Source organism: Bacillus rossius, chromosome 14 (genome assembly GCF_032445375.1).
Source record: "Bacillus rossius redtenbacheri isolate Brsri chromosome 14, Brsri_v3, whole genome shotgun sequence".
Classification (NCBI taxonomy): Eukaryota; Metazoa; Arthropoda; class Insecta; order Phasmatodea; family Bacillidae; genus Bacillus; species Bacillus rossius.
In genome coordinates this window covers 34,257,304-34,329,392 of record NC_086341.1, presented here as the reverse complement: position 1 = coordinate 34,329,392, position 72,089 = coordinate 34,257,304, and positions in this window count along the sequence as shown.

Here is a 72,089-nt window from a genome sequence, read left to right as displayed (position 1 = left end):
TGCCTGAAATATTCAACACTATGGCGGCACGTATGTACATTGCAGTTGACTACGAATATGCGTGTCCAGTTGCAGAATCATCCATCAGCTGAGGTATTCTCACGACAGTTACTGGAAATTGGAAACGGACAGCTGCCAGTCGATGAAACGTCTAGACGAATATCATTTCCCGATAATTTTTTTAATTAAGTAACATTGAAAGAAGAACTGATCGAAAAAGTATTTCCTGACATTAAAAAAATTCATAGAAATCACGATTCGCTCAGTGAAAGAGCTATCCTTGTCGCAAAGAATAAAGATGTCTATCAACTTAATAATATTATTCAATCCAGTATTCAAAGTGATCAAATTACATATAAGTCGATAGACACCGTTGTGGAAGCAGATGAAGTAGTTAATTATCCAACGGAATTTTTAAACTCACTTGATCTGCCAGGGATACCACCATACATACTTAAATTGAAAATATGTGTGCCAATTATCCTCTTATGGAATATTAATCAGCCAAAACTCTGCAACGGCACGCGACTTTCAGTTAAGAAATTAATGAATAACGTAGTGGAAGCAACGATTTTAACGGGGCCTTTCAAAGGTCAAGATGTCCTCATTCCTCGAATACCCATTGTAGCCTCGTGGCTACGGACTGTGATCAGGACGAGTAGGATCGCATTTCAATGAAACACAGTATAGTTGGAGGCGTCCTTTATTGGCGGCAGCGAGAACTCGTACAAAATGCTATGACCAACCCTGTGCGCGTGGCTGTGTTCCGAGCCGGACTGGCCCGCCTCTCGGGTCTTCCTCGCTGCGTGCCAGACCCCCCAGGGCGGGGGTGGCCTGCCGGCCTAACGGTACTCCTGGGGGGGGAGGCGCATCCTGCCAGCTGTCCGCTTGCCCGCAGGGAACCCGTGAAGCCGGAGGGCTCCGGTCATCGCTGCAGGCAGCAGCGACCACGGCCGCTACAGCACCCCCGTGCCAGTGATGTGCCACATCACGAAAAACCGCCCTGCAGGCGGTCGGGGAAGCGTACACGACGCCCGGCCCGCGTCACGGGAGGCGCAGGGGCAGTTGTGGTGGGCCCCTGATGTTGCTGGGGAGGTGTTTCCCCCAAAGAGGGTAAATTATTATTTTTAAACAGCGAAAGTTACCCGTACGTGGACATGAACATTGATTTCGAAAATGGTGGTATTTCCTTGCCGTATCACATGTACACACAGTTACAATCTTCGTACCACGGACGGGAATCGCACCCAATCCTGAGTCCAGACACATACAAATCATTGGCTACGCTAATCGTATTTGATGTGAGCAAACAAGACGAATCGATTCGTAGTTCAATGATTGATTGTCGATTGGAAATTTCCACGAAAAATGACGTACCGCCACTCACAACGGCGTTCTGTCTGATCCTACACGACAGAGTAATTACTTACGATGCGTTTTCAAGTCTCGTGAAAATATTGAGCTACATATAAATACGACTGCATGTATCATTTAATCATCAGTTGGCGGCAAGATGTACTGCAACCTGCAAAGTTTCCAGAGCCAAAACGGCTTTGTTCTCAAGGAAATTAGCGTCACCTCCGGAGACAAGACTCGAACCCGCAGCTTCCGACCCCCGTATCCGTGGAAACTACTAGACGTAAAGAGTAAACGCTCGAATGAATGGCTATGTAAATATTATCACGGACTAGAGTGGGACGAAGGAAAAATCCCATACCACCAAGTGAAAAACACACTTCAAGATTTACTAGTCCAAAATGAAATAATATACGTTGCCGGACCTAAACAGAAGAAATGGCTACGAGATCTATGTGACGACGGAACAGTTGAAATTTTAGATATAGAGACCGACTATGGCTGTCCTTCCCTACGCAAACTCTGTTCAATGTACGAAGCTAAGCATCCAAACGACAAGTTCGAACATGTCTGTGCCAGTTCAAACTCACAGCTAATGCAGAAATGGCACTCGCAACAGTGCGAATAATTTTTTTTATTGTTAATATTGGCAAACCCGTTTTTTTTTAATAGTAGCACATCTGATTATTATTTTTTTGCTATAAATAGCTCTAAAATCGAGCTCTATCAATCAGTTTACGTTCGGACACGATGATGACGCCATTCCAGCCGGAAACCGAGTACCTGAGCGTTAAACCTGACTACAACTGTGTCGAATATAGTTTCCTGGATGAAGAAGAAAATTTACGTACTTATACGAAAATCTGTTACGGTGGAGTATTGCATTTCCTAATGGCTCATTCGCCACGCAGTTACGAACCATCGTAACCACAAATAAACTGTGCCGGTCCGGATACGTGCGTCGTGTTTAACCTCAGACCGACAACCGTACTTCCGTGCAGCACAGAAGAAATTCTCCACAAGACTCTACACGCATCCGACTGCACGCCAGAAGACTGTAGCGGTATCGTTCCCGGCACCCTGGACTGCAGTGAACAGTCCAAACCCATGTCTACGAGACGCAGCGACCTGTCCAAACTCGCGGCTTCGAAGCACAGCGACCTGTCCAGACCTGAACTCAAGGCTTCCAAACCCAAGACTAGGACACGTCGTCGCAGCATCAAGAAACGAGGATTGAGCTTCGATACGCCGCAGATCTACAGTGATAATGCTACGGACTTTTACGAATTTGATTCTGTAAAAACCATTCGTAGTGCCCTGTGTTCTGTACTCTCCGCCTTGTTAGATGTTTTGAAATAAATAAAAAAAAAATAGAGTACATAATTTTAATATCGTGTTTTTATTTACTTTGTCCTTTCATTTAAATCTATATGTAGCACGAATTTCTCATTAAAATACCTACAAAATAGTAAAATTTGGTTAAAAATAATAATAAGTGTTGAAGAATTTAAAAAAAAATGTATTTATTATTTTTCAGTAAATTATTTAAATATGACAGTGATGAAAATAACCTAATCTATAAAGTGTCATAATATATAATTTTTCAATAAGTTGGTAATTATTTCTTCTGGAGCATGGCGATTCACATGGCGACTCTTCCAGCTGCCAGGAGCTGAATGATTCTGATTGGCTAGTGAGTATCCCCCCACCAAACAGGCAACATTTCCTGTCCCCCTCCTGATTTCCGCCACATTCGCTCCTCCCACTTTTCCCTCATCCCTCCCAATAATTCAAAAATAGTGCTGACCATGCTGCAGTTTTCGCGGAACCTGATTGGCTGGAGCCTGTGATCTAGGGGGGAATTTACGAATAAATTAACGGTCACGAGCACGGGAGAGTCACTTCTGCTTCTGCGTCCGGATGCGTTTGGCTGAGTTTGTGTGCGAATATCCTGCCTTCCCACTCTTTGACTCCAGCAACTTGGTAAGTACAACTTCTCCCTAAATTGTAACTTTAAAAATTTTTCCGCAGATGTTCAACTTTGAAATTTTTTTCCGTACATTTTCAACTTTGTAAATTTTTTTCCGTAAATTTTCAACTTTGTAAATTTTTTTCCGTAAATTTTTAACTTTGTAAATTTTTTTTCAGTAAATTTTTTCAACTTTGAGAAATTTTTTCCGTAGATTTTAAACTTTGAAATTTCTCCAGTCTCTCTTGCCTGTGTCCTCGCTGCGTCCTTCACCCAGTGAGTGTAACAGCTGTAGTGAAGGCTGCTGAGCCAGCTAGTACATGACACCGCACCTCCCGCGCAGCTGGGTTAGAGGGGCAAGGACGCGGGAGAAAAAAAAATGTCTTACGTGCGCGTTCCTTTCTCGGCTCACTAGTTTCGATGCGCAAACAAGAATAACACGTAGTAGTCATCTTGGAATTATATCTGACCAGAATATTATTTTATTGTAAATTTAATCATTGCAGCAAGATTAGGTTCAATGTACGAAATGTATTCGTGTTATTAGTTTAACAGTTGTCATCTTTGAAATGACATGTACATCAGGTGAATTTGTAACGTGTAATTAGGTTCACGACTATGAATGATTAAAATAAACTACTTGTCACGTTAGTTCCGAAGCGTTCACGTTTGTGTTTGTATGAAAAAGTGTCAGCAACCTTAATTACTTTTTTCCGTGTCGAAATTATTAGTGCCTTCAGTTGCAGTATTTTTTTATTTTGAAATAACATTTTTTCCTGGCATACATGTTTGTTATTATGCATGCACGTACGACTTAGCTTGAAACAAGATGGATGACGTACGAGAGAGATAGAGGACTGGCAGGAGCTCCGTGCAGCTTGAGTTGTCGTGATGAAATGGCGGCTTGCGCGGGTGGGGGAATCGCGCGCTCTCCCTCCCTCCCTCCCTCCCTCCGGCCACTCTCCTAGCACACGGAGCGCTCGCGTCCTTACGCTGCATCTGTGGCCACCAGCTGACGTAATTCCTACGCGTGTCGCATGGCGCGCCTGAATCCCCTGACGTGCTAAATGATTACACTAGTAGTTTATATTATTATTCACAGTGGAAAAAAAATAATAAAGGTATTTCGATAAATAGAGTCTTGGTAATGTTACATTTAAAGTTTACGATTTTTTTTACAAAAGAGTTTATTTACCAATATTAATAACAGTAACTTATAATTTTTTACTGCTAAATGAAAAAAAGTATAGAAATTAGCACACGCTACCTATCCGTAGACGCATAACACGACCATTTTCATTACTTATACAATTACTTATCATAGTATGTATGTGTTGCAGGTATTCAGTGCTTCTCCTTGCGTAGAGCTACTTTCGAGTGTGATCCGCTTGGAGAACGCCTATCTGCCCTCTGGAGTTCCGTGTAGTTCTGTCGCGTTTCCGGTCAGTACATAAAACAAAAATATTTGTACATCAGTGTCTTTGTGCTGTCTTGAAAAATCATCGAGTGCTAAACCAGGCGGTTCCTTTCTGCGTTACAGGTTCCTGCGACCAGCGTGTGCTGCACGACGTTCCAGCCCTCCTCGTTGTACGTGCGTGCAGTGCACCCAGAGCCGTTCCTGTTTTTGTCTGGTGAGTTGAATTTTTTTAATTTTAAATTTCAACTTTTGCTTGTATACATGTACATGTATGTGTGTTAGAGTCTGTGCGCGCGAATGTCTTTATGCTTGAAATTTTATTTTTTAATTATACTTGACAAATAAAAAATTAAATTAACATGAAAATCACAAATATACAAACCTTAATCATTCATTACTTCAGTTTCAAAATTTAATGGCGAAAAAAATTAAATAAAGTATATTACTATAATTTATCTGCTCGTGTTACAGACTCCATCAACATGAAGAGGACTTCGTCTGCGGTTCCCGCGGCAGCCGGCCAGCCCTCGACCTCGGGAGCCGTCCAGCCCTCGACCTCGGGGACCAGCCAGCTTGCTTCATCTCAGGTATGTGCACCGTCACCAGGGAATGGGTGTGCATACTGTGGCAACTTATTTACTGTTAGCCATAGTGCCAGACGGCATGAGCGTGCGTGCCAGGCAAATCCCAGCTGTACTACCACCAGCCAATGCCATATCTGCGGCAAGACAATAAGCCGCAAAGACAGCTTGACCCGCCACATTCGAACATGTGAGGGCACCGTCGAGCAAAGCTCAGGCTCGAGGTGCATTCACTGCGGGCAGCATTTCAAACATAGCTATGATGCCAGACGCCACGAAAAGAGCCAGTGCCAGTTCAATCCTGGCCGTATGAGCTATACATGCGTACAGTGCCACGGCGAATTCACACGTTAAGATAATTTACTGACACACATCAAGACGTGCAATGGCCTGGCTCCACAGGCCGCTAAGAGACGGCGCACGGGCAAGCCCTCTGGCCGTCAACATCCCGGCTTCAGCACTCGCCCGCAATACGTGGTGAGTGTGCCCGACCAGGCACAGCGAGACTTGGAGGCGCAAGCGCCTGACCAGGCTCAGGTTGACTTGGAGGCAGGCGGTTCCGGGTTTGTTGAGGCGGAGAGTGCGTTCCGCAGAAATTTGAAAACGTTAGTGGCAGTCAACATTGGTGCGACCAAAGATATTTGTACCTACCTGGGCGAAATGAAAAATAACTTGATCAATCGCATTTCCCAGGAAATACGTGAGAATGGCCCAGTGAAGTTAAATGTATGGCTTGAATGTGATTATGCCAAGCCTGCTCCCTTCGATGAAGGTGTCGACAAGAGGGCATTCAGGACAAAGAATATACCCATCTATGAAGAGACGACATTGAAGAGTCAGTAACGGAATGCATTGAGAAAATATGTAGGGAGGAAGACGAATATGTCAGCAAAGGCTCGGAGTGGACTCTGTCTTCAGTAAAGAAAATTCAGCTACGTTTCAACAAGTTAGTAGCACTGCGAGTCTCCTCCTACATTGATCTACCATCCACAATCAAGAACAGGAAAGCATGCATAAATCCCATGAACCTGGAAGATAACGAGTGCTTCAAGTGGGCCATACTGGCGCGGTACGTGGAGGGGGAGAATCCACGCCGAGTCGACCATCGCTACCGCGACCTGCAAGGTAAATTTGATTTTTCAGGACTGGAGTTCCCCACCCCCCTCCACCAAATCAAAGTGTTTGAGAGGAACAACGAAGATGTGTCTGTCAACATCTACAGCATTGATGAGAACGACAAGATCGCGCCAGTGCGTGTGGGGAAGGAGGAAAAGCATAACCATTAGGACCTCCTGTTGCTAACGTCCGAAGATAAGAACTCTCATTTCTGCTATATAAAAAATTTCTCAAGACTCGTCAGGCCCCAGATCACTGCCCACAAAGAAAAAATACATGTGTGTAAGAGATGTTTCACCTATTACGATGAGAGGTCACATGTTTCAGGACTGACAGGGCAGCAGTGTCTCGACGCGCACAAGAAATTCTGCAGCACCCATGCTCCTGTGCGCGTCAAGATGCCTAAAGCTGACAAGAACGGCAAGCCACCTGTCCTGGAATTTAAAAACTTCCACTACATGTCAAAGATGCCCATCGTCGTTTACGCAGACTTTGAGGCCATTCTCGTGCCCATCTCATCATGTCAGCCGGACCCCCAGCAATCGAGCACACATGCCTACCAGAAGCACGAAGCCTATAGTTATTGTATATATGTCAAGGTTGATAACGATGTGATCCCAGCCACACTCACCACCTCGCTGCCGCAAGAGCCGATTCTGTACAAGGGTCCCGATGCTAAGGCTAAATTCGTGGAGGACATAGTTAATATTGGAAATCAGGTGAAGGACATATATGAGATGAGCCTATCCATGACGTCGCTGACGACTCAAGAATATGTCAGCTTCGTCGCAGCCCATCAGTGCTGCTACTGTAAAAAGTCATTCACGACCTACAACATCAAAGTAAAGGACCACGACCATTTTAGTGGTAAATACCTTGGTGCCGCCTGCAACAGCTGCAATCTCCTGCGCAGGCGGCCCAAAAAGCTTGTTGTGTACTTCCACAACCTAGGTTATGATGAAAAGTTTATCATCAAGAAACTGGGCTACGACAACAAAGAAATATTTATTAATCCCCACATGCAAGAGAAAATGATTACATTCTCTAAGAATCTGGGCAACAAATTCTCCGTACAGTTTATCGATACATTCAGGTTCATGGCACGAAGTTTGGCGTCCCTTGCGTCGTACCTGCCCGGCGACAAATTCGTAGAAACATCAAAATTCTTCACTCAAAATGAATTGAATCTTGTAACAAGAAAAGGTGTGTTCCCCTACGACTACGTGACCTGCTGGGAAAAACTTGACGAGCCACAACTGCCTGCGAAAGAGGAGTTTTACAATATATTAAATGACAGCCATATCAGTGATGCAGAATACAATCATGCGCAGGCAGTGTGGAGCGAGTTCGGCTGCGTGACCCTGGGCGACTACAGCGACGTCTACCTCAAGACGGACGTGCTGCTGCTGACGGATGTGTTCGAAAACTTTCGACAGCTCTGCCTCAAGACCTACGGCATCGACTGCAGCCACTACGTCAGCGCGCCAGGGTTCACGTTCGACGCAATGCTGAAGCATACAAAGGTACAGCTGGAGTTGATGACCGACTACGACATGCACATGTTTGTCGAAGCTGGGGTTAGGGGCGGGGTTGCTCAAGTGGTCAAGCGCCACTGTAAGGCCAACAACGTCTGACTTCCCCGCACCTACGATCCCAGCCAGTCATCAACCCACGTCATGTACCTGGACGCCAACAACATCTATGGATGGGCCATGTCCCTGCCTCTTCCCGCCAGCGGCTTCAGGTGGGCGGGCACGGACATTGACTTCATGACCATACCGGACGAGGGGCGGATGGGGTACATCCTACAAGTGGATGTTGACTACCCATCCGCCCTGCATGACAAGCACAAGGACCTGCCGTTCCTACCCGTCAACAAGTGCCCGCCCGGCTCGCGTCAGCCTAAATTAATGACGACGCTCGAGAAAAAGAGTAATTACATAGTGCATTATAGAAACCTGAAGCAGGCTCTCCAGCACGGACTGCGAATCACAAAAGTACACCGAGTTCTGGAATTTGAGCAGCGTGCGTGGATGAAGCCCTTCATTATGAAAAATACGATTATGAGACAGAATGCTTTAAATGATTTCGAAAAAAGAATTTTTCAAGCTGGCAAACAATGCCTGTTTTGGTAAACTATTAGAACAAAAAAGGAAGAGGCAGCGGATGGAACTCGTATGCAGCGAGAAGAGGCTGCGGAAAGTTGTGGCAAAGCCAGCATTCCAGGACAGGACAGTTCTCGATGAAAACTTGGCTCTGATCAAACTCCAGCACGAAAGTATCCTCTTTGACCGCCCTGTATATGCTGGTTTAGCCGTCCTGGAGTTGTCCAAAACGCTAATGTACAACTTCCATTACGACATCATGAAGGTAAAATATAAGGACAACATCACGCTGGCGTACATTGACACGGACAGTTTCATCTATGAAATTAAGACGCACGACTTTTACCAGGACCTGGCCGACGACTCTGCGCTCATGAGCGTGTTTGACACGAGCGCGTATCACATTGACCACCCCTGCTACTCACCCACCAATAAAAAGGTGGTGGGCAAATTCAAAGATAAGTGCAATGGGGTGGCGATGGAGGAGTTTGTCAGCCTCAGAGCAAAATTATATACATATAAATATAACGATAATATATCCAAGAGAGTTAAAGGAATTCAGAAATGTGTGGTGAAGAACAAAATTACGTTTGAAGATTTTCTTGAAGTCGTGGAACACCACACAACAAAGCGTGCGCAAGTCCGGTCCATAAGGTCGCACCAAATGGTATTGTACACAGAAACTATGAATAAATTGGCACTTAGTTGGCACCACGATAAACGCATAATATGCGATGATGGAATACATACGTTACCATATAGGTACCATGGATAATGCTATTGTACCTCAATAGTTATACATAATAAATATGACTGAAAAAAAAGTGAACTTATAACATGAAATGTTGAAACTGGTGACTGTGCTCGTACGTTTCGTGTAGGATTCACTGGTGGGGTGAAGCATATTGTGGACTTTGAGGACCCCTGGACTGCTACAGTAGCCGACAAGGTCCGTCAGGAATACCTACTGATATGTTACGAGTATGGCGCTAGTGATGCCACAAGGTAGCCATCCATGTCTCTGTTGATTTGGTGTACATAGCCTTCGTCGGTGGATTATGCATCGATGGATTGTTCGTTGTTTGATGTTTGCATCGTTGTTTGTGGTGCAATGCTTTTCTTCGATGTGGTTATGCACCTACGTTGATTTGTGGTGCTGAAATTTCTTGGTTCGGTGGTGGTTGGTTGGTTGGTTTTCTGCACCTACGTTATGTTTTGTAATGCTGCATTTTCTTGATTGGATGGTTGGTGGTTGGTTGGTTGGTTTTATGCATCCTCGTTGTTTGCGATGCTGTGCTTTCGGTTGGTTGGTTGGTTGGGATGGAAGTGGCGGTTTTGTGCACCTACGTTAATTTGTGGTGCTACGTTTTTTTGTATGGTTGGATGGTTGGGATGAAAGTGGTGGTTTTATGCACCTACGTAGTTTTTGGTGCTACTTTTTTGGTTGGATGGTTGGGTTGGAAGTGGTGGTTTTATGCATCCTCGTTGTTTGCGATTCTGCGCTCTCTTGGTTGGTTGGTTGGGATGGAAGTAGTGGATTTATGCATCCTCCTTGTTTGTGATGCTACTTTTTTGGTTGGTTGGTTGAGATGGAAGTGGTGGTGTTTTGCACCTATGTAGTTTTTGGTGCTGTGCTCTCTTGGTTGGATGGCTGGTGGTTGGTAGGTTGGGTGGGATGGAAGTGGTGCTGTTTTTCACCTACGTAGTTTTTGGTGCTGTGCTCTCTTGGTTGGATGGCTGGTGGTTGTTTGGTTGGGTGGGATGGAAGTGGTGGTTTTATGCATCCTCGTTGTTTGTGATGATACTTTTTTGGTTGGTTGGGATGGAAGTGGTGGTGTTTTGCAGCTACGTTAATTTGTGGTTCTACGTTTTTTGGTTGGTTGGATGGATGGAAGTGGTGGTGTTTTGCACCTACGATAAATTGTGGTGCTGCGCTTTTGGTTGGTTGGTTGGGATGGAAGTGGTGGTGTCTTGCATCCTCGTTGTTTGCGATGCTACGATTTTTTGTTGGTTGTTTGGGATGGAAGTGGTGGTTTTATGCACCTACGTATACTTGTGGTGCTACGTTTTTTGGTTGGTTGGTTGGATGGAAGTGGTGGTGTTTTGCATCCTCGTTGTTTGTGATGCTACTTTATTGGTTGGTTGGTTGGGATGGAATGGTGGTTTTATGCACCTACGTTAATTTGTGGTGCACCGTTTATTCTTGGTTGGTTGGTTGGGATGGAAGTGGTGGTGTTTTGCACCTACGTTAATTTGTGGTGCTACTTTTTTTGGTTGGTTGGTTGGGATGAAAGTGGCGGTGTTTTGCATCCTCGTTGTTTGTGATGCTCCTTATTGGTTGGTTGGTTGGGATGGAAGTGGTGGTTTTCTGCACCTACGTTGTTTTGTGATGCTCCTTATTGGTTGGTTGGGATGGAAGTGGTGGTTTTATGCATCCTCGTTGTTTGCGATGCTACGTTTTTTGGTTGGTTGGTTGGGATGAAAGTGGCGGTTTTGTGCACCTACGTTAATTTTTGGTGCTACGTTTTTTTGGTTGGATGGTTGGGATGGAAGTGGTGGTGTTTTGCATCCTCGTTGTTTGTGATGCTACTTTATTGGTTGGTTGGTTGGGATGGAAGTGGTGGTTTTATGCACCTACGTTAATTTGTGGTGCAATACATATATATTTTACACTTATGTGTTTTTACACCGATGCGTTTTATGAGTTTATATGCGATTTTATGCATACGATGGACTGTTACGCAGCTGGGTTCCTCGGTCGATGTTGTACAAGATTTCGGCGTTGATACAACGTTGTTGTTACTGGGCAATTTAAGCATTGGTATGTGACATTGTTAAATTGAAGCACGTGCTTTGTGTCAATGTATCGAATGGTAGATCATTCTGGTAGGCTTGCATCGTTGTAATGGGCCACTGATAAATATAGACGTTGTTCATAAGTACTTGACTACATATGTGGAGTATATTGCATATGGAGGCAAGGGGCTTGTGCGTGACTAGACTGTTTAGGGGTGTCGGTCTCCAGCCCGTTCCAAACACAGAGAGCTGCGATGCAAGCTTTTTGTTTGAGTGACTAATATTCTATTTAAGTATTTAGCAGGTGAGCAGTTGCTATGATGTAGATGGAGAGGGAGTCGGTGAGATGGAGATGGAGAGGCGGCGGGACGGCGTGTCCTGCTGACAGAAAGACCTGCGAATCTACACTCTCACACATGAAATAAAAAAAAATGTATATATATTAAAGACAATATATATAACTGTAAAATTTTTCAACTTTGTGTTTTATTTCTATAGTACTAATAGCTTGTTTTTTTTTCTTGATGAGAATTTTTTTTATAATGTATGATTGAAAACATACATTGCTGCAAAAAAGTAAAACGATTATTATTTTTTTTTCTGCATACTTAAGTTTTTGTTGAAAATTGGAATTAAGAGTCTTTACTTCACAAAAAAACCACATTAAAGGTGAAAAAAGGATAAAACAAATACAATGGTATTCATTTTTCATTTACAAATAAAATTCGCCAATTCTACACACACAACATACATATACATAGGAAAAATCTTTAAATATCAGAAATATATATATTTAACCTTTACTGTAGTAATAAGGATGTTCATAGAGCCAAAGCTTCAGTAACTGGCTATTACAATGTGCACAGTGGTAACCATTATAAAATTTATCGCACTTTTCAATTTGGTTTCCGTACGTCTTTAACAGTGTTTTGAAGCCAGGACAGTTGCCTTGTTTACGAAGATCAATTACTTTGGCACTGCACAAATCACTCACAATACGTTTCTGTTCATTACCACGGACGTAAACAACGTCGTCTTCCGGCTCGACGAGGTTCGACAGCACAGATACAAGTTGGTCATAGTCCACATCACCTTCATTCCACGAGAGTCCGTTCACTTCATAGGTTAGTTGACGGTTCTCGCGTTGAGAAAATCTGTCCAATTCCGACCAGTCGCAAGGAGGTTTAAAGATGTATTCGTAAGTCCTGGTTTCTTCACCTCCAATGATAGACATCACTGACAGTTGCTTCACTACGGGTGCCTTTTGGGACGTAAGACACTGGACGTTGACAAGAAAGAGTGTCATATTGTCATTACTCACAGTTACGCATACTACGAGGCTGGAGTGACGTGGCTAAGATGCTGGCTCTGCAGAAATGCTGGAGTGGTACCTAGATGTCGACTGTGGCACGGCGCTCAGGATCTAGGCTGCTGCTGCCGCTGCCTGGACGCATCTCGTCGCTTCTTGCACCATGACTTCATGTGCGGTGTGTCGGGGACGCTGGAGCTTCCTCTGTCGCACTCGGTGCATGGTAGACAGTCTTGGATGTCTGGGTCTAGCTGCAGGTACACCGGCAGGAACTCGTAGACGTATCTTATCTCGTACGGAGCGTATACCAGGAGAAACTCTTTAGGTAGATAAGGTAACTCCGTCTCTTTATCCAGTGCCGCAAGCGTGCGCACTTTACCATATGCTAAGATGGCCGACAAAATGTTGGCTCCGCTCGCGCAACAAACAAACATTACCCCTTCAGTGGATGACTGGTGCGCGCGCGAGGAACTGCAGGTAACTGAAGTCTTCCCGGGTCCGACAATGGCTGTATTTATACTATAAAAAATTAGGGGAGGAGGATGGTAGGGGTGGCAATGACGGTAAAAGAGCGATGGAGGGAGGGGTGTTCATTTTTTTTTATTGGAGTGGTGGGAGAACAGCAGCATTAGTGTTGGTGGGTGGTTTTTTATACGATAAAAAAAAATAAAAAATTGGGTTGATGAGGGGGGGGGGGTAGAAGATATATGTGCTATGAAAAAAAGTGGTGGGGGGAAGTCAGTCTGCCTGCAGCCACCACGAGGGAAGGAGCCTGTCGCCATTTTTAATTTTTTTGACCTCGTCGGGTTCGAACCGAGGACTCTGAGCTCCGTGTAGTAAATGTATGTTTAAAAAAAAATATTAAAATTTTATTAATTTAATTTTTTTATAAATTTTTAAATTTTTTTCATTAAAATCGGATAATAAATAAAAAAGTTAAAGATGGTGGGCGTAACGGAAATTGTAACGGTGATGTCATAATTCAAAATGGCGGAAAACTAAATAGCGGAAAGTTCGAGAAAACAAAATGACGTCATCCAAGATGGCGGATCCAAGATGGCGGATCCAAAATGGCCGCCGGGGTCAAGGTCAAGGTAAAAGGTCAAGGTCATCCAAGATGGCCGCCGTGACGTCACAATCCAAGATGGCGGACACCGACACCACAACCACCGCCTGACGCCTGTTTCAGGAGTCCCAAAAACATACTACTGATGTTTGTACAAATAAATATATTTTTGGGCAGTCATTGGTTTTTCATTTACAAGATTCTGTTGCGAAATTTGCCTGCAACTATAATTTTGTATACATTCAATTTAACCGTTTTATAGTAAAAGTGAAACACAAAATGTTGTAGACAGCAGTTAGCTGGCTAAGCAACATCACAATCGAAAGCCACAAGGATGCTAGTGACATATTCATTTCATGAAATGCTTCATCGAAGATTCTGTAAGGATTCTTTAAACTGTAGAGAATATAAATAAAAATGTTTACATCATTTCAGCTGTAGTTTTCTAGGGTTCGTAAGTGTCCTTGAAGTAGGTAGTACCTAATTGGAAACAACAGTATACCATGTTCGATACAAGTGTACAATTTTTTTTACACATATTCTCTTTCTTAACTGTCAGTTCTAAATAAAACCCCTTTTTTACTTTACTGAAGACAAATAATTATCCACGGAAACGTTTGAGTTCAAAAATTAATAATAATTTACAGCTGTACTTTTTATGACCCTCTCGTGCATACGTATAGCTAAAAGTCAACTTAAACTTACTTTATCTTTACTTTCATACCTACCTTAAGCTTTCTGGTCGAGAGGTAAAACGTATATTAATCACTCTAGCATATCACAACCAACTTTCACGCTAAACGTGTCCAACATTACTTCGAACTTAATAATATTCTCACTCACATCACTCGCCATTTTATTTTTTTTCTTCCTGTCCTATCGCCCAAAAAATGACTATAAGTATGCTCTTTGCCACGTGAGCTTACAGAAACCCGGATCAATTTAACGCAGATACCCAGTTGATTGGCAGTTTAACTTTTCTCACAGTATTTAACATCCAGTACTGCCTGCTTCAATTAGGGATACATGTTAACGTCCATAATTCTATGTCCAAACACATCATAATTTATTATAGTTTGTGAGGTACATGGTCCAAAACGTTCAGATACACTGTAGTTAATTAATTTTCAAATGACCACGACTGGTGGTGTTAATAAGACTGTACAATCACTAATCATTCTTTCATCATATGATTCAATCTTGTAATTTCAAAATCTCCCATGCTAATTGTTTTGGTTTGAAATGGCATATAACTTATATTTGGCTGCTTTTTGAAGTTAACATTCGTAAACTGTTGTGACTATCGTGATAGTTGTAGTTTCCTGCATGCAATAAGATTTTTCTCGCGGCGGTTACATGCTAGAGACTATTAGTAAGTATGTTGTTGCAACAAAGTATAGAAGGTATGGGATATATTATTTATGCCTTGACAAACAAAACATTGGGATAAGTAGTCAAAATTACAATTATAGCATAAATATGAAAAAAATCCAAGATGGCAGGGCCTCACACCCCTTAGAATAAATGTTTTGAATAATCAGTTACTATATACACATCATAGAGACAGCCTACTTAAAACGAATTATAAAAAAATAAATCTTGTACTCTTAATAACGCTACACTAGTTCTTAGGTATCTCAGCCAAAATTTAGTCCCTTAAATTATATATATTAAATACTAGCTGCCCGACCCGGCTTCGCACGGCTATACTAATGGAAAAAAATTAAGCCACATCTCCCATTTACAGTCATGATAAATAAAATAAATTCAGTAAAAATTTATTACAATGCTGTATAATGTACAGGAGAGAAAATGAATAGCACCGATGGTTTCCCGACTCGTGCACGCAACGTACAACTGATGTACCCGTACTTCGCGACGGCAGTCTACAGGCAGATGACTCTTGCGCCGCTCATTATACATGCCCCTCCTTGTGGGTACGCCACTGCCACGCGATGCCCGTTGCCATGGAGACGCAGAAGGCATGAACAATGCAAAATCCTGTTCTCATGCAGACAAAGTACCCACTGTTGCCTGGTTTTAACCACCCATGGGAGCTAATTTTCGAAAATGTCATCCTGCGTAACATAAGGAACATTACTGTTAAGTTTCAAGTCTGTAAAATATTTGTAATTACTTGAAAAAAGGGCAATTTTCTATATTTATAGTACCCGCAAAATTTCAACGGTGATGAGGACTGCACTAACAATGAAATAGTCGTTGCCATAGAGACGAATGAAGCATCAACAAAGAAACAGCCGTTGCCATGGTGATTTCCTACCAAAAATTGGAAATTTTGATATATTACTCCCCGGAAACTCCCCTAGGGATCGTATTTCCGCAGAATTCGTTCTTAGTGAGCGTCCACATCACAAAATGAGTAACTCTGCTTAATTTAAAGTCAATCGGGTGTATAGTTTTAGAGATCTCGTGATATATATAGATACAAGTCCTTGTCAGAATTGCAACGGGAGAAGAAAATTATTGATGGCCCGAGAAATGAAAATTAATTAAAAATAATAAAAATAATTCTAGTAAAAGAAAAAAAAACATATTAAACACAGAGAGAGGAAAAAACAATAGTTTAGGTTTGCGATTTAAAGTGATAAAAAGTATTTAAATACTAATTAAACTCTTATGAGGGTACTGATTGCTTCGTTGTTAATATCACACGGGTGTTTTTTACTTGTATGGGAAAATTAAGAATGATAAGTCATCTAGTGCGTGGCAACAATGTTAATAGGCAATAGGAAATAAACTTCTAGTGCCTGCGGCATTGTCACCACACACTTCGTACGTGTACTGCATGTTGTATGTAACCCCCTCCAACGCAATTGATTCTAAATTGGACTTTAAGTAAGGATCCCTTATGTTATTGATATTATAATAGAGCCTATATACTTCTTCGATAAATGTACTATCCAACACTGAAAGAATTTTCCAAATCGGATCAGTGGTTCCTGAGATTAGCGCGTTCAAACAAACAAAAAATAAACTTTTAACCTTTATAATATTAGTATAGATATTAATATTTTTATATCTTTTTATGGGGTAGATTGTCTAATTAATAATGGTATACTAGACTTTACTATTTTTTCATGAATGTAAGTTGAAGTAAAAATATAATTAACTATGTTTTGAACTGACTAAAGATTTAACGTTTTGGCTGAAATATTTAACACTGGCAATATAAGTATCTACTGAGTTTTCACACAGGATTAAGACAGAAAATCGGTAATAATAAAAATAGGTATTGATGCAGCACATAGCTTGATATGATTTGTTTTCGTCATTTAGATACATCATAAAAGCCTGTACTCATAAAAAAAAACAGAAATTTACCTATATTTGAATCAACATGAGGTTTTGGATACAAATATTTTAAGCCATACATAATTTAATTATTTCCTTACCAATGGGCGGATTGAGAAATACAGTAAGATTTAGTTAAAACATATAGTGAATAAATTGGGATAACAGTGATAAAAAATAACTGTGGCAAAACACGGAAAATTTTAAAATCTTGTTGCTTAATTTATTTTTTTGTGAAACGTTAAGTAAAACGTTTTACGATTTCATACATAATCCCGTGTTGAGTAAAGATTTATCATAAGCATGCAGATTTTAGGTTATATAATTTTCAAATAAAGCTTTGGTGTTAAGATTTATCCAGCAATATTTGTAAAATTTACAATAATTTACATTACAAAATAAAACAATTTTAACAATTGGTTTGAAAATATATCTATAGGTTTGGAAATTTTTCTTTGTTTTCCATGCACGAGTGTAAATACCTGTGTCCTTGTGTTTAATGAAGGAAACAAACACCCCACGCACACACGAATGATCTAGTTGTTTGTCGTCCCAACCCCTGTTCGCCACACCCGCCTGCCCCCAACATACGGAGACGGTTTCGGAGGGAATAGACATCTGTGAGATGTCTGTTTGCTGCGCGTCCTCAAAGGAGATTTGTTTGCGCGGGAGTAAAATTAGAACCGGCCGTGCACGCTGCCTAGAACATAACTCTGAACTTCCGTGGATGACGAAGGCTTTCGCTTCGGATCAAACCAACATGTATTCTATATTTAGGTACATTTCGAATAAATGCCACCTATTGTAGCCGATACCATGGCGCGACATCCGGGAAACATCAACACACTTTTACGTTTTCTGGTCCATTGAACCACAAAAAACAATTTACCTTCAAACGTTTGGAAAAATTTAAATACATACCACACTTTTATAAACACAATAACTGCTGAAATTGTGCATACGAACCATACATAAAAAATGGAAACATAAAATTTCAGTCAAATAGGTTGAAGGTCAAAAGGGGTTGAAGTTTTAAAGTTAAAAAAAAAAACTGAAAAATTGCTATAAACCCCGTTTTATTGTTAGTACCGAATTCGTAAGAAGTTATGTTACTTTTTATGTAAAACTCTTATCAAAAATAATTTTTGATACAACAAACCGTAACTGCAAGCGATAGAAAAATATGCGGTGGGAGAGGAAAATAAAAGTTAATAACTTCTTCAGTAAACATAGCATAAATAGCTAGAAATTATTTTTTTGTTATTAAATGCTGGATTCATTGAATTGAAAGCATTCGAAACATTCTAAAAAATTTAATTGATAATTTTGGAATATTGGAGAAAATATTAAATGTAATATATACTCTGTTCTCACAATGTTCCAGAAGTTTGTGTAAGATTCCAGAAAGTTCCAAAAAAAATTGTTATTCAATATCTACCTACACATGTAGGCTGCACTCAAGTGAATTTTTAAAAATTAAAACTTCGTGTTAACCAGTAGAGCAAGTCTGTGTGATATATTCACCAGAGCGCACCTGAAGTGTAGCGCTCGGAGGCCAACGAAATTAGTAACGGTCATGAGTGGAGCACTTGATTGTGAAGAAAGAGGGCAGGGCATTGATGAGTGGGGAGATCGATGACCTGTTTGCATCATAGCACACTGGTTCAATCACGTACATGCATACTGGCGCACTCATGTACATGAATTCGCATACTTCCTCACTCAATATTTTGAGCACTAATATACTTGCTCACTCACATCTTATTTTACGAATTTATACTTTTTATGTGAAGTTCAACTGCAAAAGTTCGTGGCGGCCATGCATCAATGTATATTTTTTATTTTCAAAAAAATGTTTGCTATACAATTTTTTTAATCTGTTCTTGGGACTGGTTTTTCTTTGTCACCCCCACCTTCTTCTACGAAAGTTTCTTAGGCTTCGACTCTCTTTTCCACAGAGACGGACAGTTGGCACTCTCCCTGAATGCACTGCTATATTCGTTGTTGAATATTTCACCCCCGTGGGAAATGCCAAGGTGGCAACTTTGTGACTTCTTCAGCCGACATGGCTCTCGGAAAATTCTAAGACGTTCGCCGCTGCCATCTCTCACGTTTTCTCCACCTTTTTTTTCTACAAAAAGTATCTTCTCTAGAAGAACATCATATTTTAATCTGAAGATTTTATCACAACGTGCTGTATCAGAAAATTGAATGGTTTTATTTTTAAAAGCATGTTCTGTTATTCGCAAAAATATCTATATGGATAAACTTTAATTTACACACTAATAATTTACACAAAACTATATTACACTAAGACGTTAGCTGGAAATAACCTACCGTTAGTTAAAAAAAAACTTTATAAGCTAAAATTATTTGTTAATTTTGCAGAATTTTTACTAGAAAAAATTCTAAATTTATTGAAAGCTTTACATTTAAAACAGTTTGTGAACAACAAATTTTATGAAATTTTATAAACATTTATTAATTGATAAATATTTCTGTATAAAGAATAGTTTCATTAGAATTCTTGTATACGTGTGCCTTGAAAAAATCTCATTACAAAAAAAAACGTACATTATTAGATAATTTTTCAATAAAGTAATGATATGTTATGAAAGGTCTCAACTTATGCCAGATGGTTTAGTGAAGTACGTCTTAAAACCAAGAAAAAATAACTTGTGACTAATGTGAGGCTCTAACCAGGACTAAAGTTTATTGAGCCAAGTACTTAAAATTCTTGACTACTGAGAGTTGGTTGAGAAGTAGTTAAGAACTTATCATATATTTAAAAAATATTGTTTTGCGTCATAGATTCTACGAATACCCTCATTAACGCATAAAAGTGGTTAAGGGTCAGTAAACACCGTTAATTTTCGAAGGAGACATATTTTAAATTAATCTGAATTAAAATATTTTTTAACAAATTTAATGACCACAAAGACATTAACATATTTAGACTAAGATATTTTTTTTTATTTTTTTTTTTTAGTTTTTTGACTTGCGAACTCGGACCTTTTAGTTAAACATAGTTACTCCAGAAATCAATGAGTGACAGTGATGTTTTGAGCATGAGTTTTCATTGCAAATTTGCACAAAAATATGTTGCGTTTTTGAAAATGTCGTTGTGAATTATATAATTTTTTCCGTGCCAAATATTTTGTAAACGGTAGGAATAATCATTTATGACTAAGTTAGCTAATAATTTAAACATACAGGTATTTAAATATTTTCCCACATTTTAAGTGATTAGAGCAATCATGTTCGTTTAACAAATTGTATGAGTTGAGTTTACATCATATATTTTGTATATAGGATTGGTTATAATATATTTTAGACCTTTAATAATAATCTGGCCCAGGAAAATTAAAAATTATTTGCTTTCCGCCTCATATTTTAAATGTATAAGAACACGTAGGAGATAAACTTCATGAACGTTTAAATTAAAATATAATTATAAATACTCTTTTGCGAAAAAAAGCAAATTAAAAGTTAGAAATTTTCAAAGTTCAGAATATAATATTTGAACTTTTTCAAGAATGTAAATGGGATTTCAGATTTTAAATTTAGCATTTTGAATAGTTATTTTAATTTTTAAAAAGAATAATATTTGAAAAGTTTGTGCATGATCATAAACCTTTATTGTTCGACAGGTTTTATTTATTGATTTTGATATTTTCTGTCACACTTTCATCGATAAGGAATTTTAAAAGCCAGACTTCGTCAAGCATTTTCCCTTAAATTATAAATGTGGTCTAAAATTTCTCATTTGGGCACAGCCTTGAACAACGGTACAGACATTGATATGAAAAAACTTCATAAAACTGTGTGAGACTGAAATCTGTACGGTTGAGACTGGATTCAATCACGAATCTGCACGAATGTGAAGCCATTATTAACAAAGGGTATCAAAAAAAAAATTTTTTTCATTTAAAATTTCTTGTATCTTTTGTAGCTTGCTGTATGTATGGTGTCATTTTTCAGACATTACGATACAAAATTTACACCAGTGCCTTCGACCAAGACTCGAATCAGAACGCCTAGCGCTAAAAACCCAAGTTAGTGTAACCATGCCATAGAGTTCGCGTTTACAACTTACTCGGTGATTCAGGAGAAAAGAAATATGTATACGACCCTAGCGGAATTATTTTCTACTCCGTTCCCGAAACGAACGGTTACGGGATTGTCACACATTTCTGTTGTTTCGGTTTTCGGACATTTGAAAAGGCTGCGGCAAGCGAATTCCGTGGACTGGAAACGAACTGTTGTGTCGCCAAGGCGAGGCGAACTTCTGCTTCGCCCGGAGTTTAATCAGCTAATGAAACAGTCGGGCCATAGCTGTTGGACGGGTTGGCAGGACTGGGAGGGTAGGGTTTTCGACGCGTGTGTACTGTCGTTTATCGCCTGGTGCAATGAACGTGGAGGGGGGGGGGGAAGCGAAAGACACTCGTCAGTGGTGAGAGTGATGAATGTTGGCCAAGCCACCGTTCACACCGCTAGAGTTGAACAGCAAATCTACCAACTTCCGAACAAAAAAAATGACTCTTCGTAGTTACAGATGAATGAAAATTCGTAGGAACGTCACCGGACTGCAACGTAAGTCTTTGTTTCACCTGTCCAGTTGATTTTTTTAATGTATATTTATAAAAGTTTTATCTCTTTACACCTATCGCATTTGTTAATGTGCCACTAATTTTTTACAGACATTTACGCAATATGATACTATTGTTGTAAATAGTTGCGCAAGTGAATATAGTTAAGAAGAATTGCGCTCATTTTGCAGCCATTTATATTATACTTTGTGAATATCTGCTGGAAAAAATTGTGGCAGAACAATATATAATATATATATATAAAATATCATGTTAGAGATTTAGAAAGATCTTTTAAATATTTTAATGACGAAAAAGTAAACGTGAGACGGTGTTTTGGCGAGCCTGGTTTGGTTGTAAATAGAGAAAAGAGGGATTTGGAAGAAAGAAGAGAGTTTTCCATGGCTTGAAAAATATAACAAAGCTTCTGTTTACAAAGCGAGAATAATCTTGTAAGTTCATGTGACGAGCAAGTAAACCTAGGCCCTGTGAATTTACGGTTATCTCTAGATAATTTGCAACATTTTATTTTATTTTAAAAGCCTATTACAATTTTTAAAACTGTACTTTATACTAATTTTCCAGCTTCGAGAAACCATCACGAAAGTAGGCGTGAACGTAATAGCAACGATGTTTAACACATATTGGCTCCTTACGTTTATATGACTACCTAAACAAATTGTGAAATAGAAACAGAAAGACAGAATCTTTTATTTCAAAAGTTTTATTTAATTAAAATCTATATAGTTGCTTTATTAATATTCTTACATTATTAAATTAGCACAACAAGTTTATTTCCTGTGACTGTTAACGCAAGAATCTTTATTATTTCATTACAGTTATAATATTTCTCAAAAATTAATTCAGTAAAAAATTTCACAGATATAACAAGGACAGTATCTGTAAAAAATATAAAAATTTCAGTCTCTCTATGTATAATGCGCAATTGTTAAAATAAGAAAATGTTTTATACACAAATAAATTATTATTATGACCTAAAAAAGTTAACTCTAAGATGATGTCTTAAGGTTGGTACATTTTCCTTTGAACTTCATCTTTTTTGATAGTTGACAAATTCAGAATTCCGTGTTGCAGCACACGCACAGTGAATAATTTTTTTATTAATCATTATAAGAAACTTTCCATTGCTAATTATCACTTATGAAATTATAAACACAATTTTAATGACAATTGTTACGACCAAACTTCTTATTCTTTGTTCATTATACTACAATTATAATAAAGAAGAAATATTTTTAATGAAAAATAGTCTGCACACAAAAACTTCAGAACTATCACGGAAATAAAAACAACTGAGCTACTGTTTGCCACCTTAATCTGTCTTTATAGATATAAATAGGACTTGAAAGTCGGTTCCTAATCACTTGGGAATAGAAAAAAAATATTTTTTTTCATACAGTACATTCTTCTAAGTATATTATAAATCACTTATCATTCCTTAATAAAGCATTTTAATGTTTATAAGATTTATATAATATTCAGATATATCAACGAATTGTTCTTAACAACATCAAAGATTTATAAGAAATATCCCACGATTTAATCAACTAAATTAAAAAGTATGTAAAAAAAACTTTTAATATTTAATTTTTAAGAAAATGATCTGCTAACAATTGCATAAAGCCATTTACATTGAGTATATTTAATGCACATTTACAGATATTTTATTTCCCACAAGAGGTTCAGAAACAAAATATTAAACACAAAATTAAATTAAATATCCTAGGATACATTCCATAAAACAACTGAGTACACAACATGTGAGTGTAAATCATAGTTTTTTAAGGGTACGATGATAAAACAAAACACGTTTGTAACGTTATGCCTCCATTGTTTGATACCGCCTCTATTTGTTTCCTACCGGCGAAATCCAGCGCGAATCCCCTGCAGTAATTGTTCTTTGCTGTCGCAACGGCCGAGCTTGCGATCGCGAGCTCCTCTGCCCAGCCGGACGTCGCTTTGCAAAAGCTTTTGAAATTCGCAATCCTCCGTTGGATCCCAGGGGAACGACGCAGTTTATTTGAAAGCTCGCGCGGACTGTATCCATAGTTTCCCTGCTGTTTGCCCCCTTGCTGTGCGGGCGTGGATTCTTATTTGCCCTCTTCTCCGCTCCGCAACACGATTCGCTGGTGTAATCCATAGTCCTCTTTGAGCCTTGGCGCACGGAGGCCTCTCGCGTTTAATTATGGAAGTCGGCAACCCGCAGAGACGGGCGGGCGAGCGGGTTGCGTCGGCGTGGTCCGCAGGGGCTCACAATAACCAGGTGAGCAGTCAGACACGTGGCATGGGCCTTGCAAAGGGGTTGCTTTGGAGGAGGGGAGGAGGCCGTGAGCGAGCAAGGGGCGGACAATAGCCGCAGGGGAACTGCCCACGGTCGATAAGCCTCCCACCCCTTATCGTCCCTTTTCCAAAAACTTATCTCACACTCTCGTGACCCCGCTCCGGTGAAAATAGCTTTATTTGACCTCTCCTCCCCCTTTTTCACTCTGACTTGGCCCCGTGACCGGATGAAACAAAACCGAACGCGTAATATCATTCCGTTTATTTTTCGTCAATTTTTGCACACATGTGTGCCGATAAAAAGTTACTTCTACGTAGTATTCAAATGTATCCGACGGGTTCGCTGTTTACAGAGTGACCACGCAAATATCGTAGTACCAAAAAATTTTTTACTTACCCGATTAAACTGAATCCATTTCAGTTGTAACTGAAAAATTAAATTTATATCTTTAACCTTTCTTCTGGTAAAATTACTATGAACAATTGTATTAACTTTTCACTATATGTTGCCAGAATCAATACACATCAAAATGTAGGCTCGGATTTTAAGTAAATTTACATTTTTGAAATTCAAAGAGAACTTTAATTATTTTAAGAAGAGCCTACATCATAATAACTTAGTTTTCAATACACAAAATTTGACGAGTAGTTGTATACAATATGTGATAAAACGGTTTAAGAGACGCCCTACAACGTTTTGTGAATAATGTTTTTAATTGAGGTGAATTTTTTTTTACGAACCGGGACCCTTTTGTACTCTTGACTCATACCAAGTACGATTTCACGACGACGAATAAACATCTTGTTGGTTAAGAGTACAATTTTATTACGAAATTACACAGTAATATTTCTTCATATACTTAGCCTGAACAGGTATGTTTTACGGTAGTAATTTTAGTATAGATCTTTTTATTCAATTACCAACTAAATCATCATTATTACAATAAAAACAGTTTTGAATATTTAAAAATAAAATATTTATATTTCTCACTAATGATTCCACAGGCATTCACTGAAAAAAGTAGTAATATTTACACTGTGTAACTAAACTTAAATTTCGTTAGTTCATAGGGGAACTTTATCAAGCATTATGATAATATAAACAATGTTTAACAAAATCTTAAGTGTTTAATTAATAATGGCGTGACGTAAATAAAAAAGGGAAATAAAAAGGTTTTAAAATCTTACTATAAATTATATTAAAAAAATGAAGAGCCGTACTTTTATAACATATTCTGTGTTAGTTTATTAAGCATCATCCAAAAACTCTATTGAATATTTATCATGTAGGTTGTAAAGTGCAACTTAAATAGTTTTAAATATTATCTTCAAAAACTTTTTAAGCTTTTAAATATCACATTAAAAAAAGATTGGTTATATTTGTTGCAATTAATAAATAACCAAAGTCACTTTAAGGAGTTCATAAAAGAGATATATATTTTCAAAGACGCATTGCATTATATTTAAGAAGTAAAACTATTCCAATAAAACTTATTTATACAAAAATCTTTAATGTTATCAAATATAAGTACAAAATATTGCTGAGTAATGGAAGTAAGGAGACTGTTTTTACTAACGCTAATGCTGTTATTTTTTAAAGCCAATACAAACCTTACTTACAGTATCATGTTAAACCGATAATGAAATCATTTTCACACTGATGTAAAATAAAATACGTGCAACCAGTGAACATAGAGTGAAAGCTAATTCACCAGTGCTTAAAATGGAATGTTGGTAAGGGGTAATCCATGGTAATATTGGTTTCGTGATACGCTCAGATACAAAAAAAGTTTAACATCACTTCACTACAGTCCTTTATTCCTCTGCATTCATTAAACTAAAAAAATAATATCAGATTTGCTATTTTATGTATGGCAGAGCTAAAACGTTGCGTCTTATCTGCTCTTTCTTCTGTACACGGTGACGCTTTATGTTCAGTACATTATTTGTCATTTACGTTTTTAGAGCAAAATAACACTTTAAATACTTTAATCTGTAAAGAAAATACAGAAGTAGGGTCCTGAATATGTTAAACAGTTGCGATAATACGTGACAAACGTGAAAAGTGACAACAAAAATTTAACGGTTTTGCTTGACCAATAATCATCCAGTATATATACATATAAGCCGAATTTATTTTCATATTGACATGAGCCTTACGACTCACTGCGTTGGAACTCAGCCATCCATGTTAAAGAAAACGTATATGATTAAATTGGTAAATATTTGTCCTATGTTATAAAATTTTACTTTAAATTTAATGTTTGTTGTGCACAATCAGCAGCTCTACATTACGTTATCGTGCTGTTTATTAAAATGACCTCACTTTTAAAAGCAATCCTTACTAAAAAAAACTGCTTTATAATACTTTATTTTAACGTGTACTAACATTTTACCATCTAAATCAGAAATCAAGTAGCACGAATGTTAAAAAAAATATCTTAATTTTCTCACTTGTTTAGAATATTTCCACTGCAATCAGGTATTAAAATTTATCATATGCTAAATGTAGCTATGTTTTCATCATAAATGTTGTCTACAATATTTCAACTTCATGACATTGGCAATGAGTAGTTTTACTGAGTGGCTTTCATGAGCAGAGGCAACTCTCCGGTCGTGACAACCGTAATGCCTCTATGCTGGCTTAAGGCAGGATGGATCTGCCGTAGTTTAACATTGCCTTCCGCGGTAGAAGGTGAAAGGGACATCACAAACAGCCAGTCCTAAGCACCCAATCAGGAATCGAACCTGGGCCCCTTAGTCCACCAGCCAAACGCGCTAGCTACTATACCAAGTGTGTGGACACACGACATTACAATAAAGATTTATCTGATACTTATATCATTCTATACAATTTATTCTATTAAAATATAATTGGTAATAATATTGTAATACTTTTCAATGCCTATTTATCAAAAATAAATAATATTTTGTAACCTATTGAGGAATCATGATTTCTCAGAATAGAAAGCGATAATATTTACAGCATGAACAAACGTATATCAATAATAAGTGCAAGAACAATGCATATGTATCAATCATGACTCTCCTATTGAATAATATAATCTATGAAATACATTATATCCCACAATTATACGTTTTATCATTGATGACTTACTTAAAAATGAAGAAATAAATACTCAACGTAAGATGGATTAAACATTCATAAATTATTTACATGACAGAAGACATTTATTTAAAGACAAGCTTAACTCTATATAATGTTAATGTGTCATTTGTCATTAGGTTCTATAAAAAAAAATTTCATATTAAATGGTCGCTATTCGCATTTCCTACACAATTCATGTACGTAAACCATTTAGCTTAAAAAAACACTTTAAGTACATGAAGAAGCATGAATATGGCCTACAACAACAATATAATTAACTAAAATTTGAGCGTATCAAAACCCCAATTGTGGGCAATCAAAGTTTAATACAAATACTTGTAGATTTTGAATTAATTTTGAAAGAGTAACGCATAAATTTACCAAGCATAAACTAATATGAATGCTTCAGTTCTCAGGTACACAAATGGTAGAACTGAACGTCATATCATAAAATTAACAAAGAAATGAACAGTCAAAGGGAATCATCAATATATATTTTTTAAGAATTTTTTTATATAACAACGGAACTCTGCAAATAATAGCTACCGTGATGTTACACAAAGCACAATTATGTTTTTTTTTCTTTCCAAAAAATTACACGATACGCTATGCTCGTTATGTCAAGTGATTCTGAAAATCGAAGAATTATAACAATACAGAGTAATAGGCCCCAAGAGCTAGTATGTCATAAACCTTAAGCCAAGTGCGCATGCGCGCTAACAAGAAGTGTGGGTCAACAAGGCAAAAGGAAAAGGGAGGTGGCAAGCTAAGGGAAATACAAAGGTGGATGTGATGTAGAGTGGGAAGGTGGGTTGGGAGAAATTCGACACCCACGCCACGCAAAGTTTCGTCTCGTAGATGTAATTGTATTAAAACTCCCCCTCATTTTTCTTTCCTTGCCTCTGCTACCAGAAAGTATATAAAAACAGTTCCAGACACTATACTAAAGAGCATAGTCACAGTTTCTATGAAGCCTGTCACAATTCATTACCCGCAATGAAAATAGTTCACGAAACACAATATTACGAGTAATTTTTTCCCGAAAGTTTTTCAAAACTCTTCCAGCGCTAGAAGAAAATATAATTGTTAAAAATTAAAAAAAAAATATTGATATAACTTAAGACATAAACAACAATCTTCTCATGGCGTGAACAAAGCTTTAGTAAACACGTCGAAATTAAGTAATGAATCTTGCCAAAGAATACTAAGTATTTCTTAGTTTGTTATTCCGGAACGCAGACATGAGCTTGAACTGGCGACTATTGCAATAGAGCATCTGTTCAGCACCGGTGAATGTGGCATCGATCAGGAACAGTAGATCCGCGCATCGACCCCTGAGCCAACAGCAACCAGCATCACACTCGTCCATGACGAGCAAGAAGGCGAGAACGCACCGACGCTCGGCTCCAGTGGGAAGACGATCCTACGTCTGGCCAGAAAGAAATGACATGCAGTATCACAACGGGCCACGTCCGGACCCCAAAGACTGCTCCTTCAGCCGAGTGACAGGCGGAAGACAGGCCAGAAAGACCCTGCCCAGCGTGACAGGTGCTGAGCCAAGAATGGAGCTGAAGACGACAATGGCTAGCCGCAGATGACAGAGTGCTGACGTCCGGAGGGCGTGGGCGGAGTGACCGAATGGGCGAAGGGCCGACTAGATGACGAACAGTATGTCTGAAATGGCTGAAGACTGCAAGCGGACGATAAAGTTTGAAGACGACTGGTGACTGTTGAGCTGGCAGCATAGCAGATCGTAGAGGTATGATTAGACGATTGGGCAGGGCGATGTAGCAGGCTGGCAGGGCGACGTAGCAGGCTGGCAGGGTGACGCAGCAGGCTGGTAGGGCTATGTAGCAGGCTGGTAGGGCGATGAAGCAGACTGCCAGGGTGACACAGCAAGCTGGCAGAACGATGTATCAGGCTGGTAGGGCGATGAAGCAGGCTGGCAGGGTGACACAGCAGGCTGGCAGGGCGATGCAGCAGGCTGGTAGGGCTATGCAGCAGGCTGGTAGGGCGATGAAGCAGGCTGCCAGGGTGACACAGCAGGCTGGCAGGGTGATCAAGAAGGCTGGTAGGGCTATGCAGCAGGCTGGTAGGGCTATGCAGCAGGCCGGCAGGGTGATGCAGCAGGCTGGTAGGGCGATGCAGCAGGCTGGTAGTGCTATGCAGTGTGACCTCTGGTTGTTTATTATTATTAGTTGATTTGATTTGACTGTTACTGCTAACTAATTATAATGAAATACATATTGACATTATACAATTATTTGCTTATGTAAGTAAAATGCTTAACTGGAAACGTGTCAGGATAAACAAGCATCACAACAGAATACACATCATCAATTATAATAACTTAAGTCCAGAGGAACTAAGCTTAATAAATGATAACAACATATGTATCTTCATCTCTTAGTGGTGATATATTTAAAAAATACATTTAAAGCTAAACAAAAAAAACAATAATAACTCATCTGAAGAGGTAAACAAAAGTCATAAAATTCTCATTAAAATTTAATGTTTGTTATCAATAGTAAACCTAGGGTGCACCCAAATTAGAGGCTAATAATGTTAAAAATTACTTTATATTAGTTATTTAGTTTTTATAACAGATTTAAAAATAAAGGTATATTCATAATTTATATTTTACTTATTGAGTCTATAACTTTAAAATTTAATGTAGATTAAAAACATCTTCAGGAACAAAACAAAACATTATACAAAAATACTTAATTTAAGTAATTAAAGTATTTTGGAAACATTATGTAATTAAAATCTTTTGCCGAACATTAGGCGACGAAAGTCTTTTTCATTTGTAAGCGTTAGGTGACGAAACGTTTGGACGACAAGCAATAATAAAACTTCATTAAAAAGAGGAATGGACTTAGCTGAAGATGAGAAATATCCGTGACATGTTGAAGACGAAAACTCGTACAGCAGCCGGCGCAGAACCATGCTGCCCGGGCCGACAAGGACGTAGATTCAATTCAATATATTTTAGAAGACAGGTTAAAGAATAACCCAAAACGTGAAGAACGTCAAGAACTTGAAGAGGATCGAAAACGGTAACCTCCTGCAACATAAGGTTGCAGAAAAACAAATATTAAATCTAAAAAGGCAACAGCAAAAAAAAATCTCACTTTCTCTCATGCTTTCTCGTGACTTACCGAAATCGGAGGCTGAAGAAATTTACACTGAACTTCACGTCATCTTGTAAAACCAAATAAAAACACCACTTCTACGTGAGATGTCTACAAAAAAAAACTATGGTGCGAAAAAGTACATTAATCAACCACCATCACTGACTGGAGCCATCTTAGCGAATGCCGAGAACAACGGACGAAGCGGGTAAGTAATTATAAAACAATGGAGCATCGGAAACTTACCGAACTGCCACCAGGTTGCGTGGACGGTACCAAAAAAAAGGTCCAGAAAAAAAATGGTCCAGAGTACAGATTTTTTATATGACATCACGTGAAGAAGCGAGGAGAAACTGCAAGCAACTGCTGACAATCACGTGGGCAGCACGCCGAGACACGGCGGACAGGCGGGCGTTACTCAGGCTAGCGCAGGACATCCGGCGAATAAATGGAAGGCTTTGACTGAAGCCAAACGAAAAATAGAATTGTGTCCTTAATGGAATATAATACAAAATTTAAAATAAATATCATTAATAAAATTAAATAAAAAAACTAAATTAAGTTTAAAATTTAATTAAACACAAGCAAACATTTTAAGGCTTAATATAAAATAATTATTAAGTACAGAAAACAAAAATATTTTTACTATTTTACGAGTGCCCAAAACATGAAATGGCACAGCAGCAGGCCGGCAGGGCGATGTAGCAGGCTGGCAGGGTGACGCCGCAGGCTGATAGGGTGATGCAGCAGGCTGGTAGGGCGATGAAGCAGGCTGGCAGGGCGATGCATCATGCTGGCAGGATGACGCAGCAGGCTGTTAGGGCGATGCAGCATGCTGGCAGGGCGTTCTCACATGATTTTTATTGTGTAATGCTCGTCCCTCAAAGCGAAGGCGGACCTATAACGTTGTATTTAAGGAAAATGAGACTTCACATACATTAAATTTATTGAAACCCAAGTAAAACAACTAACAATAAGGTTCGCGCTCCTCAGTGGAGCCCTCGCCATGCTGCTCACTTCATGGTAGCGTGCCACTGCTTGCTTGAGTAGGTACACAGGCCTGCACAAACTAAACATTGGATTATCCTCTATGATAGCGATGATGATATTTCGTACAATGAGTGAGTTTTCCTGCACAAATTATTATTTTTAAATGGAACGTGAAATAATTATAAAATGAAATGAAAAAGTTTTGCATACGATTTATTTTCTAACGGTACACATCCGAGGGAGAAAAAAATCTTCTACACATATATATATAATTTCAGAGGTTCTTCAAACATTATTCTAGTAATGTACGCACTGTGGTACGAATAACAGTTTCTGAATCTGTTGCTTTATCACTGTAGAACAGGAGTTGATAACTACTGCGATGTCTCGGGAGTCGGCACTGAGTTGCTGGCTTGCGACAAAGGCAACTACAAGGGCAGGTGGTTCGAGGCTTTACCTGGTCCAACAATGTCCCAGGTTCAGACTAGCCCAGTGCATTGTGTCCAGAGTGTTCTTCGGTCTGCGTCGTAAATACTTTCAGGGCTGTAAACTGCGCTTTGCATACTTGTAGATTTGTGTTGAGAATTTTTTTATTTGCTACACTGCAGTACAGTCTGTGGTTTAAAGGTTAAATATGACGCACGAATCCAGGCCAGTTAATTTTGTTTGTAGTTGTGATGGCTCATAAATACGTGGCAAATGAGTAATTAGGAAATGAAGGTCTCCTCCATAACATATTTCTTTGTATGTTCGCAAATTATATTCTTCATACAGGAAACTTCCTTCTACACATATGTAGTCGGGTTTAGCACTCAGCTACTCGGTTTCCGAGTTAAACGGCGTCATCGTAACTGCGTGTGGACGTCAAATGATTTCTCTAGCAATTTGAGTCACTATTTACACAAAAATTAATATTCAGGTATGCCAAAATTTAAATAATTGTTGGGTAGAGCAATATTAAAAAAAATACATATAATTCTTGCTGCAGGTGCCATTTCTGCATTAACTGCGAGTTTGTACAGGCACATACTCACTAAAATTTGTCGTGTGGCTGCTCACCACACATTGCACTATGTTTGCGCAGGGAAGGACAGCCGTAGTCGGTCTGTAGATCAACAATTAAAACTGGTTCTTCTCACAAATAGCACAGCCATTGGTTCTGCTCAGGCCCGGCCATGTAAATTATTTCGTTTTGAAATAATGAATCTTCAATAGCGTTTTTCCCTTGGTGGTTTATAATTTAACCCTCGTCCCACTCCAGACCATGGTAATATTTGCATAGACATTCATTTAATTGTTTACTGTTTTCATTCAATAATTTCCAGGGATATGGATGTCAGAAGGGACTGGTTCGAGTTTTGTCTCGGGACGTGACGGCAATTTCCTTGAGCACAGATCTGTGTTGTCTCTTAAAACCTTGTAGCTAGAAATGGCCGGTCATAACCAATTTTATTTCACAAACGAAACCTTATTTAGTACAGTATTTTCACGAGAACTTCAAACGAGTCGTAACTTTTGACTCGATCGTGCAGTATCATGCAGTACGCTGTCGTGTTTGGCGGCACATTAACATTTGTGGAAATTTCCAGCCTACATTCGATCATTTAATTGCGTAGAGATTCGTCCTGTTTGCTAAAGTCAAACACAAACAACGGAGCTTTTAATTTACACATTTCTGCACTCAAGAACGGGTAAGGCTTGCGACCATAGTAAAAGAACTTAAACTGCAAGTACATGTGAAAAGGTAGGGAAATCCTGCCATTTTCAAAATCCATGTTAATTTCGACGTATGGAAAACTTTCGCTTTTAATGAAATCTTTTTATGTTTTCCAGGAAACAGTGGTCGAAAACCAATCTGTCAGCACTGGGATTCATTCACAGGTCTGCTTATAATGTCAAAATGATAAATCTAGATTCTTCTATACATGAGGACGTTTTTACAACCCAAATATTCTGAAAATTTTGGCCTAATACAGGGCACGTCATGAGATTTCAAGTGTTTAACGAGATTAATACTGTTTTTTCCTTATTAACACAATTCAACTGTCGTACTCTTTCCTTCGTACTGATGCTTATTTGTAGTATAAAACATTCTATGCCTATAACAGAGGCTCCACGGGCTCCTGGTGCTCATATAATATCATTATGAGTGAAGTCACGAGAATCAACACGAGTTCTTGGTATGCTTGAATTAATAATTTTTTTATAATATTAGATGAATCCGGGAAGCATGAAAAGTAGTATGGCAACTTCGAATTTTCCATCTTCGTAAGTAGGGACCTTGAAATCATTTTCCATGCCAAAGACCACGATTGTTGCTGCATTCAGGTTATTTGGTGTTAGGGAAACGTAATTATTTATTGTTGCTGTAACACCAGGGTTTCTCATTTCATCAATACAAATGCCGAAAGCTCAAACGTGACTCATTCGAATAAATGCAATATTTAATTTTGATCAGAATAAGCCGTGGCCTAATGTTTGTCGTCTGGCTTTGTCAACGTGGCTCTAATACTTAGAGACTACTGCAAAGGTAGTGTGTAGATATTTTATCGCATTAGATAAATTATTATTTATCTTCCGAACGAATATGGTCCTTGAAGTTACGGTGCGTATCAATGGTACTCGACCTTACTGATCGAATAGCTAAACCCGGCCTTTTCACCTATGCTGAGAATTTTCACCATACTGGTGTACTATGTGGCCTGAACTGCGGAGATATTTCACGCTACGAGGTGTTAACGTATCGTGCCCATGCAACTAAGTGTTCCTGGGTTCGTATTGTTTCTTTGCTTTATTAGTCTCGAAAATCAGTCCCATCGCTTCAAGTGTAGGCATAATGCTATTAGTTTTGTAATGCCTACAGGCATAAGGACGGGGTGGAACGCCATAGCATGGCAAGGATTGAGAACGGGTATTTGTAACACTACAACAATATTAAAAAGTAATAAAGTTTTAATTCAAACAAAAATAAATAACCAGGTGATTATTTACGTAACAAAAAAAACCATATGGTTTTTTTAAGTGCTTAACACACACAGCAAAAGTGAACGAGCAATTATCAAGGCCACAAAATAGGTGAGAATTTACGCCGGCGCAACATGGTACAAAACATGCGCGGTCCCATTAAGGACCATAAAAAGGGGCTTCACAAGGTAGACGCATTGAAACTGCCCAATTACAAGATTGTCACAATACAGGGAAAACCCACTGCCTTATGCGCATTACGTGCGTTCCAAAAACAAGTTACATTTTCTTAAAATGAAATTAATGTTACGTTTTACGTGCGTCGAAGACTCAGGGGAGAACAGTTACAAACAAAGTGAAGTGAAGTTAAGTCAAGTTAATGAAATCAAAAGTAATTTTTAGGTGGCGATCGAAAGGGAATTTAGACTGAACACACAGAATTCAACAAACGTTTACATTATGGCAAGGGCCACCGCCTTACTCCAACTTACATTTTCTTTCCCCCGAGGTCGCGCACGTCGTACAAAGTTAAAGTCTAACTGACTGACTACATGCTGGCTAACAACTACTCGAGCTCTCAAAAGAGACTTAACGAGATCAGACGAGCTAGTAGATACAAGAAGAACAAGACCGATTAATTCGAAAACTCCTGTTTTTATAACATATGTGCCGCGCAGCGCGCATGCGCCGAACGGAGGAGGAGAGGGGAGAAGCAAGCAGGCATACACTAGGAGGGGGAAGGAAGGAGGGGACGACGAGCCGCCGCCCGCGCAGACGCGTGGTGTTTGAACGAAGCTGCGATCCTAACGCTTCAGTTTATCGCAAAAATGTACAAGTTGAATATTCTATCGACTATAGAGACGACTACTTCGTGGTTTGTCTTGGTGATAACTGGGCAGTAAATGATGCTTTGTGGCATATCGATGAGCTTATATCCCAGCGGTTAAGTGGTTGAAAACTCATAAATTCCACTATATTTTTGTGAACACCATGTGCCAAATTAAAGTTTATTCTTATGACATTTTTCTACATAACATTTACAGGTTTTGTGGAGACGTGCAAATTGTTGGCAGCATATATTTTCGGTTCGAATCCGAGCGTCAAACCTATGGTCCCGGGTTTCGTAAAGTCAAATTGTTCGCTACAGAAAATTTCTCACTGTAATATATTAATTATCTCATAATTCAAACATGATGTTTGGAGACAAGGCTTGCTTGATGTAATTTGAAATATCACTCAACTCGTACGCTCCAACAGGTACCTGTATTTCATGAGCGCTCCTATCACAGTTTAGGAAGCAGATCTAGCAGTTTTCTTTGTAGATATTCGGTATGGCATTATTTGTTTTAAAATCTGCGAGTCCAATACACCGTTCTCCTTACAATTCCTGGTGCGGGAAATGGACCACCCGCAGTTCCGAAGTATGACCCAACAAGTTAAGTGGTATCGACATGACTGATTTGTTTCCATATCTATGTTAAATATGTTTTGGACAAAAAGCGAAGGCACAAGTGTCCGCAGTTTCTTGGTTGGGCATCTTTTTGGTTTCGTAATTGTAGAACAATGCAGTGGTCTGGCCCATGTACCGTCTAAGTTCTGGCATAGGTCGTAAATTTCCAAAACTCTCGTAGTACTCGGTCATTTTTTCCAGACTTAATATATGCTACCCAGTGCATACTACGACCGGTTGACACATCTGAATTAATAATGGCTCGCTTACAAGTCTTTGGCTTGTAAGGTAGAGTGTCTCGCATAAACTGGCCTCGGAAATGTGATATGTTCAGTTTTCGAGCGTACTTGATCAAACCTATATTGGGTAGTAAACGTTACGGATTTTTTCACTCCTTTTTTTCTCATGCCTTGACCTGCTTTGCGAGTGCGAAGGTAAAGTTCTGCACAGTTTTTTTTACCCATGGCAATGTGTTCTATTGTCGTTGTGCTTTCTTTAACTTTTTTTGCGGGTTATTGCTAGTGTTGACGGCCCTGGCTATGTTCGCAGCAGCAGCAGCTATTCCGTCGAGTGTTCCAAGGGCAGGTAACAGCAGAGGTAGGAAACCGCGCTTCTTCTTGTTCTTTTGAACACTAGACTTACGATTTCGGGGCTTAAACTGACGACGAGCACCCATTCCCAATTTAGTCTTTGCCTTCATGATTTTAGATACCCCCCAAGCTGTGATTTTCTCTTCTATTCCCGCGATCGACGATTTACTTATAACTTCAGCTTCCTGTGCCAATATCTCGTCAGCTCGGGGCCTGGATTCCAGATCCTTCATGAGGGAACCGGCAATATCGTGCTGCTTGCACTGTTCGTCAAGAGAATTAATGCCCATGTCTCCACGGGCTATTAGTTGGCCTAGTTTCGTTCCTGAACCACATAACCTGTAGCCTGGAATGTGTAGCTCAAAATACAGATTATTTATCAGCGAGTTAACAAGTCCTTCTCCTGACTTGCTCGCAAAACTCATTGCAGCATAGTGAGCTAAAAACTATAAATACGCTTATTTTATACAATTTTTTGTCAGTACAATACAAGCATAGGCGTGCCTAGACATTTCCATTAGGGGGGGGCCCTGCTAAATTTTTAAATCAGAAGCTGAATTTAGAATGTTAAATAGCCTAAATACATTCACTCTTTGCGGTGTTTATATTTTTGTGCAGTATCAACGAGATATGTTTACTAGTTAATATTTATATCCGTATAATTTTAAAAATCTTTAAATAATGTTTTTTTTTTCCATAGACAATGTTTAAAGGGTACTTACACATTTTCCCCCCTCGAATTTTCCAATAGCTTGGTCCAGATATACCTTGAAATGAACTTCTTTTTAGTGAATGCAAACACAGCAATTCAGACAACAGAACTTTAACAAACCTCTTAAAATATATATTTTTTTGCTTGGCTATTTTAAGGGACCTCTTGTTTGAAATAAACTAAGGCGGTTGTATTTCCAGAACGATAAAATGTTTAAAAATATTGTTAATTAGCACGCTGCAACACTGAAAAACAGTTTGAGTGTCACAGTGCCAGGAATATACGAATATTAACGAACACATTAGAGAAAATGCCGATCTGAGTGATTACATTAGGGGGGGCCATGGCCCACCTGGCCCCCCCTGTAGGCACGCCTATGAATACAAGTAGTCAAGCAAGAAGTATGTTTGCCTGTGCGCGTAACGCGAGATGACGTATTTATAGCTCGTGAATCACGATACGGCTCAGTGTTGTCTTCTACTGTACGATGCATAATGGCGAGCCTATACAACTGAGGTAAAACGTGTGTTCTACTGGGTTTGCTGGAAATACCAAATGGCCATAGGTTCGAAAACCTGTACCTCTGTTCCTAATCGTTGCAGCATCGTAACTACCAGCGTCTAGCTACGGTTATACGATCAGTTGATGGTCTGGAGTATTTTCCATTTAATGATAATGCATATGTGATGCCTCCTAGCGAAGCGAATGCCAATTCCGTGTTCGTTTTCGACGATGGCATAGTGCATGAGTACTTTTCCATGGGGAGACATTCCAAAGTAGACTGCATTGACCACTGAAATATTTACAGTTATAATCCAAAACATTTCCTACGAGACAATGCGAATATCACAGTACTTTTTCTAATGGACAAACTCAATTTACGTCATGCTTATGATGATCACGTAAAAAATTACATTACTTTCCATGAATTCAATGACATGTGCTCATTGCTTTAGAAAAAAAAGAACACAGATTCCTTGCTATAGTCAAGGACTGGCCTCTATATAAGGGCAGGAACAGACATGATTTTGATCAGTTAATCGTCAAACATGAGTCATAGCATTTCCAAATTTGGTCGTAGTAGTCGAGTCTAATGTAGGTACTGCTCTCAAGTCTCACGACGCTCATATCCTGAACTACCTTTCACTACTGGTTTAAAATGTAGAAAGTTTGAAAGAGGAATTACTAGAGAGCATGGAAGCCTCATATTCTCGAATTCGCGACATGATCGAAGTATCGATTGCATAAAGACATGACGAACTAAGGTCGCCCTTTTCAAAACTTAATTCGCTTCTGGTGAAAGAAGGAGCTTCCCAGTAAGCATGGATTTAAAAACTGATTTAGCTAATCTACTTCACGAGGTGATTGAGGGCATTTGTACAAAGTACTTTCTAGCAAAGCAGCATAGATTATCTGACTAGGTTAGTAAGGAAGAGGAATTGAAGCCCCTAAGTACACGACTAGATAGTTTGATATCCAGGAGGGTCAATGTAAAGCAGGGGAAACTTGTTAAAATCAAAATTAAGGAAGAGATACAACATAGCCCACAGCGAAAATTGAGCGAAGTCTCGAACAAACAGATTATATTAGCACGGATTACAGCGGTGACGAAATAAAACATGTAATAATTCTCAGGAAGAATGTTCGCGACAAGGGGCCTGAACTCTGACCGCTGTTGAACGAATACCTCGCCTCTTATGCATCTGGATCAAGCGACACGACATACGGTGTGCGTAAACGTAGGAATAAATGGGTTCTTGGTTCGAAGGAAGTACATTTCTTGCCTACCGATAACATACAGTGCGGTAAAGAAATTATTATTATATTAACTCGTGGTCTGAGTGAATTGTTGTTTTGCAAAAAGCAATTGCTGTATTCGGAGAAGGACTTGCGAAAATATCATAAACTATTAAAAGCTACACATGCAGTTTTCGTAAACCACGATCCGAGGTCACAAAGATTTAAGGTCTATGAACTATAGGCAATTTTTTTCTTCGGAAATAGTGTTGGCTGGACTACATAAACTCGATATTAGGAAGAAAATTGACTATTTTTTTTGGGATGAACCCAATAAATAAGTTTCAAGACTTAGACCTTTGATGGCCTCGCAAAGTGTGGGAAACTATTCGCACACAAAAAATTAAATCCTTTATAGAAGAATTACGGGAAGTGGTATACATTGAATAGTTTTCATAACAAAGTTTGCCATAACAGGCGAGTTGCATAAACCAGCAAGACGTAATCATCCACGTCGAAAAATCGTAATCAAAGGTCTGGACGACAATTGCCAGTCTGATTTGATTGAGATGATTGAATATTCGTATGTGAACAAGGGTTATAGGTACATTCTTGTTATTGACACTTATTCGAAATACATTTGGACTAGGCCCTTGCAACGAAAGACTGCAGCTTATGTTACAAATGTGATAGAAGATATTTTGAAACAAAACGTAGACCGAATTTATTACAGACGGACAACGGGAAAGAATATTTTAATGAATCATTCAAGGCATTGATGACAAAGAACGACCTCAATTAATACACTATTTTCAGCGGTGTGAAGGCATTGATAGCCGAAGGCGCAATTCATACGATCAAAAATAAACTGTATATACATTTTACAGCGAACGGAAATTACAAGTGGTGTGATATCTTGCCGAAAGTAATAAGCGAGTACCATTCTACAGTACATTCTGCATCTAAAATGAAGCCAACGGACGTAACAGACAATGGTCTAATTCTAACCGTGTACTCTGATGTAAATATACTGTATCATAGAAAGAAGATGGCCAATGTCGTCGACTTTGTGTGCATATCAAAAATTGAAGAATATGTTATAGGCCCTATAAAGGAAACTGAATTGGTGAATTATTTCGTGTTGATAGAATAAAGAATATGTAACCTTGAACGGCAAGAAAATTTCAGGCGCGTTTTACCGAGAAGAAATACAAAAACCTAGGTTACCAGACACTATCGTCGTCGAAAAAGTGTTAATACTTGGCCTTAATTCACTGGCACTTCAATGGGCATGAGATATTTGTGGATTGATGGAAAATATATTTTGAAACGTTAACTTTTTGTGTCAATAAATATATTTGTAAATAAAGTTTATGTAAAATATCTAAATGCCATTTGAGTTTTTTTTTATTTCTGTAAACCGTGTGCATGCGCGGAGCGGTGTCCGCCGGGCAGTGCTCCGTGTCATGTCTAACGGAGGAGTGACGGCAGTTTCCCCCTCCCCCCCCCCCCCCCAACCATGCGACCCCGGAAGAGGCGGGGCTATGGCTTTCGTCGGTGAGCGGACGTGCGCTTGTAATTTCCTCCCCTCCGCCCGGGCGTACACGCTCTTGCTCCGTGAGCCATCGCTGGTGGCGTGATCCATCCGTGTCCTCTCTCAGAGGTTCACGTGTAGGTGTATTGGCCAACTAGAATGACTTTATTTTATAAATATAAGACCACATCTTTCCACTGAAAAGATTGTTATTACATTTAATTAAAAAATTTTTTATAAGTGAAATATTACTCTGCTAAGTAATTATTATTTTATCTTCAACTTTCCAGTTAATTATTTTTACTCACCTTACTTTTTTTATTCATTAATATTTATCAATACTTAGGAATAAATAACCAATGTTTTTTTTGTTTAAATTGTAACACACAGTAAAATACATTTATATTTTTCAAGGTTTTTATTTCGCACTTTTTTTTTCACACAGTGACTTTACAGTTTTTCTCATTTCACAGAGAGACTTTACAATATTTGTTCCCCTCAAAACTTTTACATTTACTCTGAACAAAATTCCTGTGTTTGCTTCGCTAAGCAAGTTCATCACTTTTACCTACAATAAAAAAAATTAAACATTTGGTATATTTTTTATTTATTTCTAAAACTGGCTTGATTATTGAGGTGCTGTGGTGGTAAGAAGTCACATTCTTACTGTATTTTATTGCTGTACACGTCTCAATTGTCTCGGGTACACATACATGATTTTATACGACCCTATTCCTCGTTGTTTAGTTTGATTTCTAACTTGTGTGTGGCTCCGTTGCAATATTCTAGACATCGCGTTGTAACTTGTGGACTAATAATTTTATCTTCTAAAGTAAGGGTATTTTTTTAATTTTTATATAGTGCACTGTTGTCAAGTTATGTTTTTCATTTCATCCAACCAACACGGAAACTTCATTCGTGGTCGGCACCTATTGACTGCACAATTTACTTACAAAATATTTGATTGTAAATGAAGATCCTTCATAAAACAGGTTATTTTGGATATAGAAATTAATGTTGTTGGTACACCTCTTTACGTGATTCACGAGCTCTTCACCGCCTGGTGGCTCGTAAATGTACGTCGCTGCATGCACCATAGAAATGGTACATTGGAAAACTTGCGATGAACTAAACGTTACTGAGTGAAATACGCTATGCTTGTCCGTTTCGCTGTACGTAATGGGCTTAGGCCTAGACTCTTGGAAGAGCATTCATGGGGACATCATGCACTTTGTGATTTGTACCTGACTTCCACGTACGATGACAAGAAACGTTACATCGTTCCGACAAGCGCAGTATACTGTTCGAATCCGGACGACGTAGTTCGTAATAAAACGTGTCGCGTCCTCGCATTTCTATAAACGATTCCTCTCGGCTTAGAGTGCACAGTTTCTCTGTGGTACATGGGAGTACACTATTTGGACGGAGATGATAAACATAGCAATCTTCTGACTTACATGGTCTATCGTGCAGAAAGACTCCGTCATAAATGGGGTCGTTGTATATTACCGTGTAAATATATCCATTAACTCATTGAGTTTGTTTAACTCCGTTTGAATTTAGGTACGCTTCTTGTCCATGACCTACAATTAATTCGCTGTAAATTCAAATGTCCTCAGTTTGAAAGGGGTCTAGGTTTTCTCCACCAGTGAAATGTGTCTTCGTCTCTTACCAAGCCACTGAACGGCTACACCATGGAAGCGAGACGTCGATGAAGGCTGAACGGGTCGGTGTCTGGTAAGAGGCCTGGCGTATCCCGCTGGTTGTAGGCAAACGTTGCTTGATACGTGGAGTTGCTGCTGATGATGATGCACTGGCGACTGCTGTGGGTGCAGCACGTGGATAGACGCTGGACTAGACTCCTGGTCGGTGGTTAGCGTGAATACTGAACTTGGCCTGCCGCCGTTAAGGCCTAGTATTATGAGCCGTAAAAGCCGCCTCGTAGCCAAGTTTTCGTTGGTATCTTGACCGGATGACATGTTGTAGGAATCGAACTGGTCCGACTGAATGCAGGAATTAAAAAAAAACTGTTGGTTGTGATAATCGAACCAAGTTCGGTTGTCGGCTTTGGGAATCGAACAAGTTCGGTTGTCGAATGTATGAAATAAACTAAGTCCGTCTGTGCGCACGAAGTCAAAGTCCAATTGAATTCACCTACTGAGCTGATGCAGGTATAGGTAAGGATCTCGCTCGGTGCGGTAAACGCAGGTAACTGAAGGCTCCTGGGTCATCGGTAAGATATTTATACTCACAGGTGAAGGAAACTGCCAGGCCTGGAGTCTGACGTCTCCCTAACATCCCGAACATAACGAACAAGCTTCGCCAGTAGCTGCGTGAAGATGTCAGTATCCGAGGCCGCAATAACTTTCTCCTCGAAATATTGTAGCAGTCGCTCCTTCTTTAACTTGTTAATACAGGAAGTAGAAGACGGCATCATTACAGCTGTAACAACTCACCCAAAACTCACAAAAACTGCTCTTATAGCAAGGTTGCGCAGTATTGAAGGGTTCTGGGTTCGAATACGTCGCCCGACTATGACCAACTACGTCCAAAGTGCGCTAAACGACTTAGGCAAAACATATAATTATAAAAAAAAGTCCTTTTCATGAATAGGAAAAAAAGTAGCAGGGAATTTGTTTGATGATTAATCACTACCAATAACTTGTGCTTAATAACTCCATTATAATCAACGTGAAAATAATTAGCAACTCTCTGTTTCCGATCGCAATAAAAGAGTTTGGCACTTTATCCTATAGCATTATTTTCAAAGAAAACACGCGATTAGCAAACGTATTACAATAACAATAAAACCTGTAGAATCCTCATGCATAATGCATATATATGGCACATGACTCACATAGATAATCTCATCAATTAATAAAAGTTAAAGCACATTTCAAGATCAATGTAAATATAAATAAATACTTAACGGCGGATGGCCTTAAATATTCATTAATTATTTGCATCACAGAAGGCATGCATTTAAATACAAGCTAAACACTATAAAATCTAACTGTGTAGTGACCTTTAGGTCCTATCAAAAAAAAATTCAATTAAAATGGTCACTATATGCATTTCCTATACAATTCATGCATGTAAAACATCAAGCTTAACAAGAAAAAGTTTAAGTAAGTACATGAAAAAGCATGAATATGGCTTCCAACAACAACGAAATTAACTACAATTTGAGCGTACCGAAATCCCAAATAAGGGCAATCCAAGGCCAAATCAAATACTTCAGAACCTCGAGTTCATAGTAAAATGGCAACGCGTTAATTTACGCCGCGGAAACTAATCTGAATGCGATAATTATCAGGTACACAAAAAGTTAAAACTTAACTTCTTCTCAATAAATTTACGAAGAAAGGAATAGCGAAAGGGACTCATTAATATTTAAAATCTTAAAGAATTGGTCTAAAAAACAACGGAACTCTGCAAATACTAGCATCCATGATGTTTAACTACGCAACTGGTTGAAAGGGGCAAAACTAAATGAATTAACGTAAAGGGCCAAAAAGGCTAAATAACGGCCGGCCAGAAACAGCAATTTTGAATAAACAGACAACAGCCCAAATAATAAATGCAAAACACGTACCATGTCCCGTCTTCAGCTTACGTCGCACATTTACAATTACGTCTCTACATTTAAAAAAAAATACACGATACGCTATGCTCGTTATGTCAAGTGATTCTGAAAATGGGAAAATTATAACAAGAAAGAGAAATAATCCACAAGGGCTAGTATGGCATGGCGTAAACTTTTTGCCAAGTGCGCATGCGCGCTAACAAGTAGTGGGGGTCAACACGGCAAGAGGAGAGGGGAGGCAGAAGCAAAAGGAAAGACAAAGGTGATTTGTGATGTAGGTTGGGAAGTTGGGGTGGGAGAAAATCGACGCCCACTCCACGCAAAATTTTCTCTCGTTGCTGTAAATAAATAACAGTTTTATTGATTCAATAAGTATACGGTTGTGTATGAAAATTTTACTAATCCTGAACTGTGAGCTGCCATGCTGTTTTTTTTTTAAACACTTTACCGCATAAAGTGTGCACAGTTAAATCCTACGTTAATTTTGAGAGATCATATATATATGTTGCGTGTGAGAATGCGCATATAACATTCCAGTGAGTCACGTCAAATGTGTCACTCATTCGTGAGAAAGCAAATCAATTGTTGGGTAAGCTGTTTTAGTTGTAATTGCGTTTATAAGAAAGCGTTAGTAAGATATGTATACATGCCGCACTATGAAAAATTATATTTGCAAGATAAAGATTCTATTTTTAACTAAAAAAATATATCAAAACTTAAAAATAATGCAATGATTCAGAATCTCATGCATGTAATATTTTATGCCAAGTTCCTTTATGCGTTACAACGAATTTTTTTTTACTTTTGTGTTTTTTAAGACTTTCTTACTGAATTTATCTTTAAATTACAAAAAAATTTCCTCTTAACAAACCGCCATTTTAATAGCGTATTATTTTTTTTAGGAAAAAAATCAGGATTTTAAAATTTTTCGATAATATTGGAAAATTTATAATTTAAAAAACTATCTTAATAAATACATTTAAATTCTTTATAAATATTCATCGATTAAGAGCACAAGACACACCATGAAATTTAATGTAAAACAGAAAATAATATTAATGTTATATCTGAAAGTACGTCTGTGCACGTTTAGTAATAACGTATTGTTGTACGAGCCAAATTTCAGTACTCACAACGCAATTAGACATTACAAATAGAGATATTTATCTGATTGATCGTTGGTACCATACAACATTTCTTACAAAACATGGCTCTGCTTTAAACCATGTACAATTTTCTTTAATACACCTTATTTTTTTACCAATAAAATAATTATTCTAATGACCTCCTTGAATGATTTTTTTTTAATGATTTTTAACGTATTGGTTAACGGTGGCACTGGGTGACGGGAAAGTGGGGGAAAGGCATCAAGCTAGTTTGAGTAGTTCTTACAAAAAAATTTAACCTTTGCCAAATTTATTAAAATATCAAAAATATATAGGCTTGTTAGAAAAGCCTAATTTTATCTAATATGTCCTAAAAACATTAATTTATTTGTTATGAAAAAAATATAGTGGATAAAGCATAATCATTATTGTACTACTATTATTGTAATTGTATTGTAATTAATATGATCATTGTAAGTCTATTAACATATATTTTGACATGCTGATTAAAAGTGTTAAAAATAATTTAAATAAAATATTTTACTATTGAAACTTAAGTATATTTAAACATGTGTTTCAGAAACTTTAAAAATCCTTACAAGCTACTATTTTCCAAAATTTGGAATAACAGTATCTTGATACTTAATTTACAGTATTTATGCTTTACTTATAAAAAATTTTTTCTTTGTTACCTGAAATCACCTAAAGCCTTAAGATGAATTTAATTTCTAAAAAAATTCTAGTTTTGTGTTGTAAAATGGTTTCTCAGATAATATAAAAACTGTTGTTATGCTGTCCTGCTACAGTTTTCAGTAAGCTTGGGTGAAGACACGGCAACAGGTAATATCGTTCACGACATTTACCTAGGGGAGTCAGTAGCTCGCACAGGACTGGTGAAACTTGATCGATGTCAAACACGCAAGGGAAGGGCGTAAAGGGACCACGCCCTTGTGACAAGGGAATTTTTAACAATTTAAGCTAACATGATATATAGAGTGCGTTTCTTTCGAAGCAGTTTTACAGTGAAATAACGAAGAATAATTATTGAAACTACCATACAAGTTAGTATCGTCAGACCATATTATTTTACAATCAAAAACATTTATTAATTTTTGTTTAAAACAAATTACTGGTAAAATATAAAAAACAATTATTAATTTTATTGTACCATTTCGACCTTGACTTATTTTTAATACAAGTGTTGTACATAATGGCCGAGTATGGCTCAATGTTATTTTTATGGGACAACGATTAGGTGGCGGATTCTTGTGGTAGCTTGTCAATTATCTTCATTTGGCCATGTTCGGACGAATCCTCGCTAGATTCCTAAAATAAGGAGTTCTTGACAATTTCCGAGCATTTTTTTTTGGACGTGATAACGCCTTATAAATCGATGAACGCCGGCTGCACGCACAAAAAAGCATGACTCATTATTACGTTCCGCCTGAGCCGAGCGTACAAGAACCGACCAACCACCGTGCGAGAAAATCTTCTATAATATCAATTAGGTTAAGGCGGGCTTTTTAAAAGCAGCAATTTAAAAAAATTGGTTTATTTGTCCAATTTCGTAATTTCAAATTAACAATTTATTGACATTGATTTGATTTAAGTTTATTTCTATAACTAATTGTTGGTTCATTATATTTAAACAGATTATTCAAATGAAATTTGTAAAAACTTTTAAAAAAATATTTGAAAATTTAAAAGGATGCAATTTTTCATCAATGTTTTATTATGACGTTATCACGTAAAATTATCGTCCATAAACCGACTTTACAGACAACCCCCTTTCTTTATATGAAATCCTGCACAGTGGTTCGTATTTGTGGTAGTATCTCCTGCTAGGCGCACTGCCGTCGAAGAAGTAATATTTTTCAATATTTTTCTCGGTATTGGCTACTTCTACTGAAAATATCGTTTCATGTTAGTTCTCATGGTGGTTCCTTAAAATATTTAAAGCAGTCAAAAGTATTTCGGAAGGTGGCGGATTCGAAACAACTATTTTCAGCTTATCGACTCAGTGCTTTCTTTAACCACTCGGTTATTTTTATTTTTTAAATATTTTTTTTCAAACAAAAGAATACAAAAACAAATGTAAACATGAATGTCAATTACATGTTTCACTTCATACAACATGCGTTTTCTGTGTGCTAAAAAAATATAAATTATTCTTTAAAAAAATAAAAAAACAAATACATAAAAAATACTTTAAGACTAAATAGTATATACAGAGGCTAAATAAATAATGACATTTCATCTGAGTTACTTAGTAAAAAATTAAATATAAGAAAAAGAAATACACCCACAGAAATATACAAATAAACTTTTATCTTTCAGTTCAATATGTAGTCAAGTCAGATTAAACTATCTCCTTTCAAAATAAAAATAAAAATATATTTTTCTAAACCATGCTTGGAGTATGCCCCAGTGGGCCATGTCCCACAGCTCCTGTCGCAGGAGTCTTGCAGAGTCACCGGCGCCGTGACATCCATCAAGAGCGGTATATCGTGCAGGATGAACCACGCCGCCGCTCTTCACTTCACTGACGGAAACTCGAAGAAGTCGCAGTGCATTATACGCTCGTCGCCATGTTGCAAATACGTAAATATTTATCTATATTAGCTGGGGAAATTTAAAATTTATTATTAAAATTAATTTATACGATTTCAATTAAAAATTTAATTTAAAATTACACGTTTAACTTACATCATGTTGTATTTAGTTCGATCCTGGTGAGGACAAAAAAAATAGCTACAGAAATTTTCTCCACGGAAGCCATATATTTATCACTAGCTACTATGACGTCACAACCAACATTTTGTTTTCGCTTTCTTGAGGCCTTCATTTTGGATTCAACATATTATATTCGTCTGCTAGAACATGCTGCCACCATATCAGTTTAATTTTTACTAACTAGAGTGCAGTAATAATTTATTACTGTGGCGTATGTCATTATGAAATTTGATCGGCATCTTGGAAATTCGTAAAAATTTAGCGGAAAATTCTGGTAAAAACTAAAATTCATTTTAAAAAATCTGTAATCAATATACCGATTGATTCTATCAGTTCCTGTCCAAGGGGTGATACTCAATAATGCAAAATGATTCATTTTACGTTAAAAAATTAATTAAATTACATCAGATTTGGTTTCTAGTCTACTCGCCTCCAGTTGGCCGATGACATATTCACCGCTATCTTAGAAATTTATATTTATTGACTTAGAAATACGGCAAAATTTCCGAAATTCTTCAAAAATTCACTTATTAAATTAATGATTGACTCGATAAGTTTCCTCCTTGGTTTGATTCTCAAACAGTAAAAAGAGAATCTAAAGCTTAAAATATATTTTGAATTAGGTTTTAATTTAAATTTCGTGGGGTTTATTAATCATTATCTCTACGAAAATCGACAATATACAAGAAAACTGCAATTTAAAAAAATGTGGTCCTGTGCCTACCATGAAAGTCTTACTTTTCGATACTTGGAATACCTTACAACCAGGTCTTGTACTATGTTAAGCGTGTAGTCCAAGTGATTCGAACCAACAGAACAGGCTATGTACAATGCCAGGTGTAGAGAGCAGTAGTCTCCGGACCACAAGACCTTCTTCAACGATAAAAAAAAAAGACATATTTCAAGCAAGAGGTTTTCCACCAGTAAATATTCAGAACTACTACAGATATAAGACGCCGGAATGTTTTTTATTATATAACTTTTTAGTAATTTTAAATTTCTTCCATTAAAATCAGATAATAATTAAGGATTTTTTAGACGGCAGCTTTAACGACAAATCCAAAGGTTACGAAAGATTTATAAATGGCGGCCATGACATCCTAATGGTCCATGTCATGACCTCAGTGACTTATGGTGGCTTATAGATGCGTGTTTTTATCCGCTTTGCACACTTTTCAAGCCACTGGCATTTACGAGGACTAAAAACGGGATATTTTCGCTATAAACGGAAATTTTTTCTTTAAATTAGGTCAATATAAATTTTTCAGGTTTATTCCCCCAAAAACAGGAAATTTCTCGAATATTGACGAATATTTGACTAATTTGGGCAATGTTTGGCTAGTTTTGTAATTTAAGGTCAAAGATCAACGTCTTCCAAGATGTCCGCCGTGACGTCATAGTTCAAAGGTCATTGACCCTACCACACACCACAACCATGAACCAGGGGCAGGACCGGCCAACATATACTACTTACGTAATAAGGAACACTTTAGCATTCAGATCTATTGTACCAGACTACCATTAAATTTATCAATTTAAAGCTTAAGAAATATGCAAACTTTTTTTAAAAGGTTGATTTCACGTTGGGCCGTTCATCTTTATGCAATTTGCGTTTATACTTCCATAAAACTGAATAAAATGCTTTATCTTAACTTAAATGATTTAAATTGTCCATTAGATGATAAGATATTTAAACTGTGTCCTTTTTAACATTAATACCACGTAGGGAAATTTTTCTACATTAATTATAGTAGTCATACTAAAACTCTACTACACAAATTACGTTAAAAAAATTATTTTTGTGGATCTTTGCAAGAAATTATCATTTAATACTTAAATGCACGTTGTTTTAGCGTGACGCAAAATTGTTTTGATGCGGTAAATTTTTTGATATGATACTAAGAAGTATTTGTTTTTCCACTTTTATAAATTTCAGCTTTGGGGTAGTTATTATTATAAAAACCTTCGTTTCCTATGAGTGAATATCGTCGCGGCTCAAGCGACTTCAGGTACCACCACAGGAAAGTACCCACTTCGCAGCTCGGAACTTTCAGATCTCTTTTTCAAACTCTGAAACGTTATACCAATTGGAAGCTTAAGAAATATACAACCACGTTTTTGAAATTATTTTCACATCTGGATCTTCTATTTTATGTAATATGTGTTTTCATTATTTGTATATTTGAAAAAAAAACTCTTTTCGCCTAATATTATTCAATATATTTCATATACATATGTTATCTTTAAAAGATTTGTGCAATGGGAGTGCATGACTTGATGTAAGTTTTTGGACATACGCCATTGCTAAGAACTTTTTCTGTTGAAGAAAAACTAAAAAATAAAATAAATTAATAAATAAATAAGAATACCCAAAAAAGACAAAAAACACACAAAATTAAGCAAACAATTGCTGTTGTCAACAAGTATATGTCATATATAGTAAAACCTTTTGACATTTTTCAATTTTATCACGTATAAATGTTTTTGTAGTTAATTATTTTTTGGTTTACTGAAGGTCTAATATAATAATACGGTTTGAAGAATATAATATTGTGGAACATTCAGGAAGATATTATATAAATTTAGGACCTAACTGAATATTTTCGGTGTGCCGCACAATGTTTGCTGAGGCAATTTTTTCACATTATACTAGAAAACGTTAATATGAGAGTCTGGTAAAAGAGATCATAGGACTGGATATCAGTTTAAAGCAAATTATCCAAATAAAAGATCTTGATTTCATGGGAGTGAAAGTCACTCCAGCGCTTGCGGGTGTATCATCGTCACGGTGCGTATATAACACTGCTACACTCGGAACGCAATAGCGACCCAGTTGATTTAGCTAGCTTATTGAGAAACACTCTACTTTAAATCTTAAAAAATTTCCCAAAACTTTTTTTTACCTAGATAATAAACGATCGGGAATTTTCAAGATGGCGGACGTAACGGAAATTCCAATGGTGACGACATAATCCTAGATGGCGGTCATAATCCTAAATGACGTCAGAGGCTTATAGGAGGCTGTAGACAAGGATGCTTAAGCCTCTTTTAGGAATTTTCGAGGTTTCTAAGGCAAAAAGACTTTTGAGGATTTTCAAAATCCTAATTTTTGAATTGTGTAATTTTTTGAGAATTTTTGGCGGAATTTTTTCCCATAAAAATGGAAATTTTGGCGGATTTTGAGGAATTTTGGGCAAATTTTGCCAAATTTTGACTAATTTTGACACGTTTTGAGTGTCAAATTCAAGGTCAAGGTCAAAGGTCAAGGTCACAACCATCCAAGATGGCCGCCGTGACGTCATAATCCAAGATGGCGGTCGGCACCTCTGGCACCTCCTGCAAGCGCCTGTGCCCGGACATACCAAAGCATACTACTATACTATTATATTATTTAAATACGTTAAAGGAAAGTCTACGTTAAAACTGCATAAATGGGAAGTATTTTTATGGACTGCTTAAAGTCGCTGTCATCTAAGTCTTGACTGCACGTTTTCGATGATACGCACACTGTCTGCAGTGGTAAACTTTCGGTATGTTATTAAGCTTAGTTTTCTCTACCACTGTGGAAAAATTCAGCCTTAAACATTTTTTTTTCATAGGTTGAAACCTTTGCTTCCTAAGATAAAAATTAAAGCTAATTATGTGGAAATAAATTCAGTTTTTATTTTATGTATAAGATTTTCTCTTCGAGTTTATTTTTAATATCAAAGTAAAAATGGGTAAACGAATTCCGGAAAAACATCAGGCTTCTCGTCCACGGAAACGGAACAAACACGTGAAAGCTGTGAAAAATATAAGGAGAAAAAGAAGAAAAGCAAGTAATATTGACAATTAGGAAGAGGGGTAAGCAAAATTGAATAAATAAGCTAAGTTTAATAGAAATAGAACAAAGTATAATAATACGTGAAACAATACAGGTAAATATTTGAAATAAGGCATTTCTATTTTTTGTGTTTTAGTTATGTTGAAGTAAGAATTTGAACTATTATAATTAATGTTTGCCTGAATGCTAATAGGATTTTAAAACTTTAAAATTAAACGCATATTTTTATAATTTGAGTATTGCAATGTATTGCTTCAAAGTTAGTTTATTTTCGTACACGGATTTAACAAAATATTTCATTATGAAATTCATTCGGTTTTTTACTTTGTTTGTTGTAGGTATAAATGAACAATTTTACATTTAATTAATGCAATTTTATAATCATACTGATGCTGGCTACTATTGTATAAGTACTCGGTAGAACGCCAGTTTATGGTGCAATAGTTTCCGGGTTTGAATACCGGCTACGTTTAATTTTTTTGCGGTCATAGGATTTAGTTAATGTGTATGCCATTCCCATAAGCAGTACAACATATAAACCCAATGGAGCTAGATAACCTAAAGGTCCGCTTTTACTTGATTTAACTCCTGCGTATATAACAAGGCTATGGTAGAACATGCAACAAGATAATTTTCTTTATTGTTTCTGAGATTCTAACATAGGATTAAGAAATTTCCAATTCATTCTTCATTATTTGCTGTTACGCTGCTTTCCCATTTGTATCGAAAAAAAGAATTCTGAGAATTTGACAATCATGGGTGAACTTAGCAGAAAGGAAAATTATATTCGAGTATATTAACTAAGAAAACAATGTTTTTAGCAAACCTTTGTTTTTTGAAACTCGAGACCACCAATTTTGCTGAGGCATCTCAACAAAACCTGCTAGGCATTTGGGTGTCGGACTCCAAACATCTATATAAGTTTTCCCAACTCCTTTTTTAGTAATTTTTCATGTGTCATGTCCCTAAACAAGTTTTTCCTGCTTTTCTAACACTTTCTCAGCTACTCCCATGCTTACAGTGGGTGTTTGTGATTAGTATGCAACCATTTAATCTGTCTCATTATTATCTAACTGTCCAATGAAATCGAAAAAGCAGCAGTATTTTTTAAACGTGTTCATACAAAAGATATTAGTCATTTACCATCATCTGTAATTGTAGCTGTTATTTTTATAACCATGTTGCCTCGATCTCAGTAAACTATACGTACCGGTCATCTAGAATTATATTATTTGCTGAGAGTTTCAAACAAGTATTTATCTGTCTTCTTTATAATGGACTAGTTTTAAGCAGTAAATATGAAAGACTAAAAGTTAAATTAATTTTAACACTCAACCATTAAGTAAATAAAAGTATTAACAATATAACTGAGATTGCATTTTGAAGTATAAAAATCCTGTAGTATCATGTTATTGCTGTGAATATATTCTTCCGATCAAGCCATGTTACCAAGTACTTTTTTTTAAACACTACTCTAAGAAACTGCAACACACAAATTTTAACAACGTAATGAAGTCTTTTCTGAAAAGTAACACATATTAAACAGAATTTGTTCTAAAAATAATAATAAAACTATGAGAGCCTCTCAAACTAACACAGTTCATATTGTGTTTATAAAATACAAATTTTTTATACTCGCATTATTAATAAACACTCTAATTATTGTCATGAATACAAAAAATTTATTTTACATTCAGGCATGAAACAGCACATTTTCTAATACCAAATTTAGGAACACCTTAACATTTCAAACAAGTAGTATTGTGATCTCGTGGCCCACAGCACGAAAATGTTTTTGTTGAAATAATTTATAAAAATGAACAGTTTTTACTGAACAAGATGCTACCAACGCAGACAACTTTCTACTTAAAATGCGTTATGCCTAAAATAATAGATAGCTCTGTGAAAAAAAAAATATGTAGAACCCCCAAAATATATTTTAGAATTAAAAGAAAATAATTGCAAGTTAAACAACACTAAAAAATAATTCCTGTAACCATACCTGACCACATGACATGGTGAATGTATATACAAATAATTTGCCGTCACCGTTGTTTAATTCCACTGAATATAGCTGCAACAAAGCATGCCGTAACTTCAGGCACATCACAATTTCTACAGACATAACCTCAGACAAGAAGCAAGGAACAACGAAAATGTTTTGGCCTCTCCTAGTTGGTGTTTATCTCTAATCTCTGGTTAATAATTTTAGTTTAATATAATCAAACAGTTTTTTCCTAAAATGCATTTTTTTCTGCATGGATAAAAACTATAAATGTTAAACTATAAACAGTAAATTTAAATGCAAATACATATAACAAATTAAAATAACTAAAATCGTTTTTAAAATAACAAAAGCATTCTTCATCGATTACTATGAATTAATTTTAAGCTAATTATTTGTGGACATATACTATTTGGACACTCAAAGTTATGGATAAACAGCAGTTTTATAGAGTTAAAACTAAAGGTAATATTTTACTTCAATATTTTGATTCAATCAACAAAAATTAATGCAGTTTATATGTACCACAAATTGCGCACTTAAAAATTTATATATTTTAATCAGAAGTAATAAAAAAGTCTACATATTTAAAATTACTACCTTCTTAAAAATTTTATAAATAATGAAATTATATCATTAGATAAACCACACATCACATAAGAACTAATTTATATGAAACAGTCGGTTCTTCTGCTTGTTGTTGTATGCAATTAGTTACATTAAATGTGAGTCCGCACTTGCATCAATGACGTAATTATAAAAATAACGAGCTTTAATATTCCTATATTCTTCGTTGTCATGATATTTTTACATGAAGTTCTTCATGTCAATTTTTATTTCTGCTGTCACTTTTAATATAATGGTAATTTCCGTATGTGGAACTTCCTTGTAACTGCGATTGTTCATGGAAAACTTTCGCAATTACTTATGTAAGTCGAACTTCTAAAAATGTTAAAGCCATTAAGTACATATTTTTTAATACACATGTCAAAAACCCTTTCAAATCTTACACTTTGATGAACACTTGTACACTTGTTAAAACGTTATCACTTTCCTTAATATACAAATCAATTAACCCAAATAGCTTCTCTGGTGGTATGTAAGTGTGCCCTGTCATAGGTAAGATGTGGTGAATCCTTCTAATATTTTGTATTGATATGTACAATAATTTTAATATATAAACATCTTAGCTTTCGTTGTATGGCCATTTACCTCCTTTGAATATAGTTGCAACAAAGAATGCAGTAACGTCAGGCACTTCATAATTTCTACAAACATAACTTCAGACTATAAGCAAGGAGAAGAGAAGATTTTGACCTCTCCTCGTTGGTTTTAATTTCCTAGTTAGTGTTTACTTCCACCTCTGACTACAGCGTTTACTAAAAATTTCGTGTGAATAGAAAGAAAGTTGATGAACTGAAAAGTGTAAACAAAGTTTTGGACCCACGTACAGACACATAACCCCATATATAAACACTTTCGATAATATTAGGGCACATATAAAACATATTGATGTTCCACATGTAACCTTATGATAGTGAAAATACCCTGTAAAATATTAAGTAAACCAAAATACTCATAGTAAAACGTAGGCTAATCACAATTTTTTAAATACGTAAGAACATTTACATAACTATGATTATAATACACAATATCCCTAATTATCAAGATGCCTATTAGCAGAGTAGTTGAGCGTGTACTTATTAACCTCAAGGAACGCAGTTCAAATCTCGTCACTAGAAGTGTAATTTTTCCTTTACTTTTTATCACATTAATTTATAGTAATATTGTGTAATAAAAACATTGAATTAACTCAAAGTTAAGAATTCCTTGTAGTAATTATTTACATAGGTAGTGATTTCAGTCGTTTAAGCAAATAATTATACAAACATATACATGTTATAGTAAATGTTTTAAAATGTTTAAGGTTAATAATTTAGTAGTGCTATAGAAGTATAATTTCTAACGTTAACTGAAACTTAAATTTTTATAAGTGTAGTGAATTTTTAACAAGTAGGACAGTATTTTAATATAACAACTTTTCGAGAATCAGGTACAAAGACGTGATTTACTATATTTCCCATTCTTTATTACCGTTTCTAATAGCTTAACATTTTCTGGTATTTTGTGCGTTTATCTGCGCGTGATAGTGGCAAAAACGTCTAAGATTCAGACAGCAAATTCTTGCGGCGGGTGCCAAAAGAACGTGTGTGATTTGCATCCAAAGATGTTGTTTCTTTAAAAGCAAATATTTTATTTACATTATATCCATGACACACTGCATTTTTTTTAATTTCTACATAAAATTTACTGTAAGAGTTTCGTACTGTAAGTCTATTTGCAACCTGAGAAAACATAAATTTGCTAGCTAACGAGGTTAGATATTTTCGCATCATTGGCGAGTACTGAGAGACACGCCGATATTTTTTTTGGTATCATTATTTCTGAGAGTTAAATTTTATTATATGCAAGTCAATTAGCCTTAATAAAAAATTGGATTTTTTGTATTTTTAATGTGGGACAGGTGTTGGTTGTCTGGCCTGGAATCGTGTGGAATATTTCATCGTGGCCTTTGTTCTGGTCCTCGCTTCATCCGGCATGGTCTCAAGGTGTTCCCTCGGTAAATGTTTAAGGGAACAATCTGGCCCGCCTGCCAGAGCCGCGGATTGCGGTTCTACCCCGGCCGTTAAACGTCTGCGTCTTTTACTGCACGCTCTTGCATCTCTCTCTCTCTCTCTCTTTCTCTCCCTCTACCTCCCCCATCTACCCTTCGCAAAGTTGGCGTCCTAACCGCGACGTTAAACGTCCGGAGCGACCGAGCTGTAAAAGTCTCGGAGATTCTGTCTGGTTGGCACCTGTGCCTGTGGCTGCTTTGTTGCAAACAGTTGGTAGGCTTGCGAGGAGGCTGCATACCGCGCTACCTTTACAATCACTTATATTCTTTAAAACGGTGAATGTGTCCACCACTAAACTACACAGAATTTTGGTTAATTCCATGCAACTGGTAATAATCTAATCAAATTATATTTGAAATATATTTATAAATATTGCTGTAACAACAATTTTATTATAATTTAAAACCAAACGTGTAAAATTAAGTTAACCGATATAACATAAAATATTTATAATTAAATTCCAATAAAATAAAAAGTGAAAATTTAAACATATAATAAATATTATTTTACATTTAATATTTCAATAACGCAATTAGAAAAAACACCGTTCCTTTAATATACAATTTTATATAAATATTTAAAACCAACAGCTTAAAATCTTCGTAATACCAGAATTTTTACTATGTTAAAAAATGTTTTCCCATAGAAAGTTTTATAAAAAAACCAACCAAAGAGAAAAGCAATACATTTTATATTGAACATATGATCACATAAAATACTATAAACTCAATATCGGGCAATCGGACAGTTCATCACGGAGAAACATGGAAACCATGGACATTAGTTCTTCCTTGCAGGAGCTGTATAGAACCGTGTTAAGAAAAGAGGAGGGAGATTACCTTATTAGTTATGAATAGGAAAAATATTATTTCCATAACTGTGTTAGGAAGTTCAAACAAAAGATCTTCCTGTAATTTTTGAACTAAACAATTTATAATTTTTTGACATAAGGCTTAATGGAAGCAATGATACAAAAAAATAAAACCATTTCTTTTAATCCGTTGTGTGTTCATCTTATTAAATATTTAATGTTTACATGACCAAAAGGCATTTCAAATTCTCAGAAACCTTTTCAGTGAAATTTTTTTTCAGTCAAAAAAATTATACAAGTATGAAAAACATGTCAGTTTTGGGGTATTTACTACATGATTTCGCATTATTTGGCACTCGGTAATGATTACAGCTGTAAAAATAACATATTATGCCAGCTTAAACCTACACCTGATTCATTATAATTACTTGATATCTGATTTCCATGCCGATTTAAAAAAATTCTACACGCAGCGAGAAAATGCACATTCGAAAATGCCAAATTATCACAAATTATTCTTCATTACGCAATTATTGATAAATTGACTACACTAATTGGAGCAGTAAATTTTTTCTTCAAATCAGTTTACACAAATATAATATAACCATTTAAATATTTTCCCAAAATAATAAACATTACAAATTTTCTTCTAAGTACGTAACAACTTTCGCTAGGATCGCATTAGTTTTCATGATTTTAGGAAAGTGCCCGTTATTGAGATCTATAGTATTTTCTTACGTTCTACAGCATTAAACTACACATTGCTGGTACCATAGCGAAAAATTATCACTTTAGTATGCATATGAATATTAGTTATTTTCTAAAATGTCGAAATTGAATTTTGAAGTCTACTTACAAAGAAAAGATATATATTACCTCTGCACTATAAATGTTTAAATAAAAATTGTTCAATTTTATACAACATTTATGCAGCAGCAGATTTACCACTGATATTTTTGTGGTTTTCACTTTCACGGTTTGATGCAATTTGACTCTTGTACATAGTCAAGTGAACATTCCAGCAAATATGTTTAAGTAAAACTATATTGTTTTAGTAAATGTGCCGAAGCTCTTGGTTTTATTACTCCGAAGTGTTATATTTACTTATATAATGTATGTGAAAATTTTCTACCCAAGAAAATTTTATTTTAACAATTTAAAGAATTTTAAAGAAAATATAAAATATAAAAACATATATATATTTTTTTGGAACCTAAACAAGTTACTCAAAGTTATTTAAAATCAATTTTTTTTTCATATTTCAACATTAAATAATGAAATAAACTCTAACATTTGTTTAAATGAACTCATCTTTTGAATATCACTATGCCAAAAGATGTGTTTAACTAAAGTAATACAAACAGTAGTCATTTGTTCGTATAGTGAGATTATGTCAATAAACATAGGTGTTTTCACATATACTTAGTCAATATAGATTAAAAATGACAAATATACTATGCAATTTTACAATAACGTAAATATATTTAAACTACTTGGGTTTAGAGAACAGATAAATTTAACTGAAATAATTACGTGTGTGTATTAAAAATAAATATTCGAAAGAATTGTTTAAAATTTAGCTAACGTTTGTATAAATGTATATTCGTGCGATTTAACTAATGCTAAAAGTACCATTTGGTTTATTTAAAACATTTGTAGCAAAAAACTAATATCGTAATCGCGTTTAATAAGTAGGCCTACGCTACAAAAATTTAACCTGCAAAGCATTTGTTTATTAAACTATTACGACAATTTACTACACCTTACCAAGTTAGCATCCTAACGGACGAAAAAACTAATGAAACGTACTTTCGCGTCTCTGTACACGCAGTTTTATTGAGGACGTGGATACGATACCGGTGTTTTCCCATGGTGCTTCGCTGGCTCGGCTCATTCATTAATAGAGACCGGAAAATTCGCGGGTTCAATGACCTCCAGGATAGACTCCAATATCCTCTACACACTCGGGCAAATGCCAACTGCTGACTTGTGAGTCGTCTCGACTGGGTGGCCTGTGATTCGACACTTCAATGAGTGAGGGTCTCTAATTGGCCCTCAGTCCTCCAGATTAACAGTGAACCAATGACAGAAGCAGCACTAAGGTATAAGTATTTGAATTTTAGCATAACACGAAATGAACCCGCGAATTTTTCAGGTTTCTATTCATTAATCACTCGTGTTCAGATTTTTGTGATATGTAAAAATCTTAGCTCTCTGATAACGGCATTAGGTTGGAGTAATTTTGTGAATGAAACGGAAGTCGAATGAAATCATACCTCTAAAGTTGTTATTTTTCTAGGGTTGGCAACATTGTCAGGCTGTAAAAATGGTACACTTTAGCTTCAGAGAAATGTCAAAAATGCTATGTAGCCTATTCAGATCTTAAAATGGCCATGTTGAAGGCAAATTTTGCTCTAAATTTTAGCAATATTTTAATGTGTGGTATCATCTGCACGCAATGCATGTAAGGTTTTAGCTTCATATGAGTTAGCAATAAGTATTTAATGTGTAAAAAATTTCTCTGGAGTAATTTATTGTCACGAATCACGAAAAATATAAACTTTTATTATTAAATATAATGTTTCCATTGAGACCCAGAACACCGGCGTAATAACAGAGAGAGGTGACAAAATGGTCAAGCATTGGACTCGCACTGGTGCTGAATCTGCGTGGAAGTTTCAGAAATCTCGAAAATATGGCGGAAACGCGTGATTCATTCGTATATATAGATATCTCTTCCATAAATTGGGAAAAGTGCATTTTTATTGTTTTGGCGTGTCACGATTAATTTAATATTGCGGGTTGAAATAATTAAGCTCGTTTGTTGTTTCAAACGATGCTGTTTTTTTATGTTACTAAGATTTACTAAGATTTACAAGGGAACCTGAATTTAAAAATATCCTTTTTTATTCTATTTTTGTCGTGAATAAATTACTTTTTTTTTTACTTTGAAAATAATTTGCATACATTTATCACTTATTGCATACGTACTTGTCAATTGTCTGCCTGAAAAATTATAAGCTTACTTTTTTCCCACTATTTTTAATTATCTTTTTTCCTCTAACGTGTGCTGAGACAACGGAAATTTTTTTCCCCGGGTAGCCAGCTGGCAGATGGAATTATTGCACGGCCGGGTTTTTAAGTTCACTCACATATTACCTACCATTGTTGCCGGTTTTCATTTCAGTGCGGTGTTTCCTTTCATACAGCCGGTTGTATTCACATCCTGCATATTCGATTTTTTGTATATTCATTGAAAATATATTTACGTTGAATTTTACTGTAAATTCCTTTTTTTCGACATGATCGTGATCTCGGAATTGCCAGAGTTAAGACCTGGTAATGTGACTGGTTCCTGACGCGTGGCAGCGGAAGTGTACGTCGCTATCAAGACCCAGCATGCCATTTCAACAATTTCCCGGAAGCCACTTCCTGTAAGAAAATATTTATTTCCCAATCCTTTTACCCAAGGATTTAACTATAACCAGTAATTCCCCATTTGAATATAACTTAATATTAGTACATTTTTTGGAATTATTTGGTTTATTTTATACAGTGAAACTAATTGAGTCACTCTGAAACTTGCATATTTAATAAACGGGAAAATTATTTGCAACATTTTCTGTGGAAGTAATTCTCACCTGCAAATAGGTTTATCTAATAAATTTCGTAACCATACTTCATTTGCCTTACATAATTAATTTTCCATGCTTAATTAATTTGCCTTTTTTTCTTAAAGTTTGACAATTGCAAAGAATTATGAAAAAGCAAAACAGTTTTTTTTAAATTACTCGTTTGGATATATATTTCCTCTAGAAAAAAAACCTTAATCTTAAGAAAACATATCTTAACCCATTACAAATTTTGTTTCTCTGTCTAATGGGACAGAAACTCTCTATTAATAAAAAAACCAAACAATTTAAATTTTTGTTTAGTGGGGTTGCTGAGTATGTTTTTATGTTAGTAACGTGAGAACCATTTCTTTCAATAATCAGGAGAATGCTTTTTCCGATTGTATTTTATTCCTTCGTGTAGTAACCACATTTATTAATTCCAAATATTTTAAACTATAAAATAAAAAATATATAATATAATATTTGACATTTTTAAGAAACGTAAATAATATATATTTTTTTGCCTTACACCCAATAACTGCAATAATAAAGTGTCAGTATACACAATGTTTTTGAAGTAGGGTTATGTTTATTTCACTTGATTTACAAGTATTAGCATCTCATTAACAGAAACGTCTTAAAAATAGATGTGTGAGGCAGAGATACCAAGATAATTAAGAAATAATATTTGGTGTAAAAAAAATTAGAATTTTCTTTCAGAACTTTTGGGGAAAATGGGACCTCGAAAATTGGATATCTATTTTACGAAATGAATTCAAAACACTAATCAAATACACATATACCATATCACCACCTTCCGATACTTATTTGCATTATAAATAAATGGGCAAATTTTTTTGTTCTTGTCATTAAAAATTATCGCTTTGTCTGAAAATATAGTCTGCGTGTGACTAATGTGCGTTTAAGCCTATTATTTTTAAAGTAAATTGTTGAAACTTTCTGCCTTTCTTAGAATATCCGTTATGACTGATTTCCAGTTGATTTCGTGTTTATTATAGACGAAAAAAAATATGTTTGATATTGTAGGAAAAAATCACCAATAATCTGTGATAACGGAATGTTTTATCAATAACTTCCTTTATTTTGGGGAAACTCAGAAAAACCCGAAGCAGGGAAGGCAGGATCGAGAATGGAATCGGAGACTTTCAGGGTGCGAGTTCATTGTCCTACCTCTACTGCCACCTTAATAAGTCTTTTTAACTGGCAGGATGTAAGTCGCCTAAGGCGCGCAATGAAAAATGATGATTAAAACAAACACTTTAATTTAATAAACACGAACTTTTTAATTAAAATCCATACTATTTTAATATTGTGCGAATTAAAATTTATTCTGATATATGAATATATAATATATATGAAATGTTAAAAAAATATTTCGGAAAAATTATTAAAATGCTCTTTAACATTAATTGAACCAGCAAAAAATTAAGTGACCCAAAAAGAACATAAAAAAAATATTCAAAAGGGCGTAATTACAAAAATCCTAATCCGCCAAAAAATATTTTCGCGCATAAAAACATATATTATATACCTAAAAGACACAAATGCACACGGTTTTATAAAATTATAAACATTAAGATATAAGCATATCTAACCAATAAAATACAATATTTTAGAAAAAGCGTCACTACCAAATTCAAAATATCACCAAAATATTCCGAGGAACGTAAAATTATATTTACAAAAAGATAAATATTTGTCCGTTTTTCTTTTAGAGCTAAACTTGCTGAGATAAAAGACTTTTTTGAGTAAATATAAGCATAGTTATTTGTAATGTACCACTTAAATTTAATAATTAAAGAGTGTTCCACTTATGTAGCTATATTTAATATGTTCATTTATGGTTACACTTCCGTTATATATTATATACACTTCTCTATGGAGTAGGCTAATATTTGTGTTTCATGATAAGCTTGTTTCAAAGGAAAAGCATACGTATCTTTTTCGCGTTACTGAGACAGTGAGTCAGTGTTGAGTGTACCTATATATATATATATATAGGATAACTTTCCTATGCTAAAATGTTTAAGTAACGTTTTTAAACATGTAACAGAATCTATTAACTTAAACAAATATCGTAAGTTTTCTATGAACTTGAATTTTATTTAACAAATTTAAGGGGGTTATATTATATTTGCATGATTAAAAATATTTAATTTAACAAAAACAATTTCTGGTTATACTGTATGTAACTAATAAACCCCAATAACGGACAAAAAATATGAATTAGCAAACATAAAGGAAACAAGTCAAAATCAACCGATGTCCAAATTTCTTTGCACGCAATTTCTTTACATGCAATTCTGTCTTTCATCAGCAAATTTTGGCTTGTTACTTTTTGTGTTTGCGTATTCACCCTGTTGTCCTTTTTAGGTTATTAAGTGACATATAGTGTAAGCAGCAATGCCGTATTCCTAGAAAGTATATTATTATATATATATATAAATCTTTTCAAATGCAATAATCATTCGAAGAGCTTGTGAATTTAACATTTAGTAAATTTCAATTACAAATGCATAGGTTAGTGACTTCCATTACATCTTAAGGATGTTTCCAAAAAAAACCTTTAGAGGGTACATCCAATGCACTACCGGTTTTTTAAACTTGTGCAGAACTCTGATGCTGCAGCACGATAGTGCACCCGCTGATCATATGCTGACTACCTAATGGTGTTTGTGCAGGTTGGTTCGCATCATCTTCCCACGATCTCGCATGATCATCTAAAAGTGTTGGAGCACGCGGGTCGATACCCAGCAGAGATTCACTAGTTCGTGAGAGCACCATTGAGAAAATCCACAGTCCTCTGGGCAAAAAAAAATTCCCCGCGTCTTTCGCACAGGAGCAAACGTGCAGAAGCGTGGTTTTCCAGTGAACTGATTCGAGAGTTTACCTCTTTTTTCCTTTCTTTCTTACTTCTAATATAAACCTTCAGAAAACCAGCCTTCTTTTTTTTTATCTAGAGCAGCTGTAGCATTCAACAGTTGAGAGTAGAATTTTTTAAAAGAATTTTTTGAGGTATGAATTCTGTGATGAAGCTTTTCTGCATAGCTACTCAAGTTATTACGAGATTTTATGTGGATATTACCAGATGATCTCCAATGCATAACATGCAGAGAGATTACTACATAAACCAATTTATTTATTTCGAAAACATTCAGTCTAATATTTCAGAACTCATTTTATTTAGTTAGTGTCCCAAACCCAAACTGATTTTTATAATCTTAGAAAGTGCATGATTGCCAATAAAGATCATTTTTTCTGAAATAAATAAATTCTTTCTTCCGGTACCTATTATTATTATTTATTTATTTCTAGATACAGCTCAACGTATTTTAATTTACGTTGTGTCCTTAAAATAATATGTCACATCCTTTTAAAAAATGAATAATTGTCAGCAGTGGTCAACTTTTTAATAATTTTTACTAACCATGGAATTTCTCGTAATTAAGGAATAGTATTTTGTGTCATGCAGCAACCTAATACACATTCATTCAGGAAGTCGCTTTTTTAATCACAATGGCTTGCGGTTGAGATAGTTTTTTCCTAACGGCATTCTCTTCTCACCTCAGGACAATGTTAATAAATTTTCAAAATTAATGCTTTAAATAGTTCTTCGTCCATTACGTACTTGAAGTGCTTTTTGTCACGTTGTATGAAATATATTTTAATTTATTTGGTTTTTAATTAAGACTTATAAAGGAAATGTTAACAGGTAACGTACAATATCGCCAAAATAGATACTACAGCCAGTCAACGATAGTTGTGCAAAATGTACTTCAAGGTAAACTGGCATGAAAGGAAATATAGTTTGTATGTAATACGATACTTGTGAATTTATACAAATAAGTTTTCAAAATTAATTGACCTTCGTAGAATTAAATTTTGATACTGAAATTTTACATTTAAACATATGATGGTAGCTGTAAATTCATGCTTTTAAACAATGTCTTTACTGACATAAGCAGACAGTAAAAAATTAAAACCCTGTAGCCACATTAAAATGTATTTTATATATACTCACTGTGTGAGGGCTGCTGCTTACGTGTAAATACGTATACCACTTTTGATAATAAGTTTATTTATGTGTGCAACTGTTATATTTACTAAACTGTAGATATGAAAGTTGTGAACACACTGCAGGTGACAGAAATATAACTGAACACAACAATGCACTGGCAAGAAAATGTACACACAATAGTTATGGTGACTGCTGAACATTAATAAAAGGGAACATACTTGAATTTGAGGGAAAAAAACAATAATTAAATAGAGAGTGTTTTAAATAAAATAAAATAAAATGAGGCTAAATAGAAGATTGTAATGAATTTAATTGTGTGTTCTACGCGAAACTGACTCTTCCCAAATAAACAAATCAGCACCTTATCCTAACAACACACTTATTACGACTGCATATACAAGTTCACTTTGCAACATTAATAAATAGTATTAAAAATATTTTATTAAAATTATTACTCATCAACTCTGTTTTTATTTTATTTCATTCCATAAACAAACGTGCAAATTATGTAATATTCCATTAGGTACCTAAATTTACATGGGACACAACGGACATCTCTACAAAATTTTGAAAGTCTTTTATCATATTTTACACTGAAAAATAAATAGGTTGTCCGAAACACTTTTCTTAAAGGTATATCACCATCGTTAATATTTACTAGAAAACTTGCACTCACTGGATTCTCAGGGTATATTTCCAATGTCATATCAAAAGGACCACTGATTTAGGAGTTACCGCAACTAAGTTCACTGACATATAAAACATATATGTTTCTTTGGCAACGGGTTTCGTAAAAGTACAGATAATTTTGGTTTTCTGCGCAGGCGCGTGAGACCGCACCATGACATCGGCGGTCGAGCACGGAGGCGCGGATAATCCGGGAACACGGGCACGTGGCGAGTCGGGCTGCCGCGTGCCAAGAGACCCGTGTTTGAATACCGATGAAGGCAAGGGTAGCCGACGGCACGGAGGGGAGGGGGGAGGGATGACCACGCCTGTATTTGCGGCTGAAGCCTGCCCCCCACCCTCAAACCGAGTCAATATTGGCCCAGGGGATGTTCTCGGATTGGGAGCAGGTCGGAGTGGAAGGCAGGAATCCTTGATTGCCGCAGATTTATGCGATCAATGTCATCTGCACCGCGCACTTTCCACCTTCCGACCGGGAGAAAGGCTTTCACCGCTTGTGGTTCGGTCTCACCCGCCTTTTTTGGTTTTTTACGTGTAAAGTCGTAGCTCTCGGCATACGGTTTTTTTTGCTAAGAATAATTTCGTGAATGGAACGGAATTCAAATGAACATACCAAGGTGCTGTCATTTGTGAAATCCTCAGAAACTTTGAAAAATTGGCGGACCGCGTGATCCATCCGTATAAATCGCTTTCGTGAACATCTCAGAGTTTACAACGCGCACAAGAATTAAAAAAATAAAACATTATAATAGTACAACGGTCATAAATACTTTTTTATTACTTATGGCCGTAAAAATAAATAACTAAACCATAAAAAGTTATTGGAATACTGACATTACAACCTTTAGCTAACATTGATTTGTAGAGTTAGCCAAGAGTTCATCATAATTAAAAAAAATATATGTTTTCACTAATTTTCTCTCTTTTAACGTAATATTTTTGAATATTTAAACATTTAGTAATTCATTTACATTAGTATCTAAATTATTTATTACACTCTTAATCATAAACAAAGTATTAAATAAGTTATGCGCCATTTAGCATCCAAAAACGCTTGGTCAGACGAGGGGTAAATAAAACCTGTTAAGTAAATGAAATTTTTATATAGTGAACAATTATTTGAGTTTCATTAAAAGTCGTGTATTTTATAACCCAGTATGAAAATACAATGCACTTGCATTACAGAGGATTATAGTATAATAAATGAAACTCACTTTAAAATTCTATGACTATTACGAAATTTACAATTCACGATTTAAAATTGCAATTAAATTCATCGTCTTCGCTGATTTCACTTCAAGATATGTCTGTCGTGGGTTGAAACTTCTCTTCCTCGATTGTCTTCGTTCAGTGGTGCCATCTCTTATAAGCATGAAGCATTCCATTATCATCTTCAAATCCCAATTTCCCTTGTATATTTTCCATTGATTTATGTCTTGGTGGAAACGTGCTCGTTGATCTTCACTGACATCGCAGAGATTTGCATGGAAAAAATAAATATGAGAATGTAAGAAGTGAAGTTTCACACTCAAGTTACATACCAACTTCATGGAATCCTCCAACATATATTTAGCCATTCTTTTGCAGTGTGGGTGTTTTTTGTTACCTAAAAAGTTGTCAACACAACTTCTTTAAAAGAAACCCAGGTATTTTCTTTCTACACGATTCATTGTATTTTCGAACATATTGTGTTTCATTAATTTTCTGAACTGTGCTCCCATTAAGACCCTTTCTTTCAGTTTTGCTTAGGATATTTTCGGAAGAGTTATTAAATACTGGCAGCAGTCACCTTTTTTTGGAAGTGATTTAGTGATCTGCTTCATTAATCCGAGTTTAATGTGAAGAGGAGGTAATGGTTATTTGCTTTGATGAACAAGTGGTACATTTATTATGTTCTCTGAACCGGTTTGTAGGGTTTTTCTTATGGGCCTATTGTCTGCTTCCAGTGTTTGTCTTTGGATCTGATATCCCAGTTACAATTAAAACACGGCATTTTTGTTCAGCCAGATTGTAGACCTAGTAGCATACCAACAACTTTTAAATCACCACATATTGTCCAATAAGGTTTTTTGTAGTTCACGCATTTTATCATAACTTTGAGATTTTCTCATGTTTCCTTGAGATGCACTGAATGCGCAATGGGTAATGAACCAAAGAAATTTCCATTACGTAAAAAACATCTTTAAGACTACTTTTGGACGAGTCTATAAATAACCTCCACTCACATGGATTGTAATTGGCGTTAAAGAAATCCAGTAAACTCTCAATAACCAAAACAATAAACCAGAGATTTTTCTTCTTTAAAGAATTTTATTAATTCCTCCCTTCGGTCCTATACCAAAACAACGAAACTCCAGGTGGTAGGCGATTTTTCACTTTCAATCTTTATCTAAGCAATTGAGCAGCATTTTTTGTCAAATTTAAGTCACGAATTAAATCGATAAGTTAATTTTTGAGTGAATTAATTTTGGCGCAGAATTCTCTTCGGGCTTGTAATCATCAGCATTGTCACATTCATTTTATGAACTGCTCTCCTGAAGCACACTTTCGAGAACGGGAGGTGGAACTGGGATAGGAAGAGATTCACGATATATAACTAGTCGTATGGCCATAGTAATTTTGGTATGTTGTATGTCCTTCTTAGTTTTTGCTTTATGACCTTGAACGTTAACTATACAGAAATATCAGTCAGTAATATGATTTTGTGGCTCCTTCTAAACCATTGGAATTAAAAAGTGCATTGATTTTTTGGACCATTTTTCCACACTATCAGTCCCTCAACACATGTACGACATACCTTGTGCGGTGCTCAGTTTTTGTCTTGATCACCAAGCAGTGTGCTGAAGTAAGCATAATAGACATTTCTCACAAAACTACTGACGTCTTGTCTTTGCTTAGTAGTTACATAATTATCACAAATATAGCATAACACTTTTGGGTTATTTAAACACTCACTGGAACTCATTTCTTAAATATAACCTCCCACTACAGCATGTAAACAATGAATTACAGTTTTGCTCCTATAGCCAGCTGGATGTAACCAGTGTTGCTAATTATTCCCTATAACCAAAATAAAATTTCGACTTTGCAATAAAATTTCCTTTTGTAAAATTTACATTTACATATAAAATAAGTTTCCTTAATTTGCAAAAAAAAATTGTACGTGATAAGAAAAAACGGATTACATATCTGGAATCAGTGAAAATAATTTTTTAGGGACACCTAAGATCAGAGAATAGTAGAATATCATGTTGCCTAATGTTACGAAATACGTACAGTCTAGTTAAGGTACGATACTCAAATATCAATCTTGATTTTAACGAAATTGTACATACTGTAGTAATAATTTTGATAAAAGTTACAATGTACTTAGACATGAAAAGAACTATTGTGTTAAAAGCCCTTTCCGCCAAATGCTAAGTTGTGGCAAGTAAAGCTTGTGGTTGATACGAAGAAGGAATTAAAAAAGACAACATAAGACTTGTAAAGCTTAGCTAATGCAGGCAATAAAGTACAGAAATGGAGACAATATGCGCAGGGACTATAAGCCTTACAATGAATTTGATCTTCATAGACTTAAAAATGATTATGTTAAAATATATCCTTGTCTCGACAAGGTAAAAGGTTTAAAGTATGTTTAAGATTTAAGGAACGTAGAATAAAATGATAGTAGCATCTAAAGAAAAAGTGACAAATTGACTTATAGTAGTCTTCTACGAACATTGTTAAATAAATATGGACACTTAGCAAGTAAGTTTGATTAAAATGAGGGTACTTCAATGTCAAAGAAGTCGAAATTCTGGGATAAGCTAGATGAAGATGGCAGTGTGTTTGATAAACATGTTTATAGCACTGATGATAACTAATATGTTAAAAATCATTATTATAACTATTTTCAGAATACGATAAGTAAACATTTCAAGCAGATGGTGGCATCAAGCAAAATTACTTTCATAGCTTCGCATGAATAAGAAAATATATCTGTTATTATTGAAACATGAACTTTTCTTGATTAATTTAAAAATTCAGGATTAATGAAATAAGTAATTGTTGTTTTGACTGAGAATTTTTATTAATTTGTATTTTTGATAAAAACATAATTAGAAAAAAGATATTAAAAATTTGTCGTTATTGATTCCCAAATGAAGTTCATGTGAGTACACAATGTTTGCTACTTTAAAAAATCGAGTTAAGTATTAATATTTTAATGTAGAATCCCCACGGAGAATATGCGTTAGTGTGTGTGTTTGTGTGTGTCGATGATGGAGAATTTGCATTTGATTACATGTCGATGATCAAAAATAGTGTTTAATCGCAAATATAATTGAGTTCAATTGATGGAAAATGAGTGTCAAATTTACTGTTGGTGATGGAAAATGAGCATGGAATTGACTGTCGAAGATGGAAAAGAATTGTCGAATTAAGTGTCGTTGATGTACAATAAGTGAGAAATTGAGTGTCGATAATGGTAAATGAGTGTCAAATTTAGGGTCGTTGATGGAAAATGAGTATCAAATTGAATGTCTATAATGAAAAATGTTCGTCGAATGGAATGTCGAAGATACAAAAAGTATGTCGAATTGAGTCTCGATTATAGTAAATGAATGTGGAAAGAGTGTCATTGGTGAAACAAGAGTGTCGAATTGAGTGTTTATGATGGAAATGAGTGTCGGATTAAGTGTCGATGATAGGAAATGAGTGTCGAATTGAGTGTCGATGATGGAAAATGGGTGTCGAATTAATATTCGATGACGGAAAATGAGCATCGAATTGAGTGTCAAAGATGGAATTAGGTGTAGAAATTTAATACGATGGTGAAAAATAGCTTCAAATTAGGTGTTGATAATGGAAAATGAGTATTGATGGTGGAATATGAGCGCCGAATTGATTGTTGATGATGGAAAATGAGCGTTAAATTTCTTGTATACAGTATCATGTATGTGTGGGTAGGGTCTAAAGGTTCAATGGTTCATGGACTCCTTTTACAAAATAAGTGTAAACTGTGATAAATATGTCCGCTGTCAGGCCTAGTAGATTGATGAATGTAAGTTCGGAGCTAAATGTAGAATGGTCTTTATTTGATTGATATGTTTTGTGGCCTACTGTATGTGCCTAAGCTAATGCTAGTGACCTGATAACATTTTTTTATTTACGAAAATATTTATCGCACATAGAGTTACTCTCTTGTTTTGGATACTTTTTTCATAAGGCATAGCGAAGATCGACACTGAGAACTTCGGGTTTCGAAGATGCTGTATATGGATGTTTCCTATTGAGCATGTGTTGGTTGTTGGTATATTAATACCGAAGTTCTCCTTAAATGTAGCTGATAAGTACAAATAATTTACTTTGGTCCTAGCTAACTATCGATTCAAATATTGTAGTCATGTGTTGTAGTCATTTGAAGTTAGTTGGGGGTTATGAGTAGCTGTGCCTAATAAAATTTATATTTGAGTAGTCTAAATTATGTTTAGAATCTGAAGGTTCCATTGTTTAGACACTCTTGGTTCTCTAGTAAGCTTTAATATAACACCGGGTATGTACGCAGCACGATTAGTTGTTGGAATAAAATAAGAAACTTTCTTTCCCTAAAATTTAAATAAATAATAATACAATATATTTTTTTAAAATTGTAATGACAATTGTTGCTGTTTAGACTTGCGTACTATTCAAGCGGCTGCTGTTATTCAAGCGAGTCAGAGACAACATGATTCTCTTTTCACCTCTGATTGTGGTACAATGCAAATAATCAAGTTTGACTTTCCTTCATATAAATTCGGTTTATGAATATTCTTGTGAATCTGATGACATATTTAACAGTTTTAACGACGATATCGATGGCAGCGACGCCATAATCGGCGCATTTCCAAATCGTGACGTGGCCAACGACTGCAGAGATCCTGGTGGAATGTCTGGAATCGTCACCGTGGACCCTGACGACGGCGACGACGAAGCAGATCCCGATGACAACAATGAGGACAGCTTCAGAAATTCCGTTGGTAACGAGGCTACCATCACCAGAGATCCCGATGTTGGCGGCATCTACTGACACTTCACTGCAAGTTCGAAACAATTATTTTAATCGATCGAATAAATCAATACCTATATTAATTAAAAATTTATTGAATTTTTAGCCAAATTATTACAGAATTGGAATATGGCGTAGAATATAGCATCGTCGGCGTAGTGAAGGCTTGTAAATGGGGAATTAAAGCCGCGTTGGATACTTTTTGTCGATAATTTATTTAATAAGTATTTTTACCATGAAATTATTATTTTTTGGATCGAACAAGGATCAAACAAGGAATTGCAATTACGTGAATCAATATCCTATTGATGAGTGATATTTTAATGAATTGTTAAATTTTTTTCCGAATTGCAAGCATAAAATTTTCAGATCTTCAAAATGGCGGCCAAGATGGCCAACAATATGGCGGGCACTCTGGTTATAAATACTAATGAACTCTAGTAACAAATAATTAAACCAATGTGGTGAAAATCCTTCTAGCAGATGTGTGTACTACACAAAACTAGCTCTCCTAGTAGGAAGTATTGAAAAATAAGAGATGGTGGTTCTGTCTCGAACAGGTGGTGCTATTATTCCTTCAAATAAAGAAAAATTTTTGTCCGAAAATGCGTACTATATTTTGTATATTTTAATCGACAAATGTCTCGATGGCCGTGGAGTTAAATATGTATGTTTTCCAAATTCAAGCTATTATTTTTCGTAACAGAGTATAAAAATGAAATTTAAGATATCTATAAGGACCGTAACAACATTGGAAGGTAATGGAACATTGATCTTAAGTGTATGAGACAGCGATGTTAAAGCACTCTAAGAAAAAACACAGAGGGAGGTATCCAAAATGGCAG